At 30.7% G+C, this 72,089-nt stretch overlaps 1 protein-coding gene across 1 annotated transcript; it reads right to left on the reverse strand.

The window, feature by feature from the left end:
• Nucleotides 1-3,911: 3,911 nt before the first annotated feature.
• Nucleotides 3,912-47,288, reverse strand: LOC125064206. The gene is made up of 5 exons (XM_047671144.1): nt 47,162-47,288; nt 11,227-11,298; nt 7,463-7,644; nt 6,850-7,240; nt 3,912-6,657 (listed from the first exon to the last, which is right to left on the reverse strand). The coding sequence occupies exons 2-5, from the start codon at nt 11,248-11,250 to the stop codon at nt 6,604-6,606; spliced, it is 651 nt and encodes a 216-aa protein (XP_047527100.1). The 5' UTR covers nt 11,251-11,298; nt 47,162-47,288; the 3' UTR covers nt 3,912-6,603.
• Nucleotides 47,289-72,089: the final 24,801 nt, after the last annotated feature.

The raw sequence follows: 72,089 nt of genomic DNA on the forward strand, positions 1-72,089 counted from the left end.
AGAGTAGATTCCCTCCAACTAGACTTAAGCAATCTCTTTTCAGCTTCAGTCCAAGTCTGAATTATATCTTCCCAGCCCCAATTTTCCAGACGAAAAGCTTTATGTCTTGAATTCGGGCAGGTGGCAAGCCCGTCGTTTGATCCACCAGCACTTGAGATAACCGTTGTATTTTCAAAGGTTTGCATAAAGCTCGCCTGCGGAGATCCGGAAGCCAAAATACTCTCTTCCACATTGGGGCAACGATCAAAAAGGTTCCTTGAGCCGTGTTGAGATGTTGCAGCACGCGTGGGATGAGACTCGGCGGAGGGAATACCCACGCTAGCTGAAACCGCCATGGACGACTGAAGGCGTTGCAAAATAGAGCTGAGGAGTCCTGACAATTGCTCGAGACGTAATTCTGTACTACTCTTGTTTCTTTTGTGGCAAACAAATCTATCTGTGGTACTCCAAACCTGCGGAATATCACATTGAGAGCAGGTTTCAATAGGTGCCACTCGGCTGCTTGTTTCCCTCTCGATAGACGATCGGCGATGTCGTTGAATTTCCCAGGAATATACTCTGCTGTCATCGTGATATCCCACTTGTCCAGGTAATTTAGAAGCTGGTATGTTTGGTTGAGAAGAGCTATCGATCGTGTGCCGCCTTCTTTTTGAATATATGAGATAACTGTTCGATTGTCTGACTGTAAAATCAGATGACGCCCTTGTATTTGTAACCTGAAATGTCTTATAGCTGCTATTATGGCAAACATTTCTTTGCGGTTGCAATGCCACTGCATCTGATCTTTTCTCCATTTGCCTGACACTGTCTGATCGTCCATTTGAGCTCCCCATCCAAAATCTGCAGCATCTGTTGTCAAAAAATGATGAATCAGTTTCGAATGCAACGTTGTTTTTGGCTGCGACATTTCCATGGTATTGATCCACCACTTGAGATCTTTCATTACTGTAGCTTGCAAGTTCATTTCTTTCATTGATGATCTCGCTAGCACCCTGGACTGTAACTAAAGCTGACGGCAGTGTAATCTCCCTCGGGGGACTACAAAATTGGCGAAATTTAGGCAGCCCAAAATACCTTGCGCTTCTTTGGTGATATTGTACGTTTCTGATTCAGGCGATATGCAATTGACAATATCTTGTGTATCTTTTTTCTTGGAAGACTTTTGAAATTCAACTTGGTGTTCCAAACTATTCCTAAGAATTCTACTTCCTGAGTTGGTTTGATTACAGATTTCTCGTAGTTGATAGTCCAACCCAGCACTTTGAGTTTGTTTATCGCCAACTCTACTTGGGATTGAAGAGCTGCTTCCGATTGATTCGCTATTAAGAAATCGTCTAAATAAACAACCACTCTCAAACCTTGATTGCGCAAATGTTGTGCCACCCAGTTGGTTAAGGCAGCAAAGTTCTTCGGAGCGCAAGATAGTCCGAACGGAAGGCAAGTCATTTGTAGAACTTGTTGATTGTAAACTAGTCTTAGGAACTTTCGATGGTATTCCCTGATCCTTACATGGAAGTAGGCTGATGACAGGTCGAGTTTTACCATCCAATCGCCCTTTTGTAGAAATCGGGGTATTTGGAAATGTGATATTAGTCTGAAGGGTTTGTGTGCAATGTGCTGGTTTAATCGCTTCAGATTGAATATTGGCCTGTTTGAGCCGTCGCTCTTTTTGACTAAAAATAGTTTTGATAGAAAACTGGGTACGTGGTGATGATGACTGACCACTTCTAGAACCCTCTGCTTCAGTAATATTTTTACTTGGTCGGTCATTTCTGGTGACAGTGGCGTTTGGAAGCGATCGAGAACCTTTGTTGAAAGACTGGTTAACAATGGTTTGGAGGTAAATGGCAGACGCATTCCCGTAATCATATCGAGAAGGGCCTTCGGAGCTCCAAGCATCTGCCACTGTCTTCGATGCGCTCGAAGGCAGCCCCCGTAAAATTTGTTGCGGTGTGGCCAATAGTCACTTATCAAACTGTCTCTTGATCTGCAGTTTATCCTTTTTAAAGGGCTTTCTATTTTTGGGGTTATACTCTTGTCTTGTAAAACCCGTGTGACATTTAGACTTTTTTGTATTCTGGTAATCGACTCTCGAACGAAAGGATGGATTAGAGCTTTCCATGACGAAATCTGAACTATTCATCTTTTTGGTAGATTTAATAAGAGACTTGTTATTACTCTTAGAATCTCTTCCTGTATGATACCATGGACGCAACCACTTATCAATACCGCCCGTAGTTTGAATGTAAATCCGAAGTTGATTTTCATCAAAAAGATGATTAGAACTCGGAGGTATTTTACGCAAACCCTCGCGAAGGTTCTTATTTGGCAATTCGTTCAGGATACGCTCCCGACGATTTTCAATATATTCGGCACGCTTACCACAGACCATTTGCATAATATCTTCACTAACTTTGTGAAATTTTGAAGTTGGTTGAAATAATTCACTTATTTTGTCAAAAAGATTAGTTGCAGACAGCACCGTGTCGGCGGAGGCCGCCCAATCAACTAAACATTGCAAATTTTTGTTAAGAAACTCACGCTGTGTAATTAACGCATTACACATGGCTGCCAGTGCTTTTTCCGAGGATGCTAAATAGTCTTTACCCTTTAAAAATTGCCTGAGTTCATCATTCACCTCTAGATCCATAAATCCCGGAGAAGCAATATGCACTTTTAAAGGGTCAGCATACCGTACATCCTTCCACGAAATGTCCCCGAATCTTTGCAAATTTTGGATAATTTTTACGTGCTCGGGATCGGCCCGAGGCACCTTTGGATCTTTTACTGAAGTATTAATTAATCCTAAACTCAAAAGACAAGGGGTATTGTTTGCACCAGATGATTCAATTACAGGCCGTTTCAAACCAACGGTGCTGCTGACGAACTTGCTACGGGTTCAAGTGCAGGAGCAAGTAAATGAGTTGTTTGGTTATTATCCGGAGGAAGAGAACTCAATAAATTAATCGAAGGCATTGATGCCTGAGATGCGGGTAGATAAATATTTTGCAATAAAATATTGGTAAGCTCACTGACCTTGTTTGTCAAAGCATCAAGCTGATTCGAAGACCTGACTCGCTTCCTCCGTCTACTGTCTGACTCACTGTCAGAGGAATTCGAAGAAGAAAAATTTGATTCGCTTTCAGTTCCTTGTCGTCGTTTCCTTTTGTTAGACGCCGGTTCTAAAACCGGCGCTTGCATAGACTGGTTACTACAACCAGCGACTTGCTCGAAACCATTATGGTCCAAGCGCACATTTTCCACTTCACTTTCACTACTCATAATAACAATAGCAAAAACACTTGTTAGCACAATAGAATATTTCTATCTAAAAAACCGAATTAATTACAAAAAGAACACAATTTTACACACTGAGCAAAAAATTGATGTTAACGCTAAGAGAAGTAACGACGCTATGAAAGTAAAATGGCAAGCTGCCACCCTGGGACCTAACAAATGGAGTGGGACGGACGTGACGTCATATCCCCGTACAAAAATAAGAAACCGGAAAGGGAAGTAGACAACGCACTCTCACGGATGCTGTGCATCGTCACATGCCAAATAATACTTCATTTTACCCTCCAATAAATTAAATTGTAAGATAGGTAACTACTTCTTAATAATTGTTAATAATAATATTATAAACATTCTCTATAACAGATTAAAGCTTTAATGTTAAGACCGCTCTTTGCATCGTTTTATTTTAATTATAATTAGACTTAAGTTTTCTGTATCTTTTTTACTTATTTTCCCTATGTAATAAAGATGTCGATTACTTTATTTTAATGTTTACTTACTTTACTTTACTTTGTAGATACAAACAATTATTTTTCAATTTCAATGACCTTTACTTTAGTAGTTAAAAATAAAGTAGTAGGTAAAAAATAAAATACATCTTATTTAAATTGTTTCTTTATTGTACATATTTACAAGCAAGATATTTGTAGTAACTATCTATATACATATATTATTCTCATAGAACTTGCGATAATCAATGAAACACTAAGTAAACCTTAACAATAAAAAGTTAAAAATACAACAATCACATACACTAGCCCTTATTATTACAAGCGGAATTGAAACGATAAAATCATTTTCATTTGAAAAAGTTGTACAAAATACAAGGTAAGGCAAGATGTAACAATCATTTACGCTATGTGACTTCAAATAACACGTACAATAATAAAAATAAATTAGGGCCTGCGCAAACGTAACACGCGACATCTTTACGACAAATTTGTCTTTCAATTTCGGTCAATAAAAAAATAAACAGGACTGACTTTAACAAATTGTTGGATAATTTTATACATTATACGTCTTTAATTTTGGTTGCTTTAGTCAATTTATGATTTCTATAATATATTTTGTAAAACAAAACAAACTTACTAATATACAAAGATTTGCGTGTGAATATATTAAATTTCCACCGATTTGTCTCTTTCTATCATCAGTAATTTGACTTTCAAAAGAAAAAGACAAAAGATTATGTAACTATACAAACGTATACAATAATATAAGTAAGCGTTTTACTTCTGATTGATTTCCAAGACTAAAATGTATGAGTTTAAGATCTGTTTGAACAATATGTCTTACGGAATTCTTTTCATTTCCTTGTTATTTCATTTCTTATATTACTAATGACATTTTTTCTATCTCATATCTTTTGGGTAAACGACAAAATAATTCGTCATCTAATGACTGAACGAGGAACAATACTTATTTATATAACCGCAATACATTACGATATATTATGAAAAAGGCGACGTTCTCAAATCAAACAACACATTTTAAATTGAAGAACGTAATGCTTATTCGAGTTAAGATCGAGCATTTGTAAAAAAATGGGGAAAAAAACCCATACGCAGTTGACATTGTTCATATGAATGCTAACGATGAGCTTGATGATTTTCGACAAATTTAAATGTATGTTTGTTGTATACATTATATATAATAACAAAATATAAAAGCGACTTCTTTATATGGTAGTGATAATTGCTTAATAATGTGGATATTAACATTGAAATACTAAATAAGCAAAAAATAACGACATAGAAAAAATGTTATACGTCATGAATGTCGCTTTCGATGTCAGCATTACTATTCTGTAGATCTCACTCCATATCTCACTCGTAAAATTTTGAAAATCAACTCTAGATGCTATGCAATTTTAACACGTGTATCTTTTAACTGTTATAATTATTTTTATCATGCATTAGATTTTTGAAAAATCACGCATTTGTATTGAGTGAGTTACAAGTTCGTTCTTACAGAATAATTCTGCTGATTGTAGCAATACATTGATGTGATAAAACACAAAATTACAGAATGTTTAGCATTATTACCGTAAATCAATCGGAATTTCAACGTTAAGAATACGTTTTGTTCGTTTTATATCTTTTGTAGTATAAATGTTGTTTATGATTTTAATGTGTGGAGTAAGAAATATATACTACATTTTAATAAAATTAATCTTACATTTACGTAAACTGTGACATTTGTAGTAATAGTCTACTCAACAAATAATTACTATTTTACATTAATTTTAACATTTTTATGACTAAAGTTTCATTGAAAAATAAAATAAACTCTTGTTTACTCTTAAATTATATGATACCAATAAATATATTGTAAAACCCGCAACTACAAATCCAAGTAATTTGTAATCAGTGTTATAAAACGGTCAATATTTCAAATGAGCAGTGAATAATGCAACGTATTATGTTTGCGCCATTCCAAAAAGTAAATGTATGTGTTAGTACTAACGCACAAAAACATATTAAATTATCGCATGTTGATTCACATTTGTCAATGAAAAATAGCTTGGATATAATATTATCATAGAGTTAAAGTGCACACATTTGTAAAATATATAATAACAACTTTGATTAATAAACGTTAATAATAAAAACAATAAAATAACAGAAATATTATGCATAAATTGTACATGAATATCGATAAACTTCTGGCACTTTTATCTTACGCTAGCTAACTAAAACACCACAGATTAAATATTCATGTTAGGAATCATGAACATTTTTTTTTTTAATTTCTTAAATATGACAAAACTTAAACATAAAAGACCAAATCAAACAAATTTTGATCTTTTTAAGCGTTTAATACCAAAACATATGTGACTCAGCCCTTGATTGCAATTTTTGTCTGAATTTTGGTGTGAATTCGTAAGTAAAACTTTACTAAGTAAATACATATATAATAATTATAATGTTTTTATTGTAACCATGTTCAAATTTAGTATAACCGTGGATGCATTGATATTTCGAAACTTTTAGTATCATTTATTTATATATTTTATAGAAATGATTTGCTTCATATAAATTCTGAAGTATGTGATAATTTCAAATATAACCAGGATATTATAGAATAATAAAAACTGGCGTTAAAGTTATATGACAACTCAAACATTTTATCTACGACAAATATAACTTAATAAGGTATTAACGTTTTTAATGTTTCTTTTTTATTCCTTGCGAGTCAATATTAAAAATGCTATTACTGGTGTTCTCTCTGCATCAACCAATTCAAGTTACCTTCTGTGGTGTTTACATAAATTTAAAATCTAAGCATATAAACAACTAATTCATATTAATGCCTAGGTTGCACGTACGCCGGCCACACATAGATCGATCTCGCTGTGCCCTAAAAATAAAAAATAAAAATGAAACAATTTAATAAATTAGTCTTTAATTTTTTCGATCGGAACCTCGAAATAGTATTAAACTTGATAATTTAAAGTGACCTGCAAATTTTGGGATTTAACAAATTAATCTATTATTTATTCCTAACGACTGCGTTTCTTTTCATTCAATGTTATTGTATTCATTCACTTACTTCTAACGTGTTTCTAAGATTTCTTTTCGTGGCTTCTTTTTCATACTGCCAAAGCAGATCGGAACTGGATTCTTGGTTAGTTTCACTAATGTCATTAGTTTCAATATCGTTATGTTTTGCATCTTCTTTCCTTTTATCGTCCTTTCTAGCTTGTAAGTCATTGACATAAGCGGGAACGAAATAGCGGATTCCGACGCCGGGTATGCTTCTAGAACTGAGTATTTGAGCAGGTGTCAAATAGTCATGAATCGGCTGGGCTTTGATTGGTTGATATGTCGGCTTGTATGAGTTGACGAAGCGCTGCGCGTTGTTTAGAGGTGGCTGAGTAGGTGCAGGTGAGTTGAAGATAACCTGTGTGTATCTTGGTTGAGGTATGAAGAGCTGAGGTTTCCTGCGAGTCAAAAATATATTAATTAATTTTAGACATTTCGTTATAATTAACATTAAAAACCTTCAAATACTATAACTGGATTACGGCTCATAATTTAAATTTAATTTTACAATTAAAGTACACTTTAATTAATTTATTGGAATATGTTGTTTTTTCAACATTTGTAGATCTAAAACATCTTCAAAAAATATTTTGAATCATTCCTAGTTTCTGTATATTTACCAATGGGCATTAGGGTCTGGTGCGTCGTCTGATCTCTCTTCCCAGACCGGAGCGGGCGCCCGGTACGGCTGCGGCGGAGGCAGCGGCTCGGGCGTCGGTGGCTCAATGGGTCCATCCTTGGTGCCGTACTTAACCATGATTGATTGTACGCTTGAGGCGTACACCATCAGGCAAATCAGCAACTGTTAAAGAAATCGTAGTGTTATCAAAAACAAAATATCTTTAAAAATAATTAAAATAAAAAAGGAATTTTAAGACAAGCATTATTACTATTTATGTACTGATCTCTTCCTCACAACAGATTTTTTTTTTTTTTTTTAGCATTAGCAGCCCGTAAATATCCCACTGCTGGGATAAAGGCCTCCTCTCCCTTTGATGAGAAGGTTTGGAGCATATTCCACCACGCTGCTCCAATGCGGGTTGGCGGAATACACATGTGGCAGAATTTCGTTGAAATTAGACACATGCAGGTTTCCTCACGATGTTTTCCTTCACCGCCGAGCACGAGATGAATTATAAACACAAATTAAGCACATGAAATTTCAGTGGTGCCTGCCTGGCTTTGAACCCGAAATCATCGGTTAAGATGCACGCGTTCTAACCACTGGGCCATCTCGGCTCTCACAGACAGACAGAAATATTACTGGTTTTCAATTTCATCCTACACGCAAAAAAACCTATTACATGAATGAGCAGTCAATAATTGAATACATACAGAAATGCTTGCATAAACTTCCTACAAATATCATGTTTATCGGTTGGTATATATATATATATACTACCTAGATATATAGATCCGTTCACTCACTAAAACGCGCGCCTTGTCGTTAAAATATTGACGTGCATTAACAAATATCATCTAATTTTTATTTTTAGGCATTTTTACATAGTCATCTCATTCGCACTAAGACATTTAGCGAGCACGAGTGTTACTCATACACACGCCGATATATATATATTTTTTTATTTATGGTATAGGTTGGTGATCATATGGGCCACCTGATGGTAAGTGGTCAACACCGCCCATAGACAATGGCGCTGTGAGAAATATTAGTCATTTCTTACATCACAAATGCGCCATCAACCTTGGGAACCAAGATGTTATGTCCCTCGTTCCCGTAGTTACTTCCTTCAAAGCGGAACACAACAATAATAAGTACTGTTGTTTGGCGGTAGAATATCTGATGAGTGGGTGGTACCTACCCAGATTGGCTTGCACAAAGCCCTACCATTGAGTAAATTAATTTAATATGGAGGCGAGCGCCTTAGATAGTGAACAAATATATACCAATTAAACTATTATGAATAAAATATATATCAGCCATAATCTAGCCTTTATACAATAATTACCCAAAAATATTATCGTAACCTACTAATTAATGTTATACACAATTAGTGTTTTGCGTACGAAGTCATTATACTTCATGTGAAAACAATGTGTTTGTTCATTAATCCAGATGCAGTTTAGTCGTACGACGTTAAGTAGGAAAACAAATAAAGACTGGTTTAATGAGGTTTTTATTTTTTCGGTAGCACTAGTTTTGATAGATGATAATGATAGGTAAATTGCTTTAAAATTTTAGGATTTTTAAATTTATTGACCATTTTTGTGTTTCATAGTTTAAATATTTGTCTTGTTTTTAATATATATATTTTTTTAAATATCATTTTTTATAAAATATCAAAATTCAAGTAAAAATTATATAAATAAATGTATCAAAAACCTTTTTTTTTATTTATTTACATTATCGTGTAATAACAGTAGTATCGAATTAAATTCTATTTAAAGCTAAATAATTTGCCGTCTTCACTGATTACGGTAACGAAGTCCATTTTCAAGAGAGCCTATCCAACTGCGCAAAATATGATATTATAGTGGTACCAAATCTGACAGGTCCAGTAAGAGTTTGGGCGCAGGACGGCTTTACGTATTTTCCGAGGCACGGGAGCATAGAAACTCCGAGCTGCTACTGAGAAAAGGTTAAAAGGTTAAAAGCCCAAGGTTTGAAATCAGGACCTCAGGTTCTGCAGTGTCATGAGTCACCAGACTAACGGTACACTAAACCTAAATGTACCACGCAATTATAATATTTCGTGAATTTCTACAAAATTGTATTAGACTATTATAAAGCTATCGCTAGAATGATCATAAATTAATTTATAGTCAAGGAAAAAATCTAAATCTCACAGCCTTGGAGCCATTACGAATGCCGTCTTATCTTTTCTCACGCACCTCTTCCTATCTCTCAAAACAATTTTATTACAAATAGAAACATCCAATAATGAAACTAAGTGACCGGGTAACAAAATCACTACTTTTGTGTTGAAATGTGGGCGGCACATATTTACTGAATAAATTGTGCTTTTATATAACATTTTAAGATTTAAGTATTTTCTCGAAGTAAATTGAAGAAGTTATATGATTTTGAATAGAAATATATTAACATACCAATTAGATTTTTTTCTGAAATGTTGTAATATAAATCATAACATATGTTAAGTGTCATATGTTGTATTGTAATATAAATAAATAAAAAGGGGATTTTATAAGGTCTAGTGCGTTATTTTCGTATGTTACGATTTCACCATCAGACGAAAAAAAAAAGTACTAGTATACAGTTAAACTAAATTACGTAAACAGTTTATGCTACAAATCTCTGATTATGAAAGATAATTAAGATAATAAAATTACGTATTAAATGTACTATCTCACTCATAATTTAGAGGTGAATCAAAACGGAAATCAGAAATCTCAGCAGGCATGGAAACGGCTCCATCAGAAGCATCTTGACAAAATATAATTTTCAAAAAATACCATTCACTTAAATATATTTACGAATTAATTATTACACATTTTAATGAGAATAAAAGTTCTTATTTATTACGTAAGCAAACCTACAATAGAACAATTTATCATATAGCAACCCGCATGATAAATAAATTCGCTTTATAAATTACTAAGCCGTTATTACAATTACCATTGTTTTTGTTACATTAACACATCCGTTCACAACCTTCTCGATTTTCCAACGTTTTACAAAAACCTACGCTTTATCGAAACATCTTGATGATTATATTACATATCTTGTTGAATAAGATTTACAATAGTGCAATTGAATTGTTTTGCAATAAGTCATTTTAAGTGTACAATTGGTTTAATTAAAATTAATACGTGCTTAGTGCTTCATAAGAATAAGGACACTGTCAGACAAACAATATATTTACACGTATTTGCTGTTTGTATATTGATGTTATGTCCATATGTATGCATACATATTTTTATATCATTTCCTCTGGTTTCATGCGTCAGACTCTCAATTAACCAAGAAATATTTTTCCGTACAGTACGTTCTTAATAGAAAAAGTTTTTCCGCTTATCGAGTGGCAGTGGAGTTATGTGGCACACACATTTAACTTGGAAATAAGTTGCAGTGCACGTCTTTAAATTTTAGAATTATTAAAATGACTCTTTGATACAATTCTAACTAACTACTATCTAACTAACCACCAGACCAATGTCTAGAAATTATGAGGTTATAATCAGTCCACCGTAGTGTATGAGTGGAGTATGTAAAACTATTAGTCTGCGTCTAATGCTCCTTTTGGGATCTATTTATTTATTTATTTATCTGACTGGCGTACTATAATCGGCTATGATTAACATCATATCAGTTCCTTTCTCCTACATAAGTGAAAGAATTGTTACTATTGTGAAGTGAGGAAAACATTTAAATAGCGTGAAAATAATTGTCGTAATATCTTACCTGAAACCTCAGCGAGGAAGTCATGTTGTCTTTTCCTTAACTTGAAGCTACTTTCTAATTAAAATGCTTAATCTGAAACAAATAAAACAATATTTATTATTATTATATATTTATACAAAACAATAATATACATAGATCCAAAAACAAAAAACCCGTAGAGATTATATTGGATAATTCTTACAAAAAAATACCCACTAAAAAAACTATTTAGAAATGATAACGAACTTCTTTAAAATTAAATAATTCCAGAATTAACATCGAAATAATAAAAGTATGTTACATTATTAATAAGATGCAAATTATCTAATTCATAGTATAGTTACAAGAGATTGTAAAATGAGGAGCAGAAAGGTAAACCAGTAAGTAATCTTAGTCCATCACGATGTATCCGTAAATAGAGCTTGATATTTTATTACAATAAATGCTATGCGTGCCTAAGAGACTGCGTAACCAATAGAAGTGGCATGCGTGATTGCTTTTGCATTTTACTTCGCATATTCAAGTCCAATGATATATCTTATAAGTAAGATACAAGTGAACTAACTTTTTTTACATATTTCATATAATAATGAGTTTTAATTTCTTGTCATAGTTAGCGAATTCTTAAAGACGACCTAAAAATTAAAAAAGGCGAGGTGGCCGTGGCTAGTACACGAGCATTTTAATAGATGATTGTGGGTTCAAATCCAAGCAAGCATTAGCATTTTAGCATTTTAGCATTAGCAGCCTGTAAATTTTCCCACTGCTGGGCTAAAGGCCTCCTCTCCCTTTGAGGAGAAGGTTTGGAGCATATTCTACCACGCTGCTCCAATGCGGGTTGGCGGAATACACATGTGGCAGAATTTCGTTGAAATTAGACACATGCAGGTTTCCTCACGATGTTTTCCTTCACCGCCGAGCACGAGATGAATTATAAACACAAATTAAGCACATGAAAATTCAGTGGTGCCTGCCTGGGTTTGAACCCGAAATCATCGGTTAAGATGCACGCGTACTAACCACTGGGCCATCTCGGCACCACTGAATTTTCATATACAAAATTTTTTGCACGTGTGAATTGTAAACTCACCTCGGTTTTGGCGGTAAAGTGAACACTCTGAGGAGACCTGCATCATGCCTAATTTCAATATAATTCTGTTACATGAAGTAAGCTCCAAACCTTCTCCTCCAAAGGGGAGGAGAACTTTCCTTTTTTTTTTCTCAAGTTAAGATAGCGAATTTACCTTATAGACTTCCTGCGGACTAATAAATGAATTGTTTTTTTTTTTTATTATTTAATTTATTTTGTTGCCGCTATCAATATATTTACGCCAGTTGGCCACGATGAAATAAATTCACCGTGCAAGATTTTTGTTTCGCCTATGTTTGATATTAGATATATTTGCAATTGTGAAATACAAAATACATATACGTATATTTTTTTATTATTAGAAACAATATAATAAGTTTAAATGTAAATAATATAAAATTTATCTAGAGCCATTTCTAAAACGTTACATGTTCTTAAATGCGTCTAATGATAGTATCTTGTGTAGTGGACTGTTGTAATGTGTCATCGTGACGTAACTTTTCCGCATCGGCTCTTGATAATTTAACTAATGAGAACGAAATTAACCAATATTAAGCTCTTATTGTCTAACAACATTAATTGTATTCGATGTATTTTCTTACTCGCTTTATTCTTTATTAAATCTATAAACAAATCCTATTCGATAAACATCTAAAATTGCACAGTTAAGTTTATAAATAGAATTTAACAAATTAAATTAATTAGCAATTATGATTATTTTACCATTTTATAATATTGTGACACCATAATATAAATCTTTTGAAACACATGTTGATGCTCAAAATTTAAACTAGATGTTACCATTAGATAACAATACAAAGTTTCATGAGTTATCTACGCCGTCTATGTTGTTCGAAGGACATCGCATGTGTTAGCATACTATTATATTATACCAGTTCTGCAATCGCTTAGCGATCGATATAATTATTAGTTTGCAAGTACCATAAATACACGCATCATATAATTTACACAATTCATAGTATACAGAAGGCTTTATCGATGTTATAAATCAAATTAATGCTACAATTAATCAGTACTTGATTTATCATGATTTAAGCTTTATTATAAACTATGTAACAGTCCCGGGATTTAAACCCTAGGGAATCCTCATCTGAATAAAAAAAATATTGAATTATAGTAGCAGATCAATGTTAGGAAGTCGACGGTGTTATTCTCCCGGTAACCTATGGGTCATACGGATTTTCCTCCAAACAGTTTGCCGTCCCACTGTGACAGTGAAGGAATAATGTACATTGGTCTCAAACACACTTGTGCTTTCTAAAAGTTTCTGCATAGCTGGCTAGTTGTTGAGATTTACTGATAGCCACTGTAAATAATTTGTGAGCTCGTATACCTACATATTTTGAGAATAAGTATTTTTCCTAGTAGACGTACGACGTTTCTAAAATTGTTCCAATTGCTTAATGAACATATTGAGTGTATGTTTCGCATTATATTTTACGCAATTATTAATAAAAAAAATATATAAAAGTATTAGATTCTCTCCTTAAAGTATTTACTCATATTCGCATTTTAGCGGGTGGTTCTCATAAATTATATATTTATGAGAACCACCCTTTTAACCATTTTATACAAAATAATAGTTAGTTGGCATAATTAATAAATAATGTCGTATAATATAAACATATTTATGTTATTATTTGAAATAAATTATTTTTTGTATGAAGATAAATTGTGAGAATGATGTATATAAGTCTATCCTATTTAGGTTTAATACAAATGCATATAAAAATGAAGGGTGTCAGACACGTGTTTATGGGCGATATGCCTTATACGCAGTTGACATATTTGAATTCCATTATAATATAATTATTTTATTGATAACTATCAACCGACCTTCTATGCATGTTTATTTAATATACGATATTTAGAGAAAACTTATATTAATAAAAAAATAGCTAGACAAGATTAGCTTATTATTTTAGTAGCTGTGTATTTTTTAAATAATTATATTTAAATTTTATAAATCATTTCATACCAAAAAGTTTGTAATAGTTTTTTTTTTTTAATTAATGATTATATACAAAACAAAACAATGACATCTGTTTATTTTCTTGCTTTATAATATTAGTTTATGACAATATAACTGTAACAAAAACAAGCCGCGAATTTCCAGTCACTAAAGTGTTTGTACGCATAAGGTAATATATTATATGTCTTAAGACATTCCATCAAAGTAATTATACATATGACACACTTAAGCTATATAAATTGAATAAGCCGTGAACTTAACTTTCAATACGCAAGTTTTATATTAACCGCGAAGTACCTTGACATTGGTGTCGAGATTGCCCAGTGGATAACACGCGGGTCTCTATCGAAGATTGCGAGTTCGATTCCTAGGAAGCATCACTGATTTTAATGGTATCTGTATTATGTAATGCTTAAACGTGAAGAGAAATATCGTGAGGAAGCCAGCATGTGTCATAACATGGTTAATGGAGAAGAGTGACGGAATAAACTTCAAGCCAGTTAAGCTCCAAAGCAGTAAAGAGGATATTTTCAGGTCTTACGTGATATTAATTATATTTACAGGTTACTTCACTTTGACATCGAGTACGGATTACATGATTAGAAAACGTTAAACTTCAACTTCAGATTTACATTGATATGTAATGTAAGTCTCTTTAATTAAATATTAGAAAAGAAGAAGAAATATTAAACTCAAAAATGGGCACTATTTGTTGTTGTGGTCTGTCTTTTAGTAACGTACATATGATTTACAAATCATAATATTAAAAAAAGGAATATCTTTGAAATGCTTGAAATAAAAGTAATAATGCGTTTATGTATATACAAATAATAATAGACAAATTATATAACAGAAAAGCAACACTAGCTTGCTTAAAACCTACTTGATCTATCTCACATAGATAAACCTGTCTTTCCTCAGAGGTCAACAAGCCTACGTAAAGTTTATTTTAAACAGTGTTACCTACGATTTAATATAAGCAGTTATGTATGATATTTTATATGTAAATGAAATGTCGTCATAATTGACTAATAAATAACAATTAAAGTAATTAAAACTTTAGGACTTACAGTGTTGCAAACATTCAAATATAATAAACTCTGATATTTAAAATATTATTGAACTAAACATTATTCATGTTTTGTAAAGAAATAAGATTGGCAAATAGACAATTTGGTGGTAAGTGGTCACCACTGCTCTTAGATATTAAAAATATTAGCATACTCTTACATCGCTAATACGCCACCATGCTCGGGAACATTGGTGTTATCCCTCTTGGGTATTTTAGTTAACAAAAATTCCTTCAAACCAGACAATAACATTACTAAATATTACTGTTGGGCGGTAGAATATGATAAATTTGTAAAAGGTTATTCCAAGTGGTAGAACAACCTGTAGAATAATTCAGTATGATCAATCTTGAAAGTCACCGTGAAATGTCAGAAAGAATTATGTGGCATTGACTATTAATGTACATTTAAAGGATACGGGTACCAAAACAACGAAACACTGACCGTTTTTAACATTTCACGGTAGCACGAAGAGATTTCTTACGCAATAACACGGCGGCTGGAAAAATACCCATGTTTTGATTTATTCAAATACGCAGTTTTGTGTTCTGACTCGTCGTTTCGATACACAAAACATAATTTTAGAGCACAAACTATTTTAAATAATCATCGAAGGTTTTTAATTATAAAATCAAAGGCGCATCTTGACTGATAGCAAAAATATTTAATATAGAATTTCAGATTATTTTTTTTAATTATTTATCTACTACATGCTTATATCTATTGAAAAAGTTAATGAGATACATAAGTGTCAGATTCTTCAACCAGTTGAACGTAGCAAATTAATTTTCAACAGTTTTACTCAATTGTAATCGCATATGATTGCAAATTAATTGAAACCATGAACTTAAATTGATTATTCCATAAAAATGTATTACGAACGCTTATTACCTAAGAAAATTTCGTGATCGGATTCTTAGTTTTATAAATTTTGAAATATTTGTGGTCATCGGTAATAGATGTTTTGAAAGAGGTATTGTTTTAAATCGATCTTGTATAACTTTTTGGTAATTCATCTATCATCTTAACACCATTTTTTTTATTTTAATGTTGGTTAGTAATTTTTTTTTAAATTATACTTACCGTTATTTTAAGGCAAAGGACTAAAAGATAATTTCTAAAAAAAATATTTAATATTATTTTTTACAAATTTATAACTCAGAATTGTTATTTATAATAATTAATGTCCTAATTTTATTATTCTTAGCATATAAGCTCATATCCTATATCCTATTAAATAATTTACTATGAGAGCCGAGATGGCCCAGTGGTTAGAACGCGTGCATCTTAACCGATGATTGCGGGTTCAAACCCATGCAAGCACCACTGAATTTTCATTTGCTTTATTTGTTTTTATAATTCATCTCGTGCATGTGTCTAATTTCAAAGAAATTCTGCCACAAGTATCCACTAACCCGCATCCGAGCAGCGTGGTGGAATATGCTCCATACCTTCTTCTCAAAGGGAGAGGAGGCCTAAACCCAGCAGTGGGAAATTTACAGGCTGTTAATGTTAAAAAAATGTTATGAAAGAAAACACAATAAGAAAAAAAAAATATGCGAGCCATTTTCTATTCTAATTAATAATTGAAGTGAAATATTAAATTAAGCTATCAGCATATTAAAATATATTTTTGCGCACGATAAAGCCGTTAATGACATACAACATGGAACAGTAGATTACAAGCTGATAATATTTGCACATATTTGCTGAGCGATTTAATCTTCGATGCAAGTCGTCAGTTGGAATGTGACACTTATGAATTAAGGTAGGGTTTGAGAACCGACCGCTTGCAAATAATTTAGTATATACCGCTTAACAAACGAGGAATTAATTCATCTCGTTCAAACGCAGATTAGTTGTATTTATAGGAGGAGATCGAGCGCACCTGATGGTCTCTTTTAATTTTATGTAGTTGCACCTCTTTAGGCATTCATAAGGGAATTAAACATTCTCTAAGATGCTAATGAGTTATCAGTATTCAGCTCTACTCCCAATTCCATGTTGAATTTATCCTGAACATATTAAGTTCTACTTTTGTTTATTATTGTTTAGGCAGGCGGATTAGCAAATAGGCCACTTGATGGTAAGTGGTGATCATCGTATATATATACCATAGACAATGGCACTGTAAGAAATATTAATTATTCCTTACATCGCCATTTCGTCACCAATCCCCAATGGTTGGTGACAAACTACTAAGATGTTATGTCCCTTGTGTCTGTAGTTGCACTGGCTCACTCACCTTCCAAACCGGAACACAGCAATACTGAGTACTGCTGTACAGACGGGCTTACGTAAAGCCCTACCACCAAGTAAAAACTATTAATTTTGAATGGTACGGTTAGGTGACGGAAGCTATATTAAGATAATTTTAGATTGCCGATGCTGTAATAAATTTAATAATACAACGTTTATTCTATCACTGAACCGAACCGAACATCAATGAGGTGAATGTCACTACCAGTATAATTTCAGGAATAATTGACATAGCATTATTAACTAAGGAATTGATGTCAGATACCACGTGATTTTAAGCCCATTTATCGGTATAACAGCTAGAAAAAATATATGTTGACGTCTATTTTTATAGAAGTACATTATAATACTACAGTTTTTCCGCTATAAATTCTTGACTCATCTTTACGTAGTCGTGTTATATATAAGCAATAATATTTAAGCAATACCAAACTGTTGCCAATTCCCGTAATTTATAGGCGCATGGTCACCGCCTCTTGCAGTGATTCACGATATCGTGATCGTAATATAAAGAAGCGTTGGTTTTTATGTGTGTGATTTTATACGTACCTTGAAGATAAAGGTTAGTCAAGAGGTCATTTAATGTTTAGTTTGTACTAATGACTATGGTCACTAGTACCAGGTGTGCCAGGTTTACGGAAGCACTAAGTAAATAAATACAATATAAATTTCCACCGTAAGTTATTTCCATAGAGTGTTATCTATTCACACATCCCACACAATGGAACTGCTAGTAAGATTTTTTTGTCTCCATTGACAAATTAGATGGATCTATACTAAATAAATAAATATTGGACAACATCACATACATTATTCTAATACCAATGTAAGAGTCTAAAGCACTTGTGTTATGGAAAATCAGAAGTAACGACTGTACCACAAACACACCAAGGCGACATATAAAACTAATGCACTTTTTCTACATCGACTCGGCCGGGAATCGAACCCGGGACCTCGGAGTAGCGTACCCATGAAAACCGGTATACACACTGCTCGACCACGGAGGTTGTTGGTCGAACGAACTATACTAATGTTATAGAGAAATAAAATTTGTTTATTTGTGTGTATGTATTGAAGATATTTTCTGTGAATTGACTGGTAGAAGGATATTATTCCTGAGTGCTATAGGGTATTCATTACTAAATTGCTCGTTATTTAATTACAAAGAAATATCGTGCCTTTTAACTCGCTTTTATCAGCTCGGACTGTATGTAAACGATTTTAATGAAATTTAAAGAATGGTTTTATTTTAATATCGATTACTTACTTATTATTACTATGACACTAAATAAGTGGCATTAATGAAACAATTTTATTTGTTTTTGTGCATAAAATAAACAGTTTAGGTTCATAAGTAGCTGTTAGTAATTTACTTTATACTGTACTATAAAATACATAAATTTTATTATGAGAAATATCATCTATTAATATTTAAATTAGTATTAAATAATTTATAGTAATTTAATCGAATAGGCTTTTATAACCTTACATACCATTTAATAATAATGAAGTAGTTGGCCTATGAGCCATGCTTATACGTTTTTTTTTTTATTATATTTTATGGAACACAATCACAAAAAGGTTGATCGCGGTTAAATCTTCAATATGATATGTGAATTGGATAACATACTCGTACATAGAGAAAGTGTGGAGAGCTAACATCATTAAAATAATTACACTTTTAAACAAGTCCATTTAAGCGAATAGCATTATAACTAAGTTGATCTTTTGTTGGCCTTCCGGTATTTTAAATAATAATAAATTATAATGATTTAAGGTTCCATAACTACTAAAGTGAAAGAAGCTTACCTTTAGTGATCTTTTAGTGTTCATATGCCTTTCAAAGTCAAAATACAAGTGAACACAAACAGTCGTGGGGTTATAGCATATATTAGAATAAGTACTACTGAGTAAAGATAATATATATTTTAGTATGTATATGCACTATTCTTTCGTTTGCAAATAAACATTATCGGATAACCTAGCTTTGTTGGATGTTTTTTTTACTTTATATATTATTATTAATAGTATTAAAATTATTGTACTCAGTTGTTATTTATTTAATAATTTTATAGACGGGTGTGAAAATTTATATTTTAAATATTAATAAACTACATTGCACACGAAAACATAATAACAAATGTCACAAGAAGCGGCCTAATCGCCGAAGTGTGGTGATCTTATAATTTTTTTATAATTTTACACTTTTTTATGTATTTTCTATATGTTAGAGTAAATCAATTTTTCACAGTTATTATTGTGATTTGCGCGTATCTATTAAAGTAACAACTTGTTATATACGTTTACTATATAACATGTTTTGTAAATAGAACAAAACTTATTTGATTAATAAACTTTTTTTTGTTCTAACTAACCCTTAATATTTATGTATCGCAGCTGGAAAATTTATTTCTCGAAAAGTTTACTTACAATTATGTTAAAATATTATTTTAAATACTATTTTTTAAGTTTATTTATTTTATCATTTTATATGGATTATTAATGTTCTATTTAAAACAAATAATCTTGTCGGGTGTCTGAAATACAGATATTCATTTATCTAGTTCGGACAGAGAAGCTATATTTGAATTTCTGACACTAAGTGTTATTTGTTAATAGTGATATAGAAATAAATAAAAAATAAAAATTATGACAAAATAACATCATGAAAAAACATTTTTTATTATTGGCAATAATATTATACGGAATAATAAAAAGAGTGAATCTCATTTGGTTGTTTTTTTTTTATTGTTTGCGTTCAAATGTCAATGGCTCTCAACTATAAATCAATAATACGTAATGTAATTAAATGACTTAATACGAATTAGAACTACCGAATTGCACAGTATAATAAATCATTGAAGCTTAAAAAGAAACAATAAGTCATTTTGAGTACATAAATCATTATTGATAGTTTAATTTTAATTACATTTAGAAATAAGAATTTGTTTTTGCGTATGTTAATATTAACATACAAATTTCAAAAGGTCATTTCACAATATAACGGTCACGTTTTGTTCCAGTATCTTATAGAAAGAATAAACAAGTTGAAGTTTTGCGCTATCCATATACAATGGTAATGAAAACAATTTTGATAAAATGGTAAGAAATAAATCAAATCAAATGTATTTTATTAGAGAAAACTTCACAATGAAACGTTTTTGAATCGTCAATATTTAATATAATACCCTCTCGGAAAATACAAGGGGGTTGTCGTGTTAGTAGATCAGGAAAACGACTGAACGGCAACGACTATATCTTGATTCTATTACGAGAGACTGACAATAGAATTAGGGCCCAGTATAGTAGCGCATTTTTGTCAATTCAAATAGCGCACGCAAAATCACATCCACAGGTTATATAAGGCGAGAAGAAAAAAATGTTACACATCAAACATAAATATTTGCCACATAAACTCTTAAGTTATCTTTACTTAGAAAAACTTAAAATATAAATTTGTAAGACGACTTAATTTTAAAAAGAAATTATGTAAAAAAAAAACTCGACACTCATCGAGGAATACTAACTTAAATTATATTATATCAGAATGTGAAATGCAATATATTTTTTTTAATAATAATATTTAAATAATCAACACATCAAAACAGCGTTGCGTAGTATCGTAAGTCTGGCTTAAATATTTCACGAGTCTGATACGAAGTGAGTTCTTAAGAACTGCTGGTATCGTGCGAAGAATTGTCTTTGCCTATTTTGAATATGTCAACTAATATACTTGTATGGCCTTAAGCATGGACGTAGATGGATATAGAAGAAGGGGACGACCAAAGAAATGATGGATGGATTGTGTGAAAGACGATAGGGCTAGAGAAGTATGGAAGAAGAAGATATGCTGCGCCGACCCTAAATAAAATTTATATAAAGCAGGAGGATAATGAATCTACTAGGAAAAAATCGTCGGTGCAAAAAGAAAATAAAAAAGGATGTGAGATATCAATGTAAACGTTGATTAATAGATTTCTACAACCGATCTCGATTAAACCGTTTATTCAATTTCACGCTATTAGTCATGCATTTAAAGGTAAATTCCTTTTTTATTTGACAAGAAATAACTAGCTGCTTATGGTAACTCGTTAATGAGAAACTATTACACGGTATTATCTGTAATGAACAGTTATTAAAGGCTCCAGCGGCGATACTTGAATTGAAATTCTATTAGTATATATAAATAACATACGCATATCGATCTGTGCGTTTTTCGCTTTACAAATATTCTATGAATAATTTGTCACGTTTAATCTAAATTCGAGAAATTCATGAATTTTGTGACGAAATAAATTATTACGATTTTAATGAAAATATAAATTTGATTACTTGACAAACTTTGATATATGTTTTTATTTGTTATAAATTGAATTTTAATATGACAATATATGTATATGTTTATACTTTGACATTTCAGGAAAAAAAACGGGATTAGTTATTACATTGATATGGCTACAATAGTAGGATAAAAGTATCACCTGATAGTAAGCAGATGACATTGATATCATTACTATTATATTAATTTTTCGTGATGGCTCAGAGGCTACAAGACGTTACTTAACAGAAGATTCTAAGGTAATGAAGCAATGTGTATATAATAAGCAACCCGCAAAGGAACGGCGTGATGGAGTATGTTTCACTCCTTCTCAAAAGGGTGAGGATTCCTTTACCTGCAGTGGAATATTCAATGGCTGCCTCTTTGACCGATATAAAACAAGGCCCAAAGCCAGTGAATCTCTATTAATATAAACAGTAAACGTACTTTTTATAGCGGTGTGACAATAAATTGCAATTTTGTGATATATAATTTATTAACAATTTTCTTGGTCTTACAAATGTAAGCAAGGTTACAGCTTGATCTCTCTCCTTGATAATATGTCAAATAACAATGAGATACATACATTATTCGTGAATGGAAATGCAAATTTTTCACACCCACTCAATCGATAGCATTACACAAGTCTCGGACTACCTACTATGCGTGCCCTTTCTTGTATCTAGTACATAAGGTTATACATAGGTTTGCACAACGAATTTGTAAATCAGATTATTGTAATTATTAATTAATATTTAGTATGGTGAGTTAATTAATGTAAGCAACATTGCTTGTGCAATTTAATAAAAGAAAACCGATGTATTATGCATCTACTCGTAGCTTGAAAGAACACTCGTAGAAATGTACGTATACAGGAAAAGGTAAAGGTTACCTTTTCCTGTATACGTACATTTCTGTAACATTTTATATATTTTTTACTATCAATGTGTTCTATGCTATGCCTTTCTGTCACTGGAAGATTACTTCGTGTTGGACTTTGTACAAGCTCGTCTGGAAAGGTACATCAGATATGGTTTGAAGGATAAGTGAGCCGGTGTGACTACGGGTACAAAGGACATAATATAATATTTTCCAAGGCTTATAGCGTATTGGCGATGTAAAGATTTTCCGACAGCGCTTATATATATGAGCGGTTATGACCACTTATCATTAGAAGACCAATTTTCGGGTCCGTTTCGGCAGGCTAATATTTTTTGTAATCATATGTAAAGTATTTTTAAAATTTTATTGGAATATAATAAATATACATATAAAAATCTCTTCGATATCAACAGACCCCTACAACGCTTGACCGATCACCGTGGAATCATAATATTTACATATTTGATCAGGATTACCATCTTTTTTTGTGTATATACACACATAATGTTGTTTAATATTTTTTTAACGAATTATAAATTCTATAATAAATACAAAGAAATCATTTTTAAATAAAAGTAAATTACATAATTAAGCAGGTCAACGTATCGAACATTTTTCTAAGAAAATATATAAAATTCAATGTCTATTTTATTCGTATTCCATGCACTCGCGTATCGTTAATCTGACTTGCAAGTTTTGTACAGATGTCGTTGGCACGTGCGTGAATGTTTCTGACATAATACAATCAACGTACAAAAGGCGCGAGGATGTAATAAAACGATTTCATACAACTCATTTTAATGTTATTTTAGTTTTATTTTGCTATTTATAAATATATTTGAAATGTAAATATGCTTGTTAAGAATACCAATAAAACTACGATATTTTAAAGTTTTATACTACCTTAATAATTATTGTTATGGATAACTTCTATAATATTAATTGATACAAAAGTATACAAATATAAAGGTAGTTTTCATTTCAAAAATATTGATAAGAACTGTTCGTCAGTTAAAGTAATGAGACACTTATCTCCAGTTTTCAAAACAAATTACCTTTTTTTATTTCCTCATATTTTTTTTACAATACATAAGACTATTAAAATTATGGTTGATATAGTTTTTGTTTTATTACATAAACGCTGGAACAGCTGGATGGACACTAAAATTATTTACATATAAGCCGATTATATTACCTAGAAATAAAATTCTTAAGTTCCTTTTTAATCATTCGTAAAAACAAATATGTGTTTATAGTTAATTTATATGTACCTACAATTAAATCCATTTACTTTGACATCTTGTCGTTTAATAGATCTGTGAAGGTTAAAAACGCAATTATGTTAAATTGCGGTCAAACCATCATTACATATGTTATATGATGTCATCTCCGACATCTGCTATTAAGTTTAGTTACTGCAAAACAAAAACACTTATTATTAAACGTTTTTGATTTTCAGCAAAATTTTCTAACATAAAACAAAAACAAAAGATATGTGAAACTAGTTGTTGACCGCGGCTTCGCTTTTTAGGGGTTTGTCGTCAGTGAGGCAAAAAAATACCCTACGTTCTTCTTTAGAGTTCAAGCTAGTTACATAGCAAGCACATGGTTCAGTAGCTTGGCCATGAAAGAGCAACAGACAGAGTTACTTTCGCATTTATAATATTAGTATGGATACAATGATGATATATAATATTACGATGCAATAACGTTGAAATGTATATTTAATATTATAACACAAGTCACAAATACGTAATAAGCTTGATGTATCTTTATATTTTACTATTGGATGAAAAAGTTTAATAAAGTACAAATAATATAATGTCAATCAGCATTTAATGTCTGAATTAATATCTACAACGATCATGATCAGTAAATGACATAATAAATTTCCCAACACAAGGTTAGTTCGTCTAAACAACGAGAATTAATGCTTCGAGACACGACTGAGGTTGATTTATTAAAACCGTGAGAGGGATCTCCTGCTAATGAAATAATATTTATTGAGTACTGTTACGCAATTTGTAGACCACTTCCTTAATAGTAATTCACCTGCAACAATAAATTTAGCTTAGCAATGTATAATATAAATTAACCCAATTTTGTCTTTAATCAATACCCATAGAATACCTACAGAGGTAGGTATGTAGGTAGCTTAATTATAAACACAAAAAAAGCGATAACTGCGCAATGGTTTACGGGCCGCCTAGCTATGTAAGAAGTCCCGGTCCCGATGTAAAATCTGACCCCTTCGGCTCGTCTTCGGATTGTCGTCCCCAATCCTAGCACCGTTAAGATTAATTTGATGAGTAAATATTAGTAATTTCTTAAAATAAGGAATTGCTACTGTTGGTGTTAAAAATAAATACATGAAAATATTAAGGAGTTAACAAAGATTTTCACAAAGAGAATCGATTTTAAAAAACACCAAACCGTGATTCGCTTTTGTATTTTTAAATATCACCATCATCATCTATATATCATATATACATCAATTACTACTAATGAGAATTATTTTAAATAATTTTAAACAAATCAAAATTTAGAACAGCTACTACAAATCACGACCGCGACAAATGTTTTGAATAATTTTAGCAGTTTTCCTGTCACTCGTGGAGGCAAAACGAGTTGCCATAGTATATTATGTTCCATAACATGGAACTATTTAATTTGACACTCTTTTCTACTAGCCAGCTACATGATTCCCATATTGCTGATTTAATTAATAATTAATCGCCGCCCAGTTTCAAGTAAACAAAAAAACATCTGGAGTCTATAATTTATGTGGTTTTCTAATTTTCAGCAAGACCTGGATTGGTGTCGCTATTACAGGTGTAAAGTTATATATAAACTGACAAATACTGACGTATATCCTATACGTGTATCTGTAGCTGATTTATGTTTGTATAGAATCTAAGAATAGCCCAAGATAAACGAGTAATTTATACTGACGGAGCGTTCATGTGCATCAAGTAACGTCTTAAATTCCGTACAAGGTTTTTATACATCAATGTGTTGTCCATATAACGTTAAGTTTATAAAGCCATAATTACCTAGTAATCATAATTACTATTAAATAAATTTACTTCTATAAAATCTATATCTATAAAATCATGTTTTTTCATTTATTTATTTATCATAACTCACACATAATGAGTGAGTTCATGGTGGATTTTTTCATATTAATTTTAATACACCAAGTGATTCATATTTGCAAGAAAATACAATATTTATAAGGTGATAATTCTACAGAAAGAATAACAATCTAACCCGTACAATTACACACGTAAATATGTGTATTATTAAAACCGATCCAAATAAACAACGACATTTTTATACGCCTCATTAATAAACATAATAATATTACATTATTACAATGAAAATAGAACACTACCAAGCGGTTTCAGGTACAAAGACTATTTTAAAAGGATGTTTTGTAGATTTTAATTAATATTTTTAAAGCTACCTGAAGGTTATGTATCTAAATGTCAATATTATAACTTCGTTCCGACATTATATCTCATATGATAAACATTTGAATAGAAGTTGTTTTATTGGTAATAGCATTCATGATGACAATATTATTCAAATCACTCCATTCAGTTGAATTATTTGTTTAATGGATATAGACTGTCAAAGGATTTCATGTGAATAATTACCACTCGACTCAAATCAAGTCATATTCAATTTTTTAAAGATTTTAATATTAAATTGTAAAGCTAAAAATCATGAATACAAGATATTGGGCACAAAGTATTCGATTTTCAAACATCGAAAGAATAATGTCGAATAAAAATTGTCGTTCTTCTAGAAATATTGCGAAAAAAGTTACGGTAAGTTAAGCATTAAGAGATTCTTCAAGAAAAGCGAATTACGTTCTTATTATATATAATTAACTCCAAAAACGCGGTCATGATCGCGCATCATTCATGGGTTAAGGTTAGCTCATTATGTCACGATGCAACTTAACGTGGTAATAATATTACTAAGGCTGATTGGTGTTCATAAAGGAACGTCGTGCTGTTATTATTTACGTAAACATCGTATAATAAAACTATACCAAGGTATCTGATTAAATTTATTTTCAAATTTCGTTTAGATTATTTACAGATATGGTTCGTTAAAATTGTATTGTATTCTGCAGTATATATATTTTCGATAGAAACCCGGAATAAATTTGGTAGGATTCCACTCTTGCGCCTCGTAAAACACGTGCAATGGCTTCCGCGCCTATTTCCTTTCGGTTTAAAACTATATTAAATAGAGATATATGTTGCCAACATTTCTATAAAAACCTATTTATTGCTAATTTTGAAATTTTATTTTAATCGTCTTTATGTAGATGAACAAATGATGTCCACCTAATGGTAAGTGCTCAACTCCAACCAAACAACCGTCAATAAACTGTCAAGTATGAGATCTAAGATATTACGTCACTTGTAATTAAACTGGCCTCTTAAACCGGAACACAGCGATACAAAGTATCGATACCTAGCGATAGAATGTCTGATAATTACCTCGTCCAGAAATTGCAGATAATCCATAAATAATGTTAAATCAAATTATTAACCCATATATAGCTAGATTTTTTTGTGATAACGACTTTATTAAACAATAAGTATCAGTGATGTCTATTTAAATTCTGAAAAAAATCATCGGTGGTCACGAATGACCCCACGTGGAGGTAAGGGTTAAAAAATTCTATACAATTTTAAATTCAATGTTTCTGTTTATTAAAATATATACCATAACGACCGATAAATCTTTAAGCGATAATTATAAACATAATTGTTCAAGTGTTGTGCAACTAATTACAGCAACCTCTAAAGAATATATTATATATGAATAAAGAAAAAAATAGATCAACCATAACATTGTTTTCAAATCATATTCATATTGTAAAGAGGACAGTTGTTTTTTATTTTATATAACAACAGAGTTTTGATGCAATTATACCTATATATATATATATATATATACATACCTATATATATACATACGTAATTAACATTCGTGTTTTCTTTGCCTTATGTTTTCTATTCGTCTTAAACGTTGGGCTCAAATGCAACAAGATGCGTCGTTTCGCACTATATACCGTGAATTCGAATTCGCTTTTGATTTTGTAGCTTCATTTTAATACACCGTTCGCTTCATCTGCCTTCTCTTTATAATCTGTGATCATATAATCTGTGATCATGGCATCCGTATTTATTCACGAATATAACGTGAAGTTATAAGGATTTACGTTAAGCTGAAAAAACAACAACATTATCATCAAAAAAAATCACCTAGCAACTCAACAACCCATATGCTCCTAAGAAACTAACCCACGATATTATTCTCAGGAAGGTTGGTCCTTCGCTTCGCCCGCTTGGATTCTTCACGTACTAGATATAAATTTTACTAATAGTCGCTTATTACTTAAATTTGTTTTATTTGTCTTTTTTTTTTTAAATATTCATAAACTAAACAAACTAAATTTGACATTCACAATACAATTAAATAAAAAATAAACTCCCGTGTGAATATATATTTATGAAACATTATTGTATAATATATATATGTAACTATTTGGATTGTCTCAAACCCGTTGTCCGGAAGAGATTACTACTTAACCATAAGATCATCTTATTATGTCTTTAATAGTTTTAAATGATTATAATCTAAAGTTAATATCTTTGTAATCTACAACGAAAATCATTTTATTGTAAATTATATCATAATACTTGCGTGAAGTCGAAATATACTACATTATATCCGGAATGTTGCGAAAAGTCAACCGGGGCTTATAAAAAATACACGGTAAAGGCTTAATGACAAAGCAATAAGTTTTTTAGTCCGATATTAATATTAAATAAATCCTTCTATCAATGTTAATATAATGATATAATCTTGAATTTAATAGGTTGTTTTACCAGATAAGTGTAAATACATTAATGAATGCTTTGCACGAAGGTGGGTTATAAGAGTCGCTTATCAATATTTATATCAATCATAAGTTATAAAAAAAATATTTATTACAAAATCTTAATCCGTACCTTAGTACCTTAGTAGGTCAGATAGCGCTATAAAAATTTTCAATGTTTTCTAACGTTAGTAGTCTCTCTCGACTTCTTCCGCCTCGAATTGAATTTGCTCTAGGGATTTTCGCGTAAATAACAGTATTATTTATACATCTATGTCCATGTCTAAATCCTAGTATATCTTTATGTAAAATTTCGTTACGATCAACTTAGCGCTCTAGACAAGATGACGTAACAAACAGACTGACAGGTACAGTCGTACTTATAATATTAGTCTACAAGACTAGTCTAGGTTTCCATTCCTTGTCTTAGCCCCAAATAAATAATAATACTTACTTATTATTTTATTAAATAAGCTGATACATCAATGCGTTTCATATGAACGTTCGCGTATGTATATTTTTAAAACCCTATAAATAATTGTGATTGAAGTAACGACTTCACAGCGTAAGACAGCCTAAGCAGACAGACAGACTTACTTTCGCATTTACAATATATATAATAATATATTCTAGATAATAAACGGACAAATACGAATATTTAGAGCTTGTAAGTTCTCAATGATATTGTGTGTCTCAGAGTCACGACACACAAATGTTATTTATAGGTTAATATTGAGGAAGCTGTTACTTTGACAGTTTAGCGATAGATACTATTGTTCTCCGACCAGGACGAAAGTGAACGACTATTACAGGTGTTCGTTTCCGTAACAATGAAATGTAACGAATATGATAAGCTATGATAACTGATTGTGTAATTGTAATTGGTAAATAACTCGTAATAGATGAAAATGGTCGCGTTATATGTATTTGTTTCCTATTAAACTATAAATGTTACGCAAATTAATATGCTGATACAGTTACGTCTATACAGAACTATGTAATAATATTTAGTATTAACCCTTGAAGATAATTATTTCAACGTAACTTCGAATTTACATAAGAATTATTTACTTGAAGGTCTCAATTGTATTTAAATAAAAATTAATAATAGCTACTGTACAAAACATGACCCCGTGTAATGGTGGCAAGAATTACCCCGTTGAGTCGCTGTTTCGAGCCTCTGGGTATAAAATTAACCAGCCGTCCAATAACCAGTTGGACCAATATGACGAGGAAAATAAAAATTAATTATACAAAAATATATAAATATATATCAGAGGAAGACGGACAAACAAATTAGATGCAAAGATTTCATCACTATATAAGTTTCAACTAACTAGACAAATATTATTCCTAAATGTAAACATACATATTTTATCGTGTGAATTAGAGTAAGTAGATAAATGCTCTCATATGATATATAAAAGTCGTTAAGAAATTTAAGTTCAAGTAGAAATTTGGATAGGTCGTGGAACCTGTCAGATTTAAAATTTAAATTGCATTGAATACTAAGGCATATTACTCAATACGAGATTATATTAAAGATAAAAAAGCGGGGACTTAGTCTTTATTGATTTCTAGTCAGGATATATAAAAATTAAATTGTTCTTTACAGACATACTCTGTATTTAAAATCGTGGAAAAGAGTATCTACTGAGTTTCTTGCTGGTTCTTCTCCGGTAGAATCTACTTTCCGAACCGGTGGTAGCTTTACATTTAATTCAACATTGTAACCTGATTCAAAAGCTGCTTTTATGAGCCTACTTTAATAAAGAATATTTCGATTTATCATGAAGTTCTTTCAAATCGAAAACATTTTAAGCAAACTTCGCTTTAGAATGGAGTGAATAAAATCACTTATGTCATTAAACGAACCTTTATAAACACGCATCATTATGTTAAATTAAACTTGTATAATTGTTACTAGTTTTTTTGCTTTCAAGCAAGGCAGCGTTTTGTTTGTTTGTATTATGCGGTAAATTAGTTGAAAAAACGAGGAAGTCGCGGCTTCGTGACGAACATCCTTTTAGAAACCCTTCTAGGAAAAATGATAATAGATTTTTTATATTTCCTTTATATTTTCCTTTATACCTAAGTAGAGTATGGCGTAACAGTGGAATTATCTATTCATCAGTCATTATTCGGTATATCTGATGCTTTTTTTTTAAGTAATTGAGAATCAAATATTGATACTATCGGTATCAGCACTAACTTATTAATATTGTAGTTTTGATTTTCTTAAGTATATAGATAGATCTCCGCGGACGTGCTATCCGTTTTTAGTATATCTTGTAATTTATTTATGGGAACTAAAAATAGTCCGTAAACTGTACCAAAGCTAGACTCTGGGGAAAAGGCAAAACAATGTCTAACCGACGAGACTATTTCAGACAAGCTTTTTTTACATAGATCCTTGTTATAGCACAACATACATACTTATCAAATCTAACCTTCATTGACAAACTTATTTTTTTTTTAATCTAGAACAGCTATAGTATTATTGATTTATGCTGTAATAATAACTTAAAACCTCTTTCGAGTAATTCGATTACTAATGATGTATCGACTTTATGCAGAGTTGTTAAAGTTTGATTGTTTTTCTTATTTTTTCTTTTATTAGCTAAGTCGCTAGATTATAGGAATATGAGATCATTCAAATTTATTTTTAAAAGCATATAATGACCTAATATATATCAAAACAGTGGATTAAATTGAATTAACCACAGAATATATTGGCAACTATTATTAAATAACCACATACATAATTGGATAACCGCAATCGCCTCAATATATTTAGATAATTATTGCTAATCATATTGCAAAAATGTTTATGGTAGGAATCATTTACGATATAGCTCGTATTATAAGCCTTGTTGAAGGTAATGACCGGGTTAATAAACGAGTCTCGAGGTTCCTTCCCAGACTGGCCATAAGCCTGTTAGGAAGAGCCGGCACACACGCATATGCAAAACAATTACTATGTACTAAGTAACCATTTAACATTCAACTCAATCACACTCAATCATCGATACTCAAACTTTTACAACTTTGGATTTATTTTGAGTACAATTTTTATTTTTATAAATATTACCTATTGATTTTTATGATGCATGTAGGAGGAAGGGAAATGAACTACCAGGCACTAAGTATTGCTGTTTGACGATAGAATATCTGATGAGTAGGAGTTAACTACCCCGACCGGTTTGCACAAAGCCTTACCAGGAACTAATTGTTTATTTTAGAATTGTAATCCTTCTAAAATAAGTAACTTTTTAATAATCTATTAAGATTAAAATGTATTTGCTACAGCGCAATCGTTAAATTATTGATTTGTGTCTGCTTAGCTTTAGTTTTTATTATAAAATTTTAAAATAAATAAATAGGCTTATTATCTTTCGCTTTTTTTAGTTTTTTTTTTTTTATATTGTATATAAAAATATATTATATATAAAAATAAGTTTTTTTAAGGAATACAAAGTGCGTTACTTGCCTTACACTTTTTTTGCTTACGGTTTTAATTGTGAGATTCGGAATTCAAATTTGCAAAAATTTTATAATGAAAAAAAAATAAAAAAAATCAAGCACCACCCGTATTTATATCTGTATGTTTTCGATCATAGCGTCTATGCCCATTAATAACTTAATTTAATACTACCGTCTAATATATTATAGGCAAATGTTCTTTGAACATGCAAATTAAGAGCCGGTTATACGCATCAGTGCAGCAGTGGCGAGTCAAGGTCAACGTCTTGCATCAAGAAAAATTTATACGATAGAAAAAAATATCATTAAAGAACTATATATATATAAACAAATAAAACTGTTGAAATTATAATAGTATTAATTTTAATAATAAATTAAATGTTGAAGTTAAACAGCTTAAAGAAATTATAATCCAATCAATGGGGTAGGAGGTTCAATGCTGGCCAATTGGGTTATTGTCGTCCCTACTCCTAACACATATAAAACAGAATTTGAGAACAAAAGTACAGAAACATTGTAAAGATAATTAATAATATTGGTGTATCTTAAAGTTTTGGTCCTATACTGTTTTAGGGAACCAAACAAGATTTATTTTACTTGCTTGTAAAGGCCTATTGGGACGTTATATATATATATATTTGTTTTCATAACTCTAACTTAAACATTTTCCGGTTACAACTATCATCCATTTAACTAGAATCGTGGACTGATGTCTGATTTTCATCTCTCTGTGATTTACAAGATTAACACAAGTCCGCAAATTTTGACTTACAAAACCGAACTTAATATGCTGATTTCGGGTGTCTCTGAATAAAATTAACTCCATTATTTCAGTTACACAACTATTCGGTAATGGAGGTCATAAGTTACGTGAACTGTACACGATTGTTTGTTATTACCTAAAGCCAAAACACGACCGAGAAGCACGTGCAAAACCTAATTACAGCCTGCCGCTTCATCGCACTTTACTCGCTTTAATAAACTTTAAATTATTCCGACGATACCTTTACGATAAACGTTTCTATAATAAACACTTAATAACGATTTACGTTAGCTTAATAACCGATTATAAGATTTAATGCTATCTATTCAAACGGGTCAAAAGTCGTAAACGCATTGAGTAATTCAATAATAGGCCCAGTTACACGTTTTGTAATAATTTACAGTCGCTAGGAAACTATTTGCACTAAATTGCGTTACAGACCGCAGCTCATCCCAAACTTATCATGACAATCTTGAGAACCGAGGCGGTTTGCGAAACCGCTAAATATATGAGTTTATAGGTTTCAGCGGCATTCGCACGAGCCGGTTTATTAACGACCATCATAAATCTTTAAAGAAAGCTGATTTTTTATTGTGGAAATATCGTAGCCAAACGAAACGTTACTTTTGTATTCAGCGAGAGTGTATCGGATTCAGCGCGCGTTCATCCGTCATTTTGTCATTACGCAATGCATTGACGCTAGCTGTTACGATCTTTTGACCTCAAATTGCAACTCTTTGTCTACAAATATATTCGACAAACATATAACACATAGCGTGGTTAATATAAAGAAAATAAGATTTATTTTTATGAAGCAAATCTATCACGCCATCATCATTATGTCTATATATGACATATATTTTTTGGGATAAATCCAGCAGTTCTGGTACATATTTTGATCACCAACAAAAGGATTGTGTTTAAAAATTGAAGATATGCTTAAGAAAAATCAAAAACCTGTATCAAAAAAATTACGACGACGATTTACGATAACCACAATTATAGATTAGCACTGCTATACTTATTTCATTTACACGTAATATCATACCTTTAAAATTATAAGTGGTGAATTTGAGTAACGTCGCTTATTTAGTTTGCATATATATAATAGAAACCTTAATGTTTGGTATTTATACTAAATCGTATTCAATTTGAGCAATTTTGCGTGTCTTCTTCCAATTAGCATATAATGGGTACTCGCGCTCTGTGCAATACAAGAATTAGAACAAGTCGTTACATGGTTAAGTAATATAATGTTATCCACTTGCTACTATCGGAACACTCCGTGTATAACGTGTCATGTATATTTTTGAGGATGAATGGTCGCAGGAAACCAGTGGAATGTATTTAAATTGCTTTTCATTATTAGTAAAATTCTTCGTTTTAATATTGTATGTATTTGTATACAATTTCAAGTTATGATCTCTGATTGCCTTATGATTACACAGAATTTTGTTTTATTTTTTGCATATCAAATTACAGATGACCGAAAGAGATTGTGTTGTTCCACTACATATATATGTTTCCTCGTTCCAATGTTGTTGTTCGCAGATCGGGCCGAGTCCCACTTTAACAAAAATAATAAAATATAAAACCGCGTTTCAACTTATTCCAAATTCGTGATAAATAACAAGTTCTGCCCCATGTTCATTGTTGTAACAACCATTTTTGGTAAAGCAATAAATACGTTAGAACTACATAAATGAATTGACACATTTTTGATACATAACTATAATACTGATAATACAAAAATAGGGTTGGAATGTCGCATATCTCTATTTTTTTTTAATAAAAATTTACAACTATGTTTGTAACTGTATTTTACATTCAATGGATAGACGGAAGAAGCCAAGCAAAGGAGCCATCAAATCGTCACAAATTATATATATATTTAACGCACAGCTTTATTCAAGTTAAAAGGCATTAGTCTATTCTTATAATGTCAAAGCCCCGCGCTCCATTGGTTGTATGGATTTATGGTTTTTGTGTTATGTCACTTGAGTCTATTATTAAAGTCAGCATTCAGCATCACAACACATCAACACGGAGCTATTTAAATGTATCGTATTATACTATGTAATAAAAATGTATCTTTTTAATTGGCATTGATTGCGCTGGCGTGAAAATATGCCTATGTTTTTACTCTGTAATCGACTCATTAGGCTTTATTAAGTCAAGAAACAAACAGATGATCGTTGCATAATTGCGTGTATTCTTACATCCTGAATGCATTTGCAACACGATTCTGAGATCGCTATCTATTAAGGTTTTCCATGTAACTTAGTCACGGAATACTTCTAGATATTTCAACTGTAACGTTATTAATAAAGCTTAAGCCTATTGTCACCCTCTAGGAAAATGAAAGCGATGGTAATCCATTAATTTTTCATCAAATTTAGATTTTCAAATTTCGAACGTATAAATTTGTGCTCTAAGAATTGATTTAATAATGAAAAATAACTGTGTTTAGTATTTGTTATACAATTACAAAATCTCAAGATCTTAAAGAGCTATAATTTATAGTGATTTTAATATTATAATAATATAAATTTATTGGTCTGTTTCTTACTCAACCAGTCGCTAAATGCAAACGAAGGAAATTTCGCGCACTTATTATACGGTGTGTTTACGGTATTTGCAACACAACTTTTGTTCAATTAATAATTGGGTTATTTGAAACAAATTTGATAAAAGGAATTCATTTTATCAAGTTTAGACCGTAGAATTTGTTAGGAGTAAATAATATGTACAAAATTAATAGGTAAATTTTGCTACTAAAGGACGACACGTAATTGCAAATCAATAAAACAATATCAACTTCAAACTTCAGTGGTGATTCATAAAAAAATATGATCAACCAAATTAACAATGATTTCTATAAATATATACAAAGCAATGTAATTATCGTTGAATTTTTATAAGAAGTAACGACAGCAACACGTTCGTATACCTGTACAGAACATTTCGAATTACAAACACTTTGTATTTTTATAATAAATACTTAATTAAAAACAATTTTATTATTAAGCTTGTCTTGTTTGTTGTCTTAACAAATATCTTGACCAATTAAAAGAGAACATTCAAGACATTGTGATTATATAATCTATCAAAATAAATGTATTATGATAATTTCAATGTTTTGTTTATTGTTCTTATAAAATCACTTTTGATGTTATTACATCAGTTTAATTAATTTTAATTCTAATTAAATATTTAATATGCGAAATTAAAATCTTGATATTTCGTAAACCTTTGCAATCATGTTAGTATAATAACTGACCTTTACACCTAAGATTTTAAACGAGTTTATTTGAAGTGGTTAATTTCGATGGTAATAAATGCAAATACAAAATAAAGAGATCAATTTTTGACCTCGAAACGCATTACGAAAATACAATATAAAATATTTGACTTGTTTTGTTGGACGTCAAATATTTGAGATTGAACTGAAGGTCAATATTTATACGATTTCCGATGTCATCTTCGCAGGTCGATTTGAATATGATAACATTTAACTGTTTCAAAACACGACTGTTTTCTATCGCATGGGAAGACTTCTCAAAGTTCGTGTTGAAATGAAATTAGGTAGAAGTTTGAGAATCGAATGAAGCAACACTCTAGCTTGGAAGACGTAAACTGTTTAAGTTTAAATATAAACCGCTTGCTCGCATCTCGAGCTGTTTATTGGAGTGATTTCAATATTAAGAAATCGACAAATGATTAGTTAATTATATGATTTATATTCGTATGCGAATCACATAGGGTTGGCGGTCATTTTTTAAATATATAATATTTCACATTTCATTAACAAATTGCGTATGAAGTAATTTATTTCTAACGTATAACAGAGAACACTTTTTCAACATGAAAAGTATATTTCTAATCCAGATGAGTGGTTTTATTTTTAAATTTTATAATTTTCTCTTTATTTAAAGTTTTTTACATACACAATGCACGTTGCATATGTATATACCAATTTTCATTGCGACTGATCGAACGATGATATTCCACCATAAAATCCGTAATAAAGTTCATGTGCTGCAGCGCCATACTGACGAGTTATAACAGAGTATTTAAATGTTCTCCAAAACAGCGGTCAAATACTGTTGCAGTCTAATAATAAACAGGTACACAAAAATCCATATTTTCCGAGAGATTTTCATCAAAAACGTGACCTTATGTCAATACAAAGCATGTTTGGATTGGCAACCCTAGATACGTTTATTAAATTGAATTAGTGATTGCCTAAAAATATTATTTCTCGAAGAAAATTTATAATAGCGCCGCAATGTCAACAAAGCTTATAAAATGGGGTCATGGGCTTGATTAACATTACTATACTGGTGACTAGTCTTGACAAACGCTGTAATATATTCAATTTATGATAAATGTAGTGAATCGTAAATTATTATATATCGTGATGTAATTGTTTAAAGTGATAAATATCTGTTATAACACAAAAGCCATTTCCAGACATTACGATACTTACTAAGCAGTATATTCTAATGATTAATCTATAAAATGTCTTCAATATTAAATTCGTTCAAATGCAAAAATAGTTTACACTTTAGTTATAATACGATTCGATCACAAATTACCGTAACAAGATTGTGAAGTCACGTTTATACGTTAAGCGCTAAGTAACGAGAGTTTTCACTGCCAGGATAATGAGAGTGGACACATTAATTAGAACAGCTAAAGATTTAACAGACTATTATATAAGTGTCTCATTCGTATCTTTAGTTCGCTTCCTTATTCAAGTCGAACATCAGAACACTGTTAGCGAGTAACATAATCTGCTTTCCTTAAACCAGATAACAGTGAAAGCTTTCCAATAAACACTATAAAAGGCAAAGTTAAAGACAGATTTGAAACGTGAGATACTTTCAGAACAATAGTCTCCTTAAAGATTACCATATCTGGATAAAGTGTAACGTGGGAACGCACAAAATATCCCTTAATATAGTTATTAAATTTAACAGCATAACCATGGAACATAACTTTATAATAAAGTAGATTGCACCCGCGGCTCTACCCGCCTGGAGGAGGAAAAGGACAGATGATAAGGTCTTTATGTTCTTTTCTAACATGTATGCAAAATTTCATGATCATGGGTTGATCGAGCTCTTTACAATTTTAGTAAGAATTATAGTGCGAGTTGATATGTATTTACCAGTGATACTAAAATAGTCCTATTCTAATACCTTAATCTCCCGGAAAGCTTCAAAGCTTGAAACAATAATACAAATTGTTACAAATAGAGTTTAATTTAAAAAATCCAATCAACTAGATATTTTATCCCAAATACATTTACACGTTGCTATGTTCCGATAAAACTGTAAACTTGGTATTCTTGTACGGAAATACTTAACCTAGAATAACTGCAGACATAAGGAACATACAAGATACCAAATTAACATTATTTTACAGACATTACATTTAGTATACTATCAAACATTAGCGTGTACAAAGTCTATGAGCGGAAGTTACTAAAAGTGACTTCATGCTATCACTTAAAGTGTAATTCAACGAATTATGCGAGCAACAATAGACATTAATTCATAATAGAACAGAAACGAGGTTAAAAAGATTCCTTTCCATTTTAGAAACAGAATGATACGAAGTTTTATTATCGTTCTTCAAGTGGTTTTACATTTTTAGTTAACCAAATTTAAACGAAATAATATTAAGTTATCATTCGTCTACATACTTCTCCGTAATATTGTGTGTTAATATCTAGACGAGATTCTTTAAGGAAGAGAACTTGCACAAAACATCTAGGTCAATAAAGACATCGCAAAAAATAATAATTCGATGCGATATGATACTAGAAATAAAACAAGGTAGACTCATATGAATAAAGTCAATAAATTCATTTTTTAAAAGAAACGGTCATTTAATTAAAAAATGCAATGAAGTCTAATAATTAAAAAAAAAAACCTAGGTCGCCCCTAAGCATTGACGTAGCCGCTATAAGAAATACCTTTACTAACGTCGTCAATGCGGTATAGTTTTGATAACTAAAATTTTGCCTGATGCCTTAATTACTGCACTGGCTTACTCACCCTTCGAACCGGAACAAAACAAGACCAAATATTTGACGGTAAAATAAATGGTGAGTTGACTTAGACTTGCTCAAAACCGTACCACTTAGTAAGTAAATATTATAATATTTTTATTTTATTATGAACTAAAGTCGTTTAATTTAGATTGTTAATGTTACTAAAAGTGATGAATGGAAAACGCCAGATAATGTTACCGAGCGAAGGTTGTTTTGTAATCGAATCCCCTTTCGGGTGTAACTTTACAAATTTGACACTAAACCTGCATCTGGTATTGACACGAGAATGATCAAAAAGGTCACGGGAAAAAATTGAACGTAACATTAATACGATATCGTTTTCCTTTGATGTATAATACTTATAATACAACGTAACGCTGCCATGCCTTTATAAAACAGTTTTTTATATAAATAAATAATCAAATATACTTACAAGTGTTTTAATTGTACTTATCATTCATAATTTAGTAAGATAAAAGTAAAATTAACATTAGTCGATTATAGAGATGTCGATAAGTGTTTACTTTTTAATACGAACAATTTGATGCTTTGTCAAGTAAATGTAGAAGCAAACGCAGAATTAACAAGAATTACGGCACAGTGTAAACTTCTTACGCGTGACATCTTCCTTATTTATTACAAAATCTTTCGTAAAGTAATAGCAACATATAGAACTATTAAACTTGTTATAAATATATGTACTAATTGCATACTAATGTAACTGTCTGCTCCTATACGGCCAAACCAAATTTGGTATGAAGCAAGCTTGAAGCCCAAGGAAGAATATAGGGTATATTTTTATGCCAAACAACCAAAGACTAACCCCTAAAATGCAAGCGAAGCTGGGATGACTACTAGTAATGAATAATTTTGTATGTAACATATCATTTGTTTTATAATAACAAAAGCATTCGCAGAGAATATCCAAGAAAGTATGTTAGTTATTCTCCTGCATGTAGGCACTAAGTTTCTAAGCGATTGTTCTACGAAGAATTACTACTTAATATTAGACGTTTCAAAAATACTTATGTATGAAGTTAATTTAGAATTCATAGCTTTAAATATATTAATTAAACCTCGCAGTTCCAGGTTGTTTTATGTAATAAAAATTAACAGCGTGTTAACTTTCCTACTTCGACGTGAGATGGCGTTTTTATATAACATCTTATTTACATACAAGTAATAATTATATACCGAGTGGATATACTTCAGACATTGATATATAATTGTGTACATTAGTTTTATTTACTACCTCTTAATATATATGACATTAAAATTTTCTTACGTTTCATGACAACTTAATCTATTACCCAACATAAAATTTAATACCAGATACAAATTGTTTTCAATGGGGAATACAATTATTAGATATAAAAATGTATTAAAATAAAATAGGTATTCACGACGTATTATGCTTTACAATATGGTTGGTGAAATGAGTTCAATTTTTAGCTATAATAAAAACCATCACATTTCGAGTTTTCAAAAGTTCTTCAATTTTAATAGTATGTATGTGAGGCTGTGTGAGTATGTTTGTATGTATTTGCGTGTAGCTAACGTGAAGACAAACGAGCAAATGGCCTACGTAGTAGTGGTCACCTTCGCGAGTACTTCTTACAACGTCAGCGCCCCGCCAATCACGGTAACTAACATGTTATGTCCCGTGTGTCTGTAATTACTCTAACTCGATTAGATTCAAACCGGAAAAATAATAATAATAAGCTATGTTTGGTGATAGAATAACCGGCGCGTCGATGTTGACTACCAAGATTAGCATCACAAAGCTAATAAGGGAAATCTACCAGCGTTATATTTATAGGACTGTCAAAAGAAAAGTGTCGAAAAAAATATCGGCCATCTGTTGGCCACTAAGTACACACACACGTGTAATGTATGACGTTTGAGAGTTTCCAGCGTAGCTGTAACGCACGCCCAGATAATAATGGCCCGATTGTTCTTTTGTAGCGCGACACTATCTAGACATATAAATTATCTAAGCTTTAAACTACTTTCATATGACGTGTGAACTCGTAAAACTACCCAATAGTAATATAGTAATGATTACTTATCACACAAGTCTAAAGTTATCCTAATTTTTCTTATACAAATAGTATATTGGGAAGTCTAACGGTAACTTAAAACATTGACAATGTTTAAGAAATACCACGAACTCCATCTTATTTTGCCACTGCCTGCGCCTGGAATTTTTAATACATAATTATATATTTATTAATGTATCTTTTTATTAATAATTAATACATGTGAATTTAGTAAAAAATATTTTTTTTAATTATAGCAATACATAAAACGCATTTTACAATAGAAGTACCTACATATAATTAATTATTTTGTTCCTTATAAAAATACTATTTTTGTAACAAGATTAAATAATTATTATATTATAGTAATCTGGAATAATCTAGAATACAAATATTAATTAACATAATATTAAAAAAATAAAACGACTATCAAAATATAACGAGGCTTAATTTATATCCTCACATAGTAGAATACGTTCAAAATTAGTCAAATTACATTGAGTTTGAGAGAATTTTTTTTATGTGGCAATACATATTTTAATTAATTCATAGTTTCGTTTTAAAACTACACCAATTGTCTATTTTAACCTTATATTTAATCATTAAAAAATGAAGCTAGTTATTATTATTTAATTATTAATACAGCTTATTTTTATCTCAGCGATAAATAATAATTATCACGGATGGTAATTTATAATTTTGCTAAAGGTTTGATATGATTCACTGAAGACGTGTTTATCACATCCTGGTTCTATGACTAAAATCGGTCAACTCCATTTGCCGTATCTAGTACGTCAAATAATTATAAATTGTAGGTTTTAAGTGACACTTAAGTTTATAACATGTTAAATTGATTAGTAGTGCTTTTAAATAACCGTCTTATATTGTATATAAGTAATATCATACAGTGAATAGCTTCAAACGCACACATATAAACGCAAAATATTGATTTGTTCCGAGTTAAAATGTTATATGATTTTCAAATATTCTATATTAGTAACATAGTTAATTATATAAATATCCATAAAAATATTTTATAATTTTATCGTACAGGTAAAAATTTTTTGGATTAATTTTATTAATTTGGCAAACACTAGACAAATTATCAAACTTAAGCATTTAAAACTTAACAAACAAAACCGTAAGAAAAATGTTGTTTATTAAAAGTTAAAATTCCTCGTTTAACATTTAAAATCTTCACTCCGCAAAAATGTACCTGTATGAAACTACCGGTTAATTTATGGGCCTTGAAATTTTATACCAAGTTTATGTTAATTAATTATTATGCATCAGCTTTGATTTACTAATTTCTTGTATATCAAAAGATCCGACGTTAGCACATCAGCGTTTACATTAAATATTATACACAACGAAATGAAACATATATCTCCTATTATATATTAATATAATTGGCGTACTAAGTTTTTTGCAGTCATTTTCAATGAAGACTACCTAATGCACTGGATATGTTTTAGTCCACCAATTTGAGCGCGAATAAAAGTGGAATCTCTTTTTTGTAGTCACTAGATTAATGAGGTAGTGGTATAAATATATAAAAAAAAAATATTTTTATCTTACAATACATATCTACGAGATGCTGGAAGAAGGATTGTCATAGGTACAATAACACAAAATACTATCGTCGACCTCCGTGGTCGAGTAGTGTGTACACCGGTTTTCATGGGTACGCCTACTCCGAGGTCCCGGGTTCGATTCCCGGCCGAGTCGATGTAGAAAAAGTTCATTAGCTTTCTATGTTGTCTTGGGTCTGGGTGTTTGTGGTACCGTCGTTACTTCTGATATCCATAACACAAGTGCTTTAGCTACTTACATTGGGATCAGAGTAATGTATGTGATGTTGTCCAATATTTATTTGTTTATTTATTTATTATGCAATAAAATTCAGAAGGCCTTTCTACCATACCGTATATCTATGTTCAAAGGAATAACTTTATATTTACAGCATAATTTTGTTCTTCTGTATAAGTAAATGTTTTGTTTTAATTTTAATTCGTTAATTCGTAATCAATATAGCAATAAAATTGTTTTTTATTATTTAACTCTAAGAATATTTGCTCAACGTATTTTTTTCCTTTACGATTAAGCTTTTCAATTAATTTATTTAATATAAATATAATGAAATAACGTAAAGTAAATTGCTTTTATTTTGTTTTATCCAATTTCGATTACATAATTAATATTGTAAATTATATTTACAATTAATTAATTAACATATTTATAATGGTATATACAGTTGCTATAATTTATTCAAAGACTGATCATTTTTACAACCAATATACAAATTGAAATTAATTAATGCTTAGAGCATTCTGTTGATAGATTCATTGATTGATCTGAGTAGTTAATCATTGGATAAAACAACTAAGTACTATGTTGTCAGATTTTGCAACTTCAATTAAAATCTAAATAAAATCTTATTATTATTTACTCGAGTCAAATGCTACAATAATTAAATTTACAAGGTCGTATGATGATCGGGAATGAATGTCCTAGATACGAGTACGTGTGCTTAGATTCAAAAGTGATCCATTAAATATAAGGAAGCAGTTTTAACGTTTTATTTAAATGCATTATATTATTTATAAGCTACATATTTAAATAACCAACTCGTCTTGCTATTTTTTTGTACATGAACATTTGAGTGTTGATATCATATCGAGATTGCAATCTGACATTAATAGCTTTTAGAATAACAATTAATTTATAAGTTTTTATTCGACTTAGGGCGATGTTTTAGGATTTTACTTGCTCTGAAACATAGTTTAAGTCACGTTTTAAGTGTATTGCAGAATTGTGTTGTTTAGGAAACTATTTTTCCTTGTGTTTAAAAATTTAATGTCATCGTGTTATGTCATTGACTATGTTAATATAAATGGTTCATCTTGACCCATATTATATATTTTAGTTCGTTAACAATCACTGCCCAAGATTGAAGTGCAGAGAGTATACTTTAAAAATCATTTACATCTATTAAACTTTTATTTAAGTAAATTCAAATCTCCCAAATCTAGTTGAACATTTTTAAACGACTTATCAAGTGAAATGACATTTCAATTTGTAAATAATATAATACGAAGTATTAGTAACGGACGTCATTTTAAAGACATAAAAAATCATTGACGAGTCAAATTGTATAAAGGAAATACGAAAGGATTATAATTATATTCCTTAATTTTTTTTGGATATTTTTGGAAATATTTATTTTAAAATAAACATTCAACCTCTGTTATTAAGCCTAGAGGTCGGCTTAATTTGCTTTCTAGATTACAATTGCCAATGATGTACATTAACAACAGTAAAACGTATATAATAATATAGAAAATATGAGTAGCATCAAAGGCGCAAATCGTAGCTCTTGCCTTGGCAATATTTATAATAACACTTAAACACTTATTATTAATTCATCAATTAATTAACATTGGCCTTGATTTTCTTTATAACCGTGTGTAATTCAAATTAAGAGAATATGTTAAAATGATTTATAATTTATTATAAAATAACACGCATTATCTGTCCTATCTGAATTAGAATTATTACGCTGTTGTATAATTCCAAGAATATTAGGACGAAGTACATATATGGTATCAATTTGAGATGTACTATCTGATAAATTTAATTTTTGAAGTTCTAGATATTTAAGGATCTTTTAATGTATTACGGAGAAAGTTTGGAGTTAATTCCACCAGGCTCCTCCAATACGGGTGACGGAAACTCTTCGAAATTTCTCCGCAAATGGGAGAGGAAGCCTTAACCCAGCAGTGGTACATTATCAGGCTACTTTACTCTAAATGTATTATATGATAAGATATTTTCTGATATATGAATACATATAAATAGCGGAACAGGACTAATTTCCTTGATTAAACCTTATTATAATTTTATTCATAATTACTCATATTTAATTTAAATGGCAGCAAAAGGTTACTTGATTATAAGGGTCCATAGACATTGGAATTTGAATAGCATTTTTCCATAAATATTTAATACAAAGTTGTTTATGTATTTCATTTTCTAGCTAGATTCTACATTCCCATCCGTTTTTATCTACAGATTAAATTGAATCTAGTGACACGATTCAGATAAGAGTCAACATCAATAAGAATATTTAAATTCGATTTGATTTGATTTATCATATAGCACCAGGCTGTCATCATCATCTTTACCTTACATAAATAGGCTGCCCGATTTAAATAGTTATATCCAATGTACATTTAATCAATACCACCCTTATGACCATCGCGATAGAATACATGTTATCTACGTATTTCATATTACGTTTCGAAATAAAAAAGTGGTTTAAAAGAGTTATTTGTAAAATACATCTCTTAAAAATGAACGTATCATAAAAATGTCATAGGTTTAAAAAACAATAAAATAATCTATTATGATAATTTATTCAAATAGCAGAATAATTATTATACTTGCAACAAGGTTGTGATGGTCGGGAATGTATATTATCACTTAGATACACGTGTTTTTAGACTTTTTAAGCGAATTTTGTGATTAGGAATAGTTTTATAGCTGTTTTATGTTATAGACATAAGTTACGTAATTGTATAAACAAATTCATCACTTGCGACATTTAATACAAAATTAGTTCTTAATGTCAGAAATAGACCTTCTATTTCTGACATTAAGAACTTAACAATATGGGAAAAATTTAATACAAGATTATTCGACTTTTTAAAATACGTCTCGATGAGATATGTAATGAATGTTGAGACAAGTCAACTTGCTCTGCACTTGCTCTGTCGAGATTGAAGGCAATGCATAATATAACGTACAATATGTAATTATAATGTCACGATGTAATTTTTCTTACATGTGTGACATATGCCTCTTATAGTTTCAAATCTTTGGCCTTACTTCTTGTACCCACCTAGGAGGTTCCTATTTTTATTAGCGTAACTACAACATTTAAATTTGTCAATTATAACATTGTAGTTCAACTTTGTATTTTAATATTTGCACTCTACCCCAGACGCGCCTATTATTTCACGGCTTTGTCATTATTTTTAAATTATTATAAAAATATATCTTTATTTCGAAACTAAATACAATTTGTAATTTATATGTGACGTATTATGACTTTTTGACAATTATAAAAAAAAACATAAATACGTTGAATAATTAAGATTCAAATTATTCAATTACAATTCAAACGTAATACTGAGATAATTCACGTGTGTTCCAAATTCCGGTAGAATCCGGTAGAGTTACTAAGAAAATAATTATAGCAAAACGTAGAATCATATAAATATTTTTGTATAATTACATACGTTAGGTAAATAACAACGAGTTTGTTGCTAAACAGTACGTGCATATAATTATAATCAAATTTATATGAATTAAATTCAAATCACATAAGATATATGCTTTATGTAATACATTGTTGGGGAAACATTATTTACATAGTAATTGTTTAATTGAATTCGCTTTAACTGCTAAGATCATTATCTCTTCTATAAAAATTAAATGTAAGGAAACTCTTGGTATTTAGTAATATATAACTAATGCAAAATTAATTTCAATGTCTTAATTAAACTCAAGATATAAACTAATAATATTTAAAAAAAAATCATGTTTAATGTTACTAGTGTAACTATTGATACATTATTAAAACTCTATTATTATGTAAAAGGTAAATAAATACAAGTTATTTATAATTTAAATAAGTTCTATTGATATCATACGTAACTATTTCAATTTATTAATTCATCAGTTTCCACCGCCGCAATTGATTTCATTGTCAGATACATAAAAAATACGATTAATATTCGGTATAACAACGACAATTTTGTAACATATTGCTTTCGGACAAATAAATATTCGTCATGGGCCACGGTTGTACATTACTTTATGCAGAGAAAGCTTATTAACTACTCATAATTCGGGCTTGCGTAATTTTTTATTCATTAACGTTTCAGACGGAAACATCTCTATTCATGACTTATTGCGTTAAGGCCTACGCTCTAGAAAAAAAAATGTTTTACATAATTTATTATAAACAAAAATTACGAATGTTTTAATTAACACAATATATAAATAAATGAATAAATAAACGTAACGCACCCCTCAGTCTCGATCAGTGACGGTTGCACGAACAAGTAATGTTATCCTCAAAGCACTCGTAATTTATCGAACACTAAAGTCACCAAACGCAAACGGCTAGCGGATGCGCCTTCCCCGACGCGCGGACATCAACTGTTCCTCCGTGCCGCACGCGTACCTTCAAGCGTCGTGATAACCGATAACTCCATGGATAAGCTTGCGATACAAAAAAAATATATATTTGCGAAACATTGAAATACGACGCTTGAAACTATTCCTTTATAATCTTTCAACATCGATGACTTATTATGAATGGATGCTTCACGCTTCGGTGGATCTTCTGTGAACTCCGTGTGAATTGGATATTTGGCTTAGTAGAGCGACCTTTCTACCAAAGACGTATTTATTATTCCAATATTGATCTATCATTAACTCTACATGATGTTATAACCTATGTTTGTAAATAGAATAACTTTTTTTTATTGTACTAATAAAATATTTGAACTATAGTGCTATATTTAAACTAACATTTGGTAATCGCAATTCACTTGAGGCATTATGTTAATGCCAATGTATATTATATTAAATGTTAAACGTTACGTTTATAAATAAATTAAAGAACATAGAAACATAGTCATTTTGAGAATTGGAGAATTAATTCAATGAAAAAGTTCAACGGGGTTAACGATACAGAAAAAATCGAATTCAATTGAATCAATTGAAATTCGGTCTTGGTGCTTTGAGAAAAGGTTCGTTATCATATCAAAATGTTATCATTGAGAACGACACTTTAAATATAGCCTTATAATAAAATAAAAGAAATGCATCAGGCGTTCCCTTTATAATACAAAAATATATATTTGGGCATGCACTATGTGTACACCGGTTGTGTCAATATTTTGCACTGCTATGATTAGTAGTGAAAGGTACATGACCTTATGTAATTAAAGATACACGAGACGTAACGTCCATTGCTGGGAACTAACGGATTCCCCTCGCATGGCCGATGCAACAATAACACATATTCATCAATTCTAAATAGATTAATTGTAATGTTTAAATTTAAATTAAATAGTAACGTACTTTAATCAGAAGGCCTTCCTTAAAAAGCATGGCCGGACCGTAAGTTTAGGGGGTTCTGGGCTAACACTACTTAGGGACCCACCTAAGACATATCTGAACGTAGACATAAATTAAATTAATTGAATGGGTTTGATTAATTGCAGGACTCGCAGGGCTGCAAACCATACGATATTTAATTTAATTAAGTTATAGATTCTTTCGCATTATAGTCTATTTTTGACTTTGACTTGACTTAACTTAGCCACGGGGCCCTGGGCTGAAGCCCTAAAAGCCATTAGTCACATTGCAATATAACAATAATATTTATTTAGAATGCCTAACTTAAAAAATACTAAACTAATATACATGAAACTTATACCAAAACATAAGACATATTTTGGAGAGGGTTTGATTCGCTTTATATTTAGACTATTGACGTGACGTTTTATATGTACATATAAGGGCAAAGTTTGATGATATAAATACGTGGCACATACAATAACATACTACATAAACAATCCAAATTTATTCGTATCCTACTACATGTAAGCATAACATAATTCTAACGACAAAACTAATTAGGTGCTCTTTATCCCTAAATATAGTTGTACATATATTATTATAGTTCATCTTCTATATAAAATTAAGCAAATTTATCTATAAACGATTAAAATTTTTAATATATTTTTAGTCAAATACCAATAACTGGCATTCTTTAAGTATCTATAATCATATATGGTAAAGATTGTAGGCTCAACGTGGAATTATTTTGATACCTCCTAATAAATAATATAAGTACATTCTAAATTGATACATGTTTGCCCATACCGAAGATTCCAAAATTTGAACATTGCACTTTTATGGTCTTGTCCACGATTTTAGTCGTAAATTAACATTTGATTTCGTATCATGTGGGAAAGATGTTGCAATATACGAAAAATCATTCGATATCAAGTAATAAAATGTAATGTATTTACCAAAAAGCAATAAAACAGGGTGTCATGAGCTGCCAAGTATAGAATAGGGGCCAAGTTTTGGTTAAATTAATTTGATTGCTAATTTTTGTTAATCAAATACAAGATGCCAAGTTAGAGTGACGTACGATATTTTAACCGAATAATTTATAGTTATAGAATGGCTCTTACAAAAATAAATGTATTTAATTTTTTTAGTCTATTATCTTAAGAGATCATTTTATATTTTTTTCCTGTATCCATATAATAAGCATCGCACTACAATCAGAGTTAGGACCTTCTTAATTCTTAGAACATATCAACTTAATTGGTACATTTTTTATTTTTAAATCTAAATTTATTGAATTATTTTTTGTATTTTCCTCCTCCAAAAACATTCAAAAAATGTAAATGTAAAATACATTTACATTTTTATGTACATTGAATATTCGGTTAAAATTAAAATTTAATTTATTAATTAACCAGTTGTAATTTTACAATGTATGTTAATATTCTGTACGTATGAACGTAACATAAAAAAAAAAATTATAACATTCTCTCTATGAAACAATCATCCCAAATTAAAGAAAGTCTTGTGGTTTTTGCACACTCGAACGGCCACTAAGCAAATACAGCTAAATAATAAAGTAAAAAATTTTTTGATAATTCAACAGCGCGATTCAGGTTTAAGAATCAACTTTGTATCCCATTCGTTAAATATTGATAATTGACTTATGTTGATACGCCATTTTGATACTTGTATCCTACAATTATTATAGTCAAAGTCGTATATCACATCCCAATACTTCGCACTCGTGTTATGTAGGGAGTTTCACGATTTTTCTTACAGAATGCCTCTACTGTATGAAAATCTAACCTAAGATTTTAGATTCAAAACCAACCAAGCACCACTTAGTTTTCATGTGCTTAGTTTGCGTTTATAATTCATCTCTAGCTTGGGAGTCAAGGAGCCTGATCCCGACCATGCATTAAACCCTTCACGGAGTAGCATGGTCGCTTCTCTACAGAGAAGAGGAGTCCATAGCCCAGCTGTGGATAATTCAAAGGCTATTTTATTTTTGTAGATAAGAGGTACATATATACTACTCGTTTTGAAATTGTTAAAAAGAATAAATACTTAAGAATAATTAAATAGCAAAATAACATAAATAAACTTAAAATTTAGATCAAATATGGGCAAATAGTTGAATTCTAAAATTTAATATATATACTCTTTAAATGAAAGGGTATATTTAACATAAGTGGAATATTTTCCAATGTACGAGGGAATGCGGTCCTAATCCACGAGATAGCACGTGCAGGTTAGATCGTTACTAGACGTGCATTTATGGATGCTTTATTAGCCTCAATAGTAGCCGAACCTTAATCAGGGTAGACGAATGTAAATATTCTTCAAACTGGTTTTGCTATTCATATAATGAACACTATAAATAATTCTGTTGTAGAGAAAATATGAACGGGAAGATGCAATACCTTATTTTGAGCTATAGATTTTAATTAAAAATTATATGTTGGAAGTAGTTGTTACTCACTCTTTATAATTTCTTATTTTAAGTAATTCTTAATGGAAATTTATTCTCAATTCTTTATTTAAAAATGTTATATGTATAATATTTATGATCGGGTATTACTTATTTGGCTATTAAATGATTTTGAATATTATTTTTTATTATATTCACTGGTTCAAAATAGGAAATCGTTTTAGGAAAAAGTTTTTATTTATATTGTACATGGAAAATGGTTAAAAATATATATATATATCCCGCTGAGTTTCTTTCGCCGGTTCTTCTCAGGTCCGAGGTGCTAAATTCCGAACCGGTGGTAGATTTTTGACAATCAATAAGCAAGTGTAAACACTTCTATATTTAATAAAGATTTTTGACTTTGACTTTGATATATTTATGAAGAATGAATAATTATTTTGTTAGTCGTATAATTTACTAATTGTACATTATAAAAAGAAAATATACTTTCGTAGACATTTAAATTAAATTGTACTATCTGTTAACTGCTCGTTTGTTTGACCGTAGTTATTTCATATTTATATTTTGTAGTTAAAAAACATTAGTCTTTTTTGACATTCGACTTATTTGCTGAAATTTATAGGTCTTCAAAATTGATTCATGGGAAAACAAACATAGTTTTACAATTTAAATATAACTTATATGATATATCAACTTTATATTTTTAGAACATAATATTATATTTTTGTATGAGGTAACAGTTTCTATCTTTATGGGTTTTTAAGTAGCGAAGTGATAAACTATACTACTTTATACATAAGAATATCATTTTAAGTACAGGAAGTTAACAGGAAGTCATAAATTTTAAGCCGCATCAACTTGAACTTTATTTTATTAATAATTTGGCTTACTGCGAACAGGTCTCAATAATTATATAAATTTCAAATTATTATTATTAGAGTTAATAAATATAATAAAATTTATCAAAAAAAAAACAAAAGTGCATGTTAGAGAAAAATTGATTTTATTTGATTTATTCATTTAATTGTAGATTCGACATGTTTAATAAGAGTACGTAAGATTTGGTGTACCACCTTTTGCAATGCAATCTGGGTAAGTACCACCTACTCTTTAGTTTTGCTACCAATCAACATTGATATCCTGTATAATTGTTTCCAGTTTAAATAAAACGTCAGCCAGTATAAAAACCAGTAAAATTTTGTACCATGGTAGATACAATGGTCTGTAGCGCTCTGATGTATAGAGTAATTTATTTTTCTTGCAGGGACGATGTATATAAGCGAAGATATTCCTACAAGCAGGAAACAAAACGTCGTCTACCTTCTTAAAAAATCCTTTTCAAATATACATTATCGTTCAACGAGTATCTACACGCAATATCATAATATATTAGCTCATAAGGAAATTATATGTCCAAAACCTATTTATTATTTAAGCTGATCACCATGATCGCTAAAAGAGCGTTGTTTTCGAATACTGTTATTAATTGTGCAGATCGCCTTGCAAACTTATTAATTAAAAACAAGTCAAGTGCGAGAATGATTTTAACACTATGTTTATATCTATAGTTATAAAAGTATGTACAAATCATTTTATCTTACTTAAACTACGAGTATGAGGCAAATTGCCTAGTTTATTTGATGGTGATGGTGAACATCTCCTAACAATTGCCCACTTCCGGTCTATACTATTAGTACGAGAGACGTATCGGTGAGGATAGATTCAAAGTCATTATCATTACTATATGACTTTCCCTTTGGAACGTCAAAAAAGTCTATGAATTGTAAAATAATAGAAAAATACTGTATAGATTTAAATGCAAGTAAATGTCACAGTGTATAAATATTTTCACCGTGAATAATATATCTGCGCTGCTCGGATAAATTAAGGCATAATTCACAACTAACTAGGGCAAGCGATATGTACTTTATGATTGAAGTCGCTTATGAAAAATGGTCTGGACGAAGAGACGGATAGAAAACAAAGACTTCATATAAGGGTGAATCCCATGTTAATTTTTGGAGTCTTGCGTGGTTTCGTGTGGAACTCTAAAAAAAACTAGTACAAAATATTGTTTACATCGTCAAAAATAAACGTCATCAGTGATACGCCTTAAGAACTCGTTTTAAATCTTGCAATAAATATTTATGTTTGCTCATTTTAAGGTTCAGCATCTGTCGAATAAAACTTTACAAATTATGTTAAATTTTATGTAAAAAAATGATAAAATATTCTTATTTTCTGAATTAAAATTACCTTCATGTGAATACTGCAACAAATATATAATGTTGCTCATATTAAATCAATAAACTAAAAAAACACTGAATGTGCACTAATTTTTTTTTAATACATTCGATAGTGAATAGTGAAATGAAAGTTCAACTTTCTATCAATATTTGAACTACTAGTAAATAGTAAAACCTTCCTTAAGTATAAAGTATAAAGTATTCCACTGAAATTTAATATTGATCTACAATTTAAATCAACTTATAAGAGCCAACCTACTTATAGAAGAACATCGTAAGGAGTCCTGCATGTAACGCATGAAGTTTTGCCACATGTATCCACCAACCAGTATTGGAGCAGCGTTATGCAATAGGCTGCAAACCTTCTCCGCAATATAGTAGAGGAAAGTAGAGGAAACTCTAGTCAAGCAGACGGACGATTAACGAGTGTGTAACGCTGTCGCTGTCTGTCAGGGTATGCTTTGATCTTTAAAATTACACAACGGATTTTGAAGCGATTTTTTTTTTAAATAGAATGATTGATTTAAGAGGAAAGTTTATATGTATAATACATGCACAATATAGTAGAGAAACACTTATTATTTTAGAGGTTTCTAAAATTATGTTGTATATAAACATATTTTTAAGTACCATAAATGTAATTTGAATGAATACTTTCGAGGACATTACAGATTTAAAACGCACATTAAATCTGTAATATTTAACGGACATAGCGGTTTGTATTGTCTAATGACAAAAAAAAAAAAAAACTGTGAACGTTGTAAGACATTCTGTAGTATATTTAGTATTAGTAAATAAATTATTAATTATTTCACCCGTGCGATGCCGGGGCGGATCGCTGGTTACTTATAAAACATTGGCCTCTTCAATAAATTTTATTAAAATTCATCCACCTTTTCCAATTTGAGCGAATGGACAACCATAACAAAATGTCCCTTGTAAAGCTATAGACCCATCAAAAACATAAATGTAAAAATGAGAGCCAAGTTAAATATTATGGTATATACCTTGGTTGTTGACTTCAACGACAAAAGAAGTGAGATCTAAATTTTTGCCAAGTTAAATAGCCCTTCTGAAATTTATTTATAACTACATAAAATAGCATTTCTTCTTATAACTTGGGATAATATATTGTTGCCTAAGGTCTGACTTGGCTAGTTCTCATATAAGAATTATATTATAGCCTTCGTAAGTTCTATTACAAATGAATTATAAACACAAATTAAGCACGCAAATATTCAATGGTACTTGTCTAGATATGAACTCGCAATATCTGGTTAAGATTAATGTTTTCTAGTGACTGGACCATCGCAGCTCTTAATGTACGTATATACTAACTAAGCAATACTGAGCTGTCTTCCATTCTTCTTAGATGTTCTGAGTTATAATTTGTTATTCTAAACACAAACTACAAGTTGTGTTTATAAACATATAAGAACTAGCCAAGTCAGACCTTAGGCAACAATATATTATCCCAAGTTATAAGAAGAAATGCTATTTTATGTAGTTATAAATAAATTTCAGAAGGGCTATTTAACTTGGCAAAAATTTAGATCTCACTTCTTTTGTCGTTGAAGTCAACAACCAAGGTATATACCATAATATTTAACTTGGCTCTCATTTTTACATTTATGTTTTTGATGGGATATCACTACTTTTTGTATATAAATTATTAATAGGTACTTATTAATAACAAAATTAATACCAAATGGTTTTTGTTAAGCTATTCTATTTTCCTACGTTTACGGGGTATAATTGTCTTTTTTTTGATACATTCTTATTTTTCTTGTAGGTACCTCTGAAATGTTCGAGTGAATTGCTCATTCAGTGTCCGGATTTTTTTTACGCGTTTTCTGTTTATACTTAATTTGGCCAAGTAGGGGTGGTATAACGTGCGCAGACGGTTGTACTCTACAATAGAGCTCTCTTGTGTCTTGATTTGAATTGGACCTAAATTGATAAGATGTACTCCATCTAAGGCTTTAACTCTAGAGAGGCCAACGTAAGCCTGCTCTTTACTTAATATAGAGGAGCCTATGTCGAAAAGAGCACCGTCAAGGCGAAGGCCTTGTGATTTGTTTATAGTAGTAGAATATGCTAAGCAAATAGAGAATTGTTTCCTTTGAACATATATGTACATTACTTAATATCTGTAACTTGGTTTTGACTTCTAGTTCGCAAATTAAATTATGTTTAAATTGAATTGTTATTTTACGTGCGCTATTGCTGTTATCGACGTTCCCAATGTACCTTCTCTATTTTTCCATTGGACCCATTCATCAGTCCTTTGCTGACATCAGCATGCTTGCTCGATACTGTTCTTCCAAGCAATAAGGATCCCCGTTTGTAGCGCTAGAGTACAAACTTAAATAATTCCAGTTACGATATACATACTCTACTACAATCTCACGAAACCTTTTTTATTGTTGTATACTAGTATACTCAAACAAAAAATATGCAGTCGAATAGACTAGGCAGTTTCCATCGGAAGGTATTGAAATAATTCTTATGAGCGCGGTTGCCACTCGCTCAGACACGTCCGCGTTAAGGTTTAATCGCAACGCTCCTAACCCGCTGCTCCGGCGTCGCGTCGCGCGCCGTGTACCGAAATGCCTATTATTATTATTTTTTTAAGTATAATTATTTGGCACCATTGATGTGCGCTAAATGCTAGTTAATAACGTAATAAATACGAAAGTCGGCTATACTCATAAGTACTAAAACGGAAATATTTGGATTTAAAAAACTTAAGGGGGGTATTCAACTTGTTATATATTCACGTGAAGACCTTAAAATCCACTTGAAGACCGGCTGTCGTAAGTTTTGATTGCTGGTTCTTACATCATTTTTTTATTATTACAGTTATTACAGGAACTAAGTATATAAGTGTTCCTATAGACCCAATAAAATGAAAAATTATAATAAAATTATAAAAAATTACCAGTTTCAGATTTTTTCCGTTATATTGGCCTAATTATCTACCTGCATGCCAAATTTGAACTTTCTAGGTCACCTGGAAGTAGGATATAGTTTTGATCTATAGGTCAGTCAGTGATAAAAATGTCGATTTTTAGACGTTAATATCTAAATAACCATTTGAGATGCGTTTATGAAATTTGGAACACATATGTATCTCGCGAGTCTCAATATATGAGCCAAATTTGACACATCTATGTCAAATAGTTTTTGAGTTATGAGGAGGTCAAAAGTGGCTCCAAATGGTTCGTGTAATATTACACACGGTGCTACTAGCCAGTTCTGTTACTAGAACTTGGCTGACACGCTACCGCGTGTCTAGATGTAAGTTAAATGCATATTATTATTTTGTTCGTTTTGACTTCACGGCCGATCACGGCGACTTTTGATCCTGAAATTTGGCAAACGGTAGGACGATATTTAAAAATAACAATAACAATTTGAACATAACAACCACCAATAATGAAACACACTTTATTTATGAAATATAATACCCAAAACAAAAAAATATTATTTTTGAAATAAAAAAAGTTGTTAAAAAGACCTTTTTCCATTTTTGAATAAATTTAATATAAATAAAAAACGAGATTTTTTTCGAAAGAAAAATGATAATTATTTTGACATAATATTCACCTTCTGAGCTTTACGTCCTTTGAACAAAAATAACCATATGACCCTGTAAAAGGGTTGAAACAGATTTTATTTTGTATACTTTTTTTACTCAAGTTACCTTTCAAACAAAGAACCTAATACAAAAATAACTTGAAAGACCTCCTCTATTACGCCAAGAGCTAAAAAGTAATAAGTCAAATTCAATTAATTCCAATAAAAAGAAATGAAAAAGTCATAAATAACACTTGATTTGCAATTATTTGTAATGATATTACGTATAAAAAATACTGGCCTATCAAGAATGTAATTAAATACATTCACACATGACTTTACACTGAAATCACCTTTCCCTTGACTTTTAAATATAGATAATAAAATGCAGCAAACTTTGTAATTGTTAATTGAATTGCCAAGCTTATTGCAGTAGATTGTTTATAATCGCACATCTGTCGAGTAATGACCAATCCAATGTTGAAACGAATCAAAACAAAACTATTATAAAGAAATATGACACACACTTGTTCTTTAAAATTTAAAGCCAGTTGGCTCTTTAATTATTTTTTTATTACTTTATACGACTCGCGAACTTTTTTTAATCTGCATAGAAATACGCCAATTTAATTGCCAATAACTACTTTATAAAGTTTTTACTTTATAAGTTTTAGTATTTTATATAAACGCATACAACACGCTAACTACAATCCATTAAACTTTATATAAAAAAGCGTGTAGTTGATACTTGTTGACGTCTAGGCAGGATATACTACATACACATATGATTGTATTTAACTAACGTGGCTGTATTTTCAAATGTTGAAAAAGAGTAACTACTGAGTTTCTTGCCGATTCTTCTCGGTAAAATCTACATTCCGAACCGGTGGTAGCTTAACTTAATATAGTTTGTTAAATGACGATTCAAAAGTGCTTGTAAAAGCCTACTTAAATAAAGAATAATTTGATTTGATTTGATTTATATAGAACTAGTCACGCAATTTCAACCCATATAGGGACAAACGAATGTTTTCTCTATTTTTTAAATATAAGCTAATGTTGACAAATAATATCGAAAACTATGTAATAATAAATCTATCTCGAAGCCCGCCAATCTAAGAACCCAAGATTTATTTCTGTTTTTCTTTTTTTAATATTTTGATAAATTTACATCAAATTAAATCATATAACATGACGATTTAAAAAAGGTTATCAAAATCGATTTGAATGAAGTATATTTAAAATTCGAAAATCAAACCATATACATTCAAATCAAAACCGAAATGTCATAATGTTATTACTATGTATAGAATATCTAAAAATAACTACGGCTTTTATTTGATGACGTTTATTACTTGTGAATAATTATTAAACACTGCTTTCGAATAGCGCATTTAAATATTACGTCCAGTTTGGATATAATACAGTTAATATTGATTACGAAACAGGAAAGGGTCGCTAGCAATGTAAGCAAGCTTTCATTCTGTCAATGGAATTTGATATTGTTTACGGAAATGCTGCTTAATAAACAAGATGTATTTAAATGAAGATTTACGTGAAACAAATTTAAAATGAACGATATGATAATACATTTTTAATTTAATAATTATTAAAGTGAAATATGAAAAAAAATCTGCACATTGTTATATATTTTAATAATAATAATTAATTAATTCTTAGAAAGCTCATTATGTCGATTGGATAGAACACAGGATCCTGATCACAGGTCGCTAGTTCTAATAAAAAACGTATCAGCCTAAATAGATAGCACGCTAGAGCTGGGCTGGTCTAATCTCACTTTGCGAAGTTTATTTGGAGCTTATTCCACCGCGCAGCTCCAAAGCGGGTTGGTGGATTCACATGTGGCAGAATTTTATTGAAATTAGACGCATGCATTTCGCGTTACTACGCGATGTTTTTCTTCTACACTGAGTACGTGATGAATTTAAAAATTAAGCACATGAAAATTAAGTGGGTTTGAACTCGTAGTCATCGGTGAAGATGAACGCGTTGTAACCACTGGGCCATCTCTAATCAGTTCTAATAGCAGTCGCAATTAGTTTAGTTATTAATCTCGTGCTCGGTCATGAAGGATATATTCGTCGAACAGCATGCATCAGATAAAATATTTTCACAAATAAATATATATAAAAATGAATGTTTATATATTTGTTCTCCATGCGTTCCTAATACATTCATCTGATTGTGATAAACCGATGTGTTATTCTGGTTAGCCAGAGGAAGCATTGGCTTAAAACAAAACAAGATTTTCGTTGTTTGTTGCAGTTGCATTTTTATCTTTCAATGGAGACTTTTTATACCGTTTTATTCGATCCGAGTGAAGCTGAGACGGGCGACTCGTATTGTATTATGTGCACGGTGTTTTCGAAATTACCGTAATTTAATTTTAATTGGACAAGTGATATTAAAATAACAGGGAATTTTAACAAGCGTCTAATACAATGACCGGAACATTTTAGAAAAAAATCTTTGTTTAACAATAGCAAATATATTCGTCAGACTCACACTGAAGCGTGATTGAATAAGCTTTAACCCTTCGCATTAACAGTAGACGAGTTTTCCCAATAGAACTTTAATGATCAATTATAATAAATTGTATTTGAAGTCGTTCGAGTATATTTGAACGAATTATCAAAAGTGTATTTCGATAACTATTAATAATGGCTTCATTCTATATGTTCTAATTAAGAAGAGTAAATAAAAAAAAAATACTAATAATTAAATAATAACTGTTCAATTATAAAATTAACTATTATGTATATATGTTTTTTAAATCTTTTGAGCAACCATTTTGCAGTTAATTAAAATCACGATTCACTTACAATTTAAGATTACAACTTAGATGTATCATCGGTAAAAATCTTAAAAGCGATCACATCTATATTAAATGCGCCTTCAAAATCAACAATCTTTATTTATTTCTTATATGAAAGTGATCTTTGAGCAAACGTAATAACTTTTAATGTCATATAACCAAATAAATTTGTCAAATTGATGATTACAATACATCTGTCGACGAGTACGAGTCGTACTATACTCTCATAAAGAACATTCCTTTACTATAAAGTAACAAAACATACTGAATAGAATAGAAAAGAACAGTGATGTCATTATTATGTAAATCACATTACCGATATAACACAATTAAACGGTATACAGAATTATGAATTAAGTGTATGATCCGCATACAATTCATCACTGTCTACAATAATTATGTATTGTATGTATTATACATTAGTCGAACGATGTTTCCTCGCGTCTTGTTAACTTATAAGGTAAAAAATTCACATAATAATTACCGTTACCAGTTTTAAGCATCATAAGACATGATACATTATATTTCCGATAACATTTTTTTTTATTATAATTAAATTAATAAAATGTCATTTAATAAGTGTTATTATACTTTAGTAAATTTCAGTAGAACATATTTAAAAATCAAATAGATTTGAGAAGAGAAAGATATGCATTTCAAACTGAAAAGACTTCTTCTTTACTCTCGCGCCGACTCCACCTCGGAGTCATCAGGAAGACAGTCGGACAGACAATTTTTAGAAATTATATTGTACACAAGATTAAAAAAGATGCTTTCGGTTATAAGTCATTGTGAAACTGTAAGATAGGTATATCCTTTAAATAAAAATCGAACCTCACCACAGAACACGATCGTAAATTGTCAGAAAGTGATAATGTTGCATTGACTTCTTCTCCTTCTACTTTCCGACTAAGCCTAATCCACTTTATCCGGTCTTCAGCGTCATCTTGTTTAAGTCAACTGACTCTCATATCCAGTAGGATATGAGAGTCAGTTGACTTAAACAATTCACGATTCCAGTCATCGCTTCCTTAAGCGCCTGTGAGGCCTAGTTCGAGGAGTAAACATATAACGGCACTTTCTTCCGACATAGTCCTTAGATCGACGCGCAACATGACCATACAACCTCAGACGATTGACTATAATAAATAATTATAACATTTAGAAAATACGTGTATCAAAATAACGGTAAGTCGGGCTTTAACATATCACAAGTTTTATACGAGGTGAGTTCCTTCAGCGTAATATTAAGAAAACATAGACAAAAATAACGAATAACATTTAATGTAATATTAATTTTCAAAGAGCAATTTACATTAATTATTACTGAATATTTTATAATTAGTGTAATTTCAGTAGTTTAAGATGACGAAATAAAATCACGTTTTATAAATAAGCTCCAATATCTATATTATATAATCCCTCGCAATCGTGTAATTATTTTTAGTGACAGTTCAATCTTTTTTAAAAAAATATATATATATTTAAAAATCTGTTTTTATGCAAGTCTTAAATACCATGCCACATAAAATAATATTAATTAAAGTTCAACAAATTATTAAACAACTAATTACAACAATAATTTTATAAGTACATAATAATGTAAAATGAATATTTTCGATTATAATTATTATATGTAATAATGTGATATAATTAGTTAAGACATTCTATGACGTAACACGGACGACCGACGTATTGGAGGCAAGGGTTACTCGCTATCATTAGATAAGGGTCAAATTTCGCTAATATGAACAATAAAAAAAATATTCATTTTATAGGTAATTAAGAGGAAGTATAATGGCAATAAAATAAATAATTCTATAATACTAATAATTACCCAAGGAAACATTTTATTACTGTTGCTATATTATCTGTAAATAAAACAACTCAATATTTGGTTTTAATTTTATAATTAAATATTCAGCGTCCGCGTATATTTAAAACAAAAAATACAATATATTACCCGTGTAATAAATTTGAATACAGAATAACCGAAAATATTTTTTTACAAGTGATAAATATCATTATGTGGGAATAATTGTAGCGTCCGTCCGAAGTGACTATGTTTTGTCCAAGGTCACACATGGGCCACTGAACATGGCATTCAAACGATGTGTAAACACGTAACGACCTTGTAAAGTTGTCTGCAGGATTTATCACTCTTTGATTCTTTTGTTTCGTTTAATTAACACCCGCTTGAGTTACAAAGTATACTTTAGCTGCGGTTTTGAATTTAAAAAAAAAAACATGTAAATCACTGCCTGTCAGATAAATATCAAATGAAAAATAAACAATAGAAAAGATATACGAGCTATACTTAAAAGGTAGTTTAGAACTGATTTCGAAATAATAATAATCTTTATAAGTATTAAAATTATTAATATTTAGATGATATGTTGATTAATAAAAAAAATCAATACTTTTCTTGCATTGAATTACACCGACTGAAATAATGTAGAGCTATTCTTTAAAAAGAACTTGTAACTCCAAATTGTTGTACTATATATTCTGTAAGAACTCGCTTCGTCTACCTCACTCGTAAAGTGGTGAAAACCGACTTACGATTGACATGATCATGCGCTGTTTTGATGCGCGTATTCTAAGAATGCTATATACTTATTTTATTTTTATAGAGAATGTCATGTCAATATACAAATATTATTTTCTGATTTATTAAATTATTAAGTTAAAATGTATTTGATTTATTGAATTGTTATAATTACTTAAATAACTGATAATGTTTTATATATTAAATTATGCAGCATCGTTTTAAATAAACAAGTTACGAGTCGCTTCCTAAGACCAGAATTTTCGCAACCTTAAGGAAAACTTTTGGAAAGTTTTATTAGGCCTATAGCCTTTTTAATAAAATCAGAATCATACCCGTTGGATTACAATCGGTAATTATATCGATTATTACAACATATGTATATATTTTTTCAATGCTTCTTCATTTATTTTAGTAGTCACGGCTTGTCTGTCTTGGTATAAGCTGTGACAAAAATGAGATACAATTTTAATAGGCATGTGCACCTCGTGACCGTAAATTGTCGAAGGGAAACATCTCCGAGTTATTAGTGAATATATCCTTACCCTATAAATTGTCAAGATAAGTAAGCAAGTTATTCATCTAGGATAGGCAGCATCTGACAGCTTCCGTCAAGTCCTTAGAGTAAGTAGACTAGCCGGAGCATAAATACGTGATGTAATGTAAATCATTTTTTCTGTTGACAAAAAACCTAAAATCGATAATATTTTAGTATAAATATTCTCATAAAAACGCGTTTATTTTTAAATGCTTAGAATATTCACTAAAATATTTATTACGTAAAAGATGTCTGAAGTCAAGACAAGAAATAACATTATTTAATTACTAAATTAGACCTCTGTCCGTACAAATGTTTTAAGGAGTATAATTTAAAGTTAGTACTTATAAAATAATTATACCACACAATTGGTTTTAAAGGCGAGCCATAAATACTTAATATGTTGATATTAAATTACTCAAGATTCGCTTTGTTTTGCAAAATTGAGCCTTTTGGTATGATTTCATGCAGATGGTAGCCTGCCTGTCTGTGTAGGCACCGCCCCTTTGTTATTTTATCGTTAAGCATCATTACTCTGTATTGCTGTTCCGGTTATAAAACGAGTGAGCATGTATTACTTGTAGGCACAAGGAATATAAATTGTTTCATTCAACAGTTGTCAGTTCGTCGATTGTATTTTTTAATTTTATAGTATCTATGGACTGACGTAACCGCTTACAATCAATCTGACATAAGGATTAAAAGTAATTGAGAACAATATGCAGGGTAAACTAACAAACTAAGATACTTAAGTAAGTACAAAAATAAATTACATATCTAAACCTTTGTATGTAATAAAAACAATATTTAGTTATAATTAAAAATATTGGTCAAACATTACCTAATGGTACAAATCTGACAAAGTAAACGTGCTATGTAAACATAACAATATTAATAATAATTTATTGTTTACCTAATTCATAGAACCGAATGTATTATTTCTATTCTATTCTAAAATAGAAATTGTACGGGCCTTTTGTGAGGTTTGTAAACCGAAGCAATTTACAATAAATCACTTTCTTTATCTTGTTATATTTCTCAATTTGAAATATTGAAAAACATTATACAGCGCGCGAGGTACACTAATCTTTAACTAAACCTACAATTCGATTTTATTCGGTATTCGTAAATTTATTTACTAGATTAAAATTTACTAACAATTATATACATGGTTGTCTTGCTTTTGGTCTTAGATCAAATTGCAAAATAACGACGATATTCAATTGGCCTAATGCTTTAAAAACTTGTAAGATTCGACTCTATCAAACCTGAAGACGTTCCTAATGATTAGGGATCATATTTTACGTTTTGACTTTTGAAGCGCGTACTTTAAAAGCGCTCTTTAAAAGAAATATACATGCGCGAAGCAATTAGGCAGCCGTCACTCAAGCGAGATATGTTAAATTTAGACGCGGAAACTGCGGTCAATAAGACACTATGATTGCACCTTTTGTCTTTTACCTTAAATCCCTCTGGTGTATTATTGATCATATATTTTGATAATCATTTATTTATTTATCGAATCCAAGCGCAATGCAAAAAAACAATGTTATTACTTTATTTTAGCTTTTATTAGCTTGCTAACTAACCGTTTGGGGTTCGTTCGGTAAGATTTAAACAGTTAGGGTCTACTTTAAATGATTTATATCTTGTAATACCTACTTAATACTACTAAATTTTAGTTTACACGCCGCACACCATTTAAGTTTGGCATGTTCTTTTTTTATGACATCAGTTGTCGTCATATATGAACCTAAAATAAACTAGACCTTCGTCATGAATCAATGTGTTCGTCGGTGAAAGTCGTATGAAAAACCTTTCGGTAGATATTGCGTTTATCACATTCACATACAAACATTTAGACAGGCGCAGCGGGGGGACTATACCGTGTAGTGATTGTAATTTAAGTAATATAACATTTTAAAAAATCTAAAACGATAACGTCAGCCTAGTCAACCGAGGCGCCGCAATTTAAACAATCAAAACATTAATTACACAAAAACAAAGGAAATTAAACGATGCTCTTAGATATTAGATACGTGCAATTTGAAGGATATAATTTGTTGTGTGTGACTTATGTATCGATAGAACAAAGATTTGATATTTGTATCAAACAAATATAATTAAAGAGTTTAATTAGTTTAGTAAAATAATTGACTTGAATTGATTTTGGTAAATTGATACAAAATTAATTGTGTCTTCCTATTCGTCCGTGCCAATTAAATGATCTATATTTATTTATATAAAAAAAAAACAAATGCTCATGCATTTATATAGAGAAGTAATGCAGAAATATTCTAATAAATTTTATATAATACATATGTATTATAGCATGCATTTAGCATTAAATATTAAACATTCATAGTTTACGTTTACACTGCTAATAACAATACATGTATTTTTTTTTAAGAATCATGTAGACTTCCGTTTAGCTAATGAGCAACCTGAAGTTAAGTGGTCTCCACCGCCCATTCGCGACGTAAGAAATTTTAACAATCGCTTACATTTCCAATGGAACTAAGTTTTTATGTTTCTATGCCATAGGAACAAAGTTTTTATGTCTCTTGTGATTGTGATTACACGGGCTCGTTCAACCTTCATACCCGAACACAAAAATACAAAGTGTGGTGGTTTGGAAATATATTATGAGCTACGTTACGTTTGGATTTGAAACATTTTTTTCTAATCTTACTTATAATATTTTTATAGATTGACTGAAAAACGAAAATCGCTTTGCAAATAGAGAAGTAAAAGGTCACTGATCGTTATTCCTTTGACTAGTTATTTATATCAATGTACTATAAAGTCCATCCTAACCATTACTAGGTAATACTAGGTAATAAAACTTGTCACTACATACTTCCTTGTAAGTGTAATTTAAACCATATTAACATCAAAGAGTTATTCATAAAATGCGAATAAACGTTTGAATTGTAAAGCTATCTGGATCATGATTGCAAATTACCTGCAATCTGTCTTACTTAATATTCTGTGCCGTAATTCCATGTTTGATTTGATGCCTAGTTGAAATATACGTATGCTTAAATGACACGTGTAACTGTCAATGCGATTTGGAAAAACATGTGTCAGTTTTTCGTCCGACACGTGCAGGAAGTTTTCCTTCAATGCCGAGCACGAGATGAAATATAAGCACTAATTTAGGACATGAAAATTTAAACGTATTTGGTCGGGATTGAAGTGTTCAATCAAAGGAGATATTCTCTCTAATGTTATTAAAATTTTCTTAAATACATTGAAACATATTTTACTTAGATTGAGCTGGAGGAGCTAGGATTTACGACCAAATGCATAGATGTGTTAAGAAGACACAAAAGTATTTTTTTTATAATTATAAAATAAAATTTTACTTTTCTATGTACCATGCAAATACACACAATTCGTTTAATTGTTAATGAAATATAACAAAAAGATAAAATTGAATGTATAAATAATACAAAAAAGATAAAAACTCGATACCAATACCAAAATCAAGGCAGACGAGCAAATGGGCCATCTGAAGGGTGCTGTAAGCAATATTAACCATTACCTACATCGTCAATGCGCCTCCAAATTTAAGGAATGTGTACACTCGTTGATTGAAGGTTTCCAAGTCATATCGGCTAGGAAAAACCGCCGGTGGAAGCTGGTTCCGCAGAGTGGTTGTACGAGGCAGAAAATCCCTTAGAAATACATCATCTTCGATACACCACCTACTTTGGAAACTTATTTGGAACTTGTACGGTAGAATATGTGATCTGACAGTGATATTTACCCAGAAGGGGTTGTACCAACCACCAATTAAATTACATATACAGAGAAAATACTGTATACTTAGCTTGTAGTGTCTGATGTATAAAATTATCCGTTAAATAATATATATACTGATAGCTCACAGCATGCATTACATATTGTCTGTAATGTTTGACCTTTAAACCTTATGTCACCAAATTAAAGCTAATTTTATACTACCATAATGAGAAAACGCGAGTACAAAACGCCTACAAGCATTAGATAACTACGTACAATTGAGGCGACGCCAAATAAAGTAGACAAGGCTGGGGTCAGATGCATCAGGCCTTGTTCGTCTATAATTGCAAGTAAACCATGCAGTCTTCATACTATTACTAAACGGATATGCTAATAATATCCTTAGTGATGTACCGACATGCCAAAAAAGGTTGTTTAAATTGAATTAGCAGCACATAAATCTTTAATCTTCCTTAAATGGTAACTGTATTGGAACATCTTATGTAATTTTTATAAAAACAATTCAGTTGTTAGCCTTGACAGCCATGTGTGACAACTTTACAGATAAAATAGATTTTCTATGACACGCCCTGGAGGACAATGGACAAGATTATATTGTATTTTGCCTAGAGTAAAAAAATTAAAACACACACATTGATGATTGTCTGAATCAGTTATTTTTTTAGTTTATTAACACATAACATCTATATTTGAGGAACCTCAGTTTTTTCTTTTTAGCATTAGCATTAGCAGCCTGTAAATGTCCCACTACTAGGATAAAGGCCTCCTCTCCCTTTGAGGAGAAGGTTTGGAGCATATTCCACCACGCTGCTCCAATGCGGGTTGGCGGAATACACATGTGGCAGAATTTCGTTGAAATTAGACACATGCAGGTTTCCTCACGATGTTTTCCTTCACCGCCGAGCACGAGATGAATTATAAACACAAATAAGGCACATGAAATTTCTGTGGTGCCTGCCTGGGTTTGAACCCGAAATCATCGGTTAAAATGCACGCGTTCTAGCCACTGGGCCATCTCGACTCTTTAAAAACTAAAAAAGAAAATTAACTTTTACATGTAAAAACTTAGTCTTAAATCAGATATAAAACAATATTTATTAGGTTTTCTTACATAATTTGATAAGAATTTTAAATAATGATTTACTCGATACGCAACTAAAAATATTTATTCGTGAATAAATTTTCCCGCCATTACGAGTATCTGTCAATTTTTATGTTACCAGATTAAGTATATAATGTTTAATAGACAAGTGACAGATACTCGTCAGTAATATACAGATAATAATAATTCATACAATATTTAATAAAAAGTATTACATTCTTATTAAATCTTACATACAGCAATCTCCCTATTCCGATATGAATTGAATCTTACATTAGTGACAATACAATATAGTTAACTAACTTAAACTAACCTAGACTTGTAATAGATACATATAATTATTACTGTTTATTCTTGACCTGAATCAAATATACTCTTCATTTTTAATAAATAAGAATGAATGTTTGTCCAATATGGGTTCCTAGCGCAGTACGGATGAATCGCCTGGCTTAAGCTAACATAAGATGTTTCTTTAGCCTATATTTGTTCCTCAAAACTAACATTTTACGCATTCCTTAATTTTACTCCCGCGTGTCTAGACGGCTAGATACTATGAAATTATTTTTCAATCTATTAAGAACAATAATTGTACAATATTTACAGAAGTTAGAAGTTTGTTTAAAAGTTCTCATTTGTCACTTCTAGGCTAATGTATGATGAAGATAACTCCCACGCTATTAAACTTGCTGAGTGTTATCCAAACATTACCTACATTACCTACTTGTATCATTAAAGTGTTCTTTTAGCGCCGTCCCACCTCGCCACAGAGATCGTACATCATTAAGACACCATGTGTACATGACCGATTAAATATGACCTTTGAAGATGATATGTTTCCGTGTAACATAAACTTGGATTCAAGAACTAAAAGACTGACATTAATTGGTCGCTCATTGAACGTCTGTTACAAGATTTATTCGTAATGCTCTTTACCTGACCTAGCGTTGACATAGCTGTCATCGCTCAACTTACGAAAGAGGTTTCATAGGCTGTTATGATTAAATTAAATGAAACGATTACGTTGCATAAATTATGCTGTAGGTAGATTGTGGGCTAATTATATATTCATAATGTGCTTCATTTTTTTACATATAAAATACGACTTAAATTTATTCTTATTTTAAACATACAATACAATACAATTACTCTATGTATATAGTAGACCAATTGAACTTAAACGTTAAATACAGACATGGCGATTTAAAAGAGACGCTTAGACGCGACGACGATTTACGCTAAGACAGCGTTATTTTCTTGACAAACTTGCGGTAGAGATAATAAAAAACGGTAAGGGATTACATATATAAACATATTCCTATATGTTATTATTATAATTATATTACTGTAACTTAAAGAATTATACCTAAGTGTATTAATTATATTCATATATACGATTAGTAAAGTAAACGGTTCATATATTATAATTTTTTCTTAATTATAAAATTATAATATCTATTTTTTTTTAATGAAATAGATTAATCGTTGGATCCTACCTACGTATAATGAATAGAACACCTTCGGCACGATTCCTGATCATCACGATTTTGTTACTCTTTTTTTTAATCGACATCAACTTTTGAATCGTGATTTTACAAATTTGAAAAAGATAAATCTCATAAGACAAAAAGGTCTTTTATGGAATATTGAAAGCACAAGTAAGTCTAAACACATTTAAAGAAATGATCTCGAAGAATTTTATGTCCAACTAGAGAGACATCTGTAAGATCATGAGACTGCTTTGTCTCCTTATTATAGTCACGACGCTCGAGCGTGTTCAAACCTTTACAGTAACATCGAGGAAGAAATCTCAAACATAACTTTAATTAAATATAGTTATTATATCGCCAACCACTTTACACATTCTTCGTCCACGTGCCATTATGGCGTATAAACTTAAGGCCCTTGTATAAAAAAACATATTTTTGTCCAAAGTAGAACATCTCTTTCACGTCAACATGATGTTCAAATGAATATTCGTGTCGCAATTTCCAAACATAGAAAAGCCACGGCCAAATACCATCAAGATAACTTTCAATATATGATTTATCAGTACGTTTTGATATTATAAATACGAGCATCACGAATGTATGTGCAACCTTCGTGTTAACAAGCGTACATTTCGGGGGCTCATTGTATGTTAATATATAAAAGCTAAGGGCGGGATTATTATTCATTACTGTATAATCGATTAAAACGTTCGAATTGAAATATTATTTCGATTTAATTGATTCAATAAATGCGTATGAACCTGTGTGACAGCCGTGATTTATAGAACGGGTATGCAGAATCCTTTGAAATTGTGGCCTTATAGGTATCACTACATTACGTTACATGTTGTATAGCGATTTTAATTATATACATTTATCTAATAGTCATTTCATACTTACTTAATAAAATCTTACATAACCTTTAACAATTAAAAAATAATTACATTACGAATACAATTGAACTCAACGTTTTTAATGTTAAAAAAATTATATTCACTAAAGAGTGTAAAGAGCAGTTATAAATTCTTCATCGTATGTATCTAAATAATACATTTTAAAATCAATTAATTAAATATTTTATAACGTTATCTTAAATCTAAAATTTTATAAATATAACTATTGTGAAACCGATGCTTAAAACCAGTCTAGCCGCACCTTTACAGAAGCCGCTTCGGTCTCCTCCCATTTAATGCTGTGTCGTTTATTTGAGGACACGCTGTCACGGCGGTGATCCTACACCCACCGGTATCATTACTTGCATTAACAATTGACATTTATCTCAAGTAGCTATATTGATTTGAAATTATTTAACCGTAACATACCGATACGAAACCATTTTTGTATATTATAATTAAATTATCCAGGGCGAAAATAAATCATCATCCTCCTGCCCTTATCCCAATTTTATTTAGTCCATGCTGCTAAGAGTTTTTGCTTAAATTTTACAGTCGGCCGCCTTTTATTTTTTTGCATTAGCAGCTCGTAAATGTCCCACTGCTGGGATAAAGGCCTCCTCTTTGGGAGAAGGTTTGGAGCATATTCCACCACGCTGCACCAATGCGGGTTGGCGGAATACACATGTGGCAGAATTTTGTTGAAATTAGACACATGCAGGTTTCCTCACGATGTTTTCCTTCACCGCCGAGCACGAGATGAATTATAAGCACAAATTAAGCACATGAAATTTCAGTGGTGCCTGCCTGGGTTTGAAATCATCGGTTAAGATACACGCGTTCTAGCCGCTGGGCCATCTCGGCTCATCTGGGCCATCTCTGCTCGTCGGCCGCCTGCCTAACACCAATCAATGGGCGTAAATAAATATTATAAAAAATATATAGGAATTAATCGACCAAAATTTTTGAACCCAAGCAGACTACCACTACTTCTGAGCTCTACTTTTGGTATATCTACTCTAGATTGAGTGTGATTTTTTCTGCAACAATATCATCTTACCATCTTAGGTATTTAAAGTGAATATTAAATAATTTTTATGGAGAATAAACAGATGCTTGTTATCATATTAAGATGAAATGAAATTGTATTTGTAAATGTCCATTTTTTATTTTCGAAATATGCATGATGATAGTGGCGATCAATAAACTCAATAATGTCTGTTGATTAAAAATTAAGTGCTGACAAAGTCTTTTCTCAAAAAAATATTATTCACTATATCCCAAGCTTCTTAATAATACACATATATATTAAATATACAGTTAAAATACCATTCTATTATTATATTTTTTTAATAAAAAATCGTCGAAAGCTTTATATATACATAATAATTTTTGTTCTTTTATGTTACCATAAATTTTCATTAAAGAAATATGATGCATAAACTTTTTTTTATTTGATAGATGGCAAACGAGCAGGAGGCTCACTTGATGGAAAGTGACTACCATCGCCCATGGACATCTGCGACACCGGGGGACAGATGCATTGCCGGCCTTTAAGAAAGAAGTACGCTCTTTTCTTGAAGGTTCCAAACTTAAATTACATATAATATCATTATACATATAGCTTTACTAAGTTGACAAAATTCATGTAATTGGAGTGCTAATTACGAGGCATATTATTCGTATAGATAGAGGCAAAACTGGAAAAGAAACTTATCAAGTCATCAATCTATTATGATAAGTATTTGTCATTATCTAGGCATAAAGGCTACACTCGTTACAATGTTGCAAATATCTTGCGAAGGATATATTTAAAACTAGTCCAATCCTATCAATATTAATAAGAGTTCTTGAAGCAATCATACATAATACGGAAAATTTATAAATGTAAATAACAATACTACATACGTACACTTGAAACTATTCCAAAGAACATAGTAAACATGTACACCTATGTATATAAGTGTCTTTTAATAACTACAAAACTTTATATTTATTGAAGACTAAAAAAAATTAAAGTCGCGCAAAATACTACTTGTGACTAAATTAAATTATTTTTTGCAAGTTAACTTTAAGAAATCCTTATTAGACCCGAGTCAGTCGGTAATCGGTAATCCTGTGTTTGTTATTTTCACCGTAGACGTATTCAATAGGAAGAAATTCGAAACTCACCGCAGAACTCGAGCGTGAAAAATCATATGTAATATGCGATATTAGCTATAATAATTATAAAACTTATCTAACGCTACGTGTAGTGTAGTGGCAAGTTGGCATAACAAAGTCCGAAAGTTGGTTGTAAACATTTCAAAAGTGAGATTCGAAATGAACTCTTACAACACTCCTGTATTTAAAAAATAAAATATATCGCAGTGTCAGAACGTTGATACTGTAACATGAAATCATCGTTTTACTCAACTCTTAAAAGTGTTAAA

The sequence above is a fragment of the Vanessa atalanta genome, chromosome 5, assembly GCF_905147765.1.
Source record: "Vanessa atalanta chromosome 5, ilVanAtal1.2, whole genome shotgun sequence".
In the NCBI taxonomy this organism is placed as follows: Eukaryota; Metazoa; Arthropoda; class Insecta; order Lepidoptera; family Nymphalidae; genus Vanessa; species Vanessa atalanta.

Excerpts from the sequence above, each read along its gene's own strand:
- LOC125064206 (XM_047671144.1), bottom strand. The coding sequence starts at position 11,250 with ATGACTTCCTCGCTGAGGTTTCAG. Across the intron at positions 7,645-11,226 it reads CTTCCTCGCTGAGGTTTCAG|TTGCTGATTTGCCTGATGGT; the intron begins GTAAGATATTAC and ends TTTCTTTAACAG. Across the intron at positions 7,241-7,462 it reads CCAGACCCTAATGCCCATTG|GAAACCTCAGCTCTTCATAC; the intron begins GTAAATATACAG and ends TTTGACTCGCAG.